Genomic DNA, 72,089 nt, shown 5'->3' with positions numbered 1-72,089 from the left:
CCTGCAATGGCTTTCATGCAGTCGTGGCATCTTGAACCTTTTTCCACTTCTTTGATTCACTGCAGGGACAGCACAATTTGTGTGTTGTTGCGTAAGATGTTAATTGGAGCCCAAAGGATCTTATCAGGGCGGCCAGCGGGCACATGTAGATATTAAAGAGGGTGGGAGTAAGGGACGACCCCTGAGCCACCCCGCAGGGGAGGACAAAAGGTTTAGACCTGTCCCTACCCAAATCCACCGTTTGAGATCTGTCTGCCAGGAAAGATTTCAGGAGATTCCAGGCTTTACCCTGAACCCCTGCAGTTGATAAACAGTCCATCAGAACTTCGTGATGGACCGTATCAAAGGCTTCTGACAGATTCAGCATAATCAGGATAGCAGCGCCTCCCTGGTCCATGGCCTCTCATACCTCCTCCGTGGCTTTAATCAGGGCTAGCTCCGTGCAGTGTTCAGCACGAAAGCCATATTGCGTGGGATCTAACACACTGTTCACCTGGAAGAAAGTACTGAGTTGCACATTCATAGCCCTCTCTATTATTTTTTCCGGCAAAGGGAGGCGCGAGATGGGTCTGTAGTTGTTAGGATCCCCGGGATCCAGGTTAGGCTTTTTTAACAGCGGGAGTATAGAGGCAGTTTTCCAGGTCTTAGGGAACTGGCCAGACGTGAAAATGATGTTGAGCAAAGAAGTAAGGGTAGGACCAATGACCTCAGGGATGCCTTTGAGCACCGACACTGGACAGTGGTCCAGGGGAGATCCGGATCGAGTCACCATCAGTGGGTTAACTACATCTTGGGTCTCGAGAGGTGTAAAACCCTCTAACAGAGGAGATGGTTTGTTGTAAAGAGGCATAGGCCTAACTGAGACCTCAGCCTCCTCTCTTTGCTGATGGCTAAATGAAAAGAATATAACTTCCACCTTTTGCCTGAAGAAGGAGGCTAATGATTCACAGAGTGCTGGGCTACTGCGTGAATTGGGTCTGGCAGGGTTTGTAAGTTTGGTTATGGTTTTAAAAAGTTCTTTTGAGGAGGATTTGGCCTCGCTGATCCGCTCCACAAAATACGCTTTTTTAGTCTCTAAGAGTAATTTTTTGTAATTGGAGAGACTTATTTTATAAGCCTCTTTATTGATGGTATTATACCCTTTTCTCCAGACCCGTTCCAGCCTCTTACACTCAGTTTTGTGCTTTTGTAAGTTTTCAGAATACCAGGGGGCTGACGGAAATGCTCGCTTGGGGGTATACAATTTAACCGGAGCCAATTTACTACAACCAGCCTCAATCCATCCCAAATACGCAGCCGTAGCCACCTCCACTTTATCTGAATGACTTGGGGCAGTTGCATTCAAAAGGTTCCCTAAGTCAAGGCTATTAACGTTTTTCCAGTCCTGTATTGCAATTTTCTCCTTGGGCTCTGGTTTGTGTTGGTGAGGTGGGGTCTGCGTTAGTTTAAAAATAATGGCGGCATAATCTGTCCAAGGGAGAGGCAGTACATTGGTGAGGGAAAGGCTGGAATTATTGGAAAAAATTCCATCTAAAGTGTGTCCTGCTACATGAGTAGGGCCTTCTACCCGCTGCTGGAGATCCCCTCCAATCATGATTTGCTTCAGCCTCATGTTATCAGGGTTGAGGGATTCTCCAGGTGAAAGTTAAAATCCCCCATTATTGTAAAATATTTGGCACACAACCCCTCCTCCAGGAGAGAACTGATGGAATCAAGGAATGCACCTCTAGGGCCCGGGGGGCGGTAGATGAGAATAGTTTTAATGTATCCTGAGGGGAAGTACGTACACTTAGTGATAGCGCTTCACAGGCTAAGTTGGAAGCTGTGGTGAAAGTGGTCTCTAGGCTATAACTGCCAGCCCTCCACCCCTCCTTTGTGGTCTATCAAGTGTGTGACAGAGGAAATCTGGGGGGGGTGCTTTGACAATATCAGGTCCTGGGGAGTTGTCAGTCCAGGACTTGGTTATAAATGCCATTTTGATGTTATGTTCCTCAATGAACAGTGCACATTCCATGCTGTGTTTTATCAACGACCTGGAGTTAAGGAGTAGGCATTTAATATGAGCTGGGCCTTTTTGCTTTGTTATATCTCCTGTGTGATTAAGCAAATAATTAGAGGGGAGGGCCACTATGTGGGGGAGGGGCCGAAGGCATTTTGTACATGAGAATGGCTGATCTTCCGGATTGATACTAGGCAAAAACTTTGGGCAGCCTGCCTTTCCTCCCTCCGGATCCAACATCATAAGGAAGTCCCTGGGGTACGACAGTAAGTCTGACCTGAAAGAGCCAGGGGGACTGGCCCTGAGCCCGTTCCTAGCGCAGACGGGCACAGATGGGCTTGCCGCTGGCGCTCCAGCGTTTTTATGTGAGGTGGCTAAAAAAAACTAGCCGGCTCACCTCAGCTAACTGCTACGCTCCCTGCCCCTGGTTCCTGTGATTGAAGCAGGTAGTGTCAGACGAGAAGCTACGGGGGATTAAAGTGCCTAGTGCAGTTAAAAACACCGGTAATAGCAGCAGTGATTGGCAGGTACAATCAGGTTAAAATCAGGTTTTTCGCGCACTAAATATTCAAAAGATGGTACAAATTATGCATGTCAAAGCAGCAAAATTATAACAGTACAACAAAGTATCCTGGCGGGCATTGAACATAGCCCTTGCAACCAGGAAGGCAACGCTGCGCGGTCGCGTCAGCGTGCGTTTTTATGTGAGGTGGCTAAAAATAACTAGCCCGCTCACCTCAGCTGAAGACCTTTGAGAAACCTATTTACATTAGGGGATTTGAAAAGGGATGGCTGATCTGGCCACCGCAAAAATGTCCATATGGCAGACAGATAACCTAAAGTGCCCAAAGCAGAACCCTGCTGGGCTAGGGTAAGAATAAACAAAGGAAATCAGGCGAGGGGTGATAATAAAGAGTCAGCTTGTTTATCTGTACATTATGCCACGGACTTGCTCCAATGGCAGATGTATACTGTTTAGTGGAGAGATGACAAGAAAACATTGCAGACTTTCCAGAAGGTTGAAAACTGTCAACTGTCGCTGCGCAATCTTCACGCATGGAGGTGAAGTGATTTCAGGTTCGGGTGCAGAACCATGCCCTGTTGCTGCGACAGAAGATCCTACTGAATAGTCAGCCTGATCGGAGGACCGATACTCATGCTCAACAGCTCGAAATACCAGACCCTTGGTGCCCAATTCTGAGCCACAAGAATGACTTGGGCCCGGTCATTCCTGATCTTCTTGAGAACTCTGGGAAGGAGTGGTATTGCCAGAAAGGTGTACAGGAGGCCTGAGCTCTACTTGAGATGAAAAGTATCTCTGAGCGAGAGCTACCTTGGAAACTCCAGCATGCAAAACTACTGACATTGCATGTTCTCAACGGAAGCAAACCGATCCAACCAAGGCTTTCCCCATTCTTGGAAGAGACCATTAGCCACCTCCAGATGGAGACACCATTTGTGTTCCGCTAGGCATCGAAGGCTGAATTTTCAGAGAGCTTGACACGTGTTTAACCACCAGGGATATGCCCAGATATTCCAATCATGTCCAGAGGTACAGCGGCTCTTGACAGAGGGTCCACGGCCCCACCCTATTGTCTGTGAACACCTATACTAGCGTTCCCTCAACTGTAGGCAGAAAGGCCATCAAGGAAAGCTGGATCGCTAGGACCCTCAACAGGTTGATGTGGAGTCTAGATTGTGCCGGAAACCTCTGATCTCCATCTCTGCCAGATGACCGTCACAGCTCAGACAGGGGCTGACGGCCTTTTAATCACATTCTTAGTTACCCTTCCCTATGGTAACATCTGTCCATCAAACCCTGCGCCGAACCCTAAGGGAACTTGGAATCGCATAACTGAGAAATGTTTCTCCAGTCATTTCGCTCTCCCTCAGAATAAGGTGGAGAAACCCTTTACTAAGCAAACAATCACTAAATAAGGCTATTCTGAACTCCCTTGAAAGTCAGTAAATCCTCTACAAGACGCCCTTCTGAGAAGTGGTATTCTGTGGAATTAAAAGTAACCAAAAGAAAATGTAAATGGAGGTTTCCAGGAGATGAGGCTGATCATGTAAAATATAAAGAATAACTAAATAATACCATTCTGAGGAAAGCCAAGAAGGATTAATTTATTAGATGAATAAAAAAAAATAGTAGTTCCTCAAAAGCATTATTTAAAATTGTTAATGAGCTTGCTTAGCCGAATTGTCTATCACTATCAATCCCCCCACCGTGACCGTTTGTGAGATACTTGTGGAACTATTTTACAGATAAAATTGGTAGAATATACTCTTTTTTTGAGGCCCAACAATCATTAGAAGATTCTCCCTGGTTCTCGATGGGCCCCACCCCAAGGCCATCACCCACTCGGGAGCCTTAGAACCGATTACAGAAGAGCAGGTCCTAAAGCTGATGACAGTGGTCAAGTCCGGATCCCCCTTAGATCCCTGCCCACATTTCATTTATTCTCGGTTAGCGCCTATTCTCTGTCCCTACTTCACACACATTTTTTGCCAATCTCTTGATGAGGAAACCTATCCAGAGTCCTGGAAGGAAGCAATACAGCTAATCTTTGGCCCAAAAATCTGGAATGGATGCTTCTGTCCTTTCCAACTATCGACCTATATCACTACTGCCATAAATGTCAAACATCTTGGAGAAATTAGTGAGTAGACAATTGTCAATTTTTTTTAGAAACCAACAATTTATTAGATCCCTTACATACTAGTTATCTTACTAATAACAGCAATAAGTCCAAAATTGTTAGCAGTTTTTGTTGACATTAGGCTATCAGTAGACAAGGGTAAGGCCGAGGCCCTGATCTTACTTGAACTTTCAGCGGCATTCGATATGGTCTCGCATAGTCGGTTGATTAACAAACTTTATGATATCTGCTTACATTCAATGGCTTTCCAATGGCTGAACTCCTTCTTAAAAGATAGATCGTACTCAGTAGGAGTTCCTCAAGTCTGATCTTAGAGCCCAACTCTTTTTAACATTTACATGGCTCCATTAGCAACAATCATAAGGAAATGAGGATTTGATGGGTGCTCTCATGACGACAATACCCAGTTGATTATTTCACGGGGTAAAAAACATGAGGAAACCAGCGGCAAGTTGCAGGAGTGCCTAACTGAAATAGCAGGTTGGATGACCAGTTACTGCTTAAAGTTAAACGTGGATAAGACTGAGATCCTGCTATTTGGTGGGGTCCTATCTATTTTGGGAAGCTTCTTGGTGGCCTGACTCTCTGGGGGAAAAGTCCACCACTAAGAAGTTCACTAAAAACCTTCGGATGATTGTGGACAACTCTCTCTCAATGCAAGAACACATCAAAACTACTTGCAGCAAATGCTCCAGCATTCTCAAATTATTGAGAAGGTTGTTTAACTGGATTCCGATTGCTTGGCAGAAAACCATAGTCCAGGCTTTAATTACTAGTCGATTGGGCTATGGTAGTTCCCTCTTTGTGGGCATGGCAGATTACTTCTTTACAAGATTTCAGGTAATTCAAAATGCCGTGGCCAAGTTAATTTGTAACATAGGCAGATTTGGCTCTGCATCAACTTGCCTGATAGCGCTATACTGGCTTCCAGTTTGGAAAAGAGCTAGTTTTAAACTCCTATGCCATGCTCACAAGGCCTTGAATAACACCAGACCAGAGATTCTTCAGTCCATAGTTGAATTTTACAGGCTGGGATAGAATTTGAGCTCCTGCAATTTGGCTCTAGGGAGGTCCACACAAACTCAGAAATCCAGAACAGGATGGGGCACATTTTTGTACCTGGTAGCAGTCCAGTGGAACTCCTGAACTCTGGAGCTCTGCCATACTGACAACCATCCACAATTCAGAAAGAAATGGAAAACTTGGCTGTTCTCAGGTTAGAGATTCTTCTGTATTTGAGAGGACCTGCTGTGATTTATTTTGTCTAATTGAAACAAAAGGGAGCTTTATATCGCTGTGATAACTCTCAGGGGATAAGTGATGCACTTAATTAAAAAAACTGAATAAATAAAGTGACGTATCTGTCACTACAGTCAGCTATGGTTAGGGAAGAGAGAGAGCTCTGCCACAGACCCTATCGCAGTTCGTTAGCCACCACTGCAGGTGTTTTGCAGTTCCATCCGAGATCTGGACCAAGTCTGAGAGATTCCCCTGATGCTGTGCCCACTGGAACTTCAGGTCCCACTGCAGAGCCTTCATTTGCCAATGGGTATGTGTCACAAGAAGGATGCAGGAGGCTATGAGGATCAACAGCCTCAGAGTCAGTCTCACTAAAATCCAGGATAGAGGCCAGAACATCGGCATCCTAGCCTGAATATCCTGACCTCTCCATGTTGGAGGATAGGTCCGAAACTGCACTGTGTCCAGAACAGTCTTCTCAGCCACGAAAGGCAAATTGGGAGTGATGAGGGGCCATGGAAAGGCCCAAGGACCTGGACGTAGCCCTACTGTCCTTGAACGGCTCCAGTGCTGAGTCTGCATTATCTCCGAAGAGACGAGTGCTATCGAAGGGCATGTCAATGAAAGAAGTCTGGGCATCCCCTTAAACGCCAGTGATTCTCAGCAGGCATAGAGTTTTAATGCCAGCAATGATAAAATTGCTCTACCCAGAAAGTTGGTCATGTCCAGTCCACATTAAATGGTAAACTTTGCTGCTTCGCTGCCATCTGCAATTGCCAGGGACAGTATGGCTCAGGCCTCCCCGAGACCATTGGCAGCACTTGTGCAGCTGAATCCCAGATCATTTTGTTGTATCAGCCCAACAGTCATGCGGTGTTCACCAACTGCAATGCTAGGCTAGCAGAAGACAAAACCCTCTTACCAAAGGTGTCCAGCCTCTTGGATTTCCTGTTCAGGGGAGTGGAAGGGTACGTGCTACGGTTAACTCGGGATGTGGAAGCCTGAACTACCAGGCTCTCTGAGGTGAGGTGCTAAATGAGGAAATTGGGATCTCCTGGAGCGGGGCAATGGAGGCGGGCAATTGTCCTATGCAAAGGAGCTCCTGTGCAGGGCTTGGACCACGACTCAAGATGGACATCGATAAGTGCTTCACTAAAAGGGAGAAAGGGTTCAGATGGGGGTAACTATTGGCTGAAGCACTTCCATCAAGACCTTTGTCTTGACTTCCACCGAGGGTAGCTGAAGGTCCTGGACCTTAGCCGCCCTCCTCACCACCATAACAAATGAGGTGCTCTCCTTGTAGCCACTGTAGGTGAAAAGACCAAGCCAGTGTCTGGGTACTGGAAACCAGAAGGGTCTTCAGACCTCTCCCATTTGCCCCCAAGTCCAGGCTAATCAGAAGAATAATGCACTGGCTCCGACCTGAGGGGTGTGCCCCCGTCAGTGCCAGACCTGGCGTCAGATGAGGCCCCTCCTGCTCCCTGTCGAAATCGTGAATGATGTCGGGGATGGCGCCGCCATAGGGCGTCGGCAGCACCGGGGACGTCGGCACTGGAGCAGGCGCCAGGGAAGGTCGAGGTGGCTCGACCGGCGCCACACCGGATCCATAAATGGATTCAAGGGGCCAGACAGGTGTGCAGGCTGAAGACCAGAAGGAGCCCTTCTGAGCCCGAAAGAGCTCCACCGGGTACGAATCGCCCAAATAAGAGATGCATGGCCTCCTAAAATGATCGTAATTGGCCTGGGGCTGCTTCAGCTTCCAAAAACTCTGGAAGGCACGAAGATGACCTGCCGCAGGCTCCACCCCACAGCTAGGACTCGAATACCGAAGATCTCTTTGATTTCTTGTGCCTATGGGTTACTCGATTTCCCTGATGACTGCGAAGATGAACGCTTTGAGTGGCTTCACGAACGATCTCAGGACCTTCCTCTCGACCCAGATCTTGAACGTCGTGTGGCAAGGAGATTAAGGAGATTCATGGTACACTCGCTCAAGGCATTGGGGTGCATGTCTCAGCAGTCGACACAGGTGTTAGCATCATGGTCATGCTCTAAGCACTAGAGGCACACCAAATGCGGGTCTGTCACCGACATCTGTAGATGACAGACACCTCATGGTTTGAAACCAGCTTTCCTAGTGGACATCCTGACGTACCAGGAGAAACGGTCTCGAAAAAGTCTTGAGAAAAAGTTGGAAAAGGGTCAGGGTGCTGAGGTGGCGCCTATATAAGCATCGCTCATGGGCCTTCCAGCCCAGACGTCATGGTCACGTGGAGCTGAACGGCACCACCTACTGGTGCACAAGGATACTGCTCCTGAAAAATGTTCAGATCTGGTCTAACGCCTAGGAATTATTCTAAGGTAAGGAATCCGTGGCTAGAAGCCTCTATCAGATACCACTGAACTCTACTCTTGAGTGGACTTTTAAAAACCTTTATCCCCTTAACGCTACAAATCTTTGAACCTTAAAACCGTTAACAAAACCCTTCATAGAACCTAAAAACTCCTTATTACCTGTTAACACTATCTAAAAAAAAATATTCCTTAATGCTACCCTTCCCTGAACCCTATAAACCCTTTAACTCTACCATCCCAGAACCCTACAAATCATTTACTATCCCTTATTGCTGCCCATCCCTTACCCCTGAAAATCCTCAATAACCCTTAATGCTACCCTTCCTTGAACCCTAAACACTCCTTACTACTCCTTAATGGTACCCTTCCCTGAACCCTAAAGCACAAGTTACTACTTGTGTAACGATATATCTGTAAGAGACATTCGTTAGTGATAGATTCCTTACCTTAGAATATCCCCAGGCGTCAGACTGGATCCGGAAAGTCCTTTCTTAGCAGTACCCCTGCGCATCAGTAGGTGGCGTCGTGCGGCTCTGTGTCCGTCACTGGCGTCATATGCGCCGAGATGACGTCACAGAGATTACTTACGCACTACCCATGCGCGCTGACGTCACTTCTGTACACGACATTCCGCGCCAGGAACGCAGAGCCATGCAAGAAACTGACCACTGGGGCCATGAAACTAGGGCCCTGAAGGGGAATGACCTTAACCCTAGAAATCAGTTCGCAGAACGGGGAGGATGGATGGGGCGGTAAGGAATCTATCACTAACTAATGTCTCCTACAGATATATCGTGAATGAGACACGTTAGTGATAGATTCCTTACCTTTGAATAGATACCCCAGCAATACCAACCCCGGTGGTGGGTCTGCGAATAGATTACACCAGAAAGTCACGGAGAATAGAATGGCCAAAGAAGCCGTCTCTCCGTACCTGACTGTCAAGGCAGTAATGCTTGATAAACGTGTGCAGCGAGGCCCACGTAGCTGCCTGACAAATGTCCTGCAAGGGGACGCTGCGTCCCAAGGCAGTAGTGACTGCCGTTGCCCTGGTAGAATGGGCACACAGCCCCACAGGAGGCTCATTTTTAGCCAATGAGTAACAGGCCTTGATACAGAGAACGACCCACCGAGAGATGGTCCGCTTATGCACAGCCCGAACTCTTTTAGCGCCCACGTAGCCAACAAAGAGCTGGTCATCCACCCGGAACTGTCGTATGTGCTGCAGGTAGAACAAGAGCACACGTTTTGGGTCCAGACGGTGAGCCTCTCTTCCTCTTTCGAAGGATGCGGAGGCGGAAATAAGGTGGGCAAAGTGATGGTCTACCCGATGTGGAAGGGCATGACAACCTTTGGCAAGAAAGAAGGACGGGTCCTTAAAACCACCTTGTCCGGATGAACAGAAAGGAAAGGAGGTTTGGAAGAAAGAGCCTGGAGCTCACTCACTCTTCTGGCAGAGGTGATAGCTACCAGGAAAGCCGTCTTGAGAGTGAGAAGACGCAAAGGACAGGTATGAAGGGGCTCGAGGGGAGCGCACATCAAATATGTCAAGACAAGGTTTAAGTCCCATTGAGGCATTATGGACGGCACAGGAGGAAACGTGTGCGTAATGCCTTTGAGGAAACGGTTAACAACCGGGGACTTAAAAAGAGAAGGGTGATCTGGAAGCCGTAAAAAGGCGGAGATGGCCGAAAGATAACCTTTGATAGTGCCCAGAGCAGAGCCCTGCTGGGCCAAAGAAAGAAGGAACAGAAGGACTTCAGAAAGGGGTTCCACAGCCTTAGCTAACTTGTTCCAACGGCAGGCGTATACCGTTTTAGTGGAGGGACGCCTGGCTGCCAGAATGACATCACAGACTTCGGGCGGAAGATCGAAAGCTGTCAACTGTTGCCGCTCAATCTCCACGCATGGAGGGGGAGGCTGGACAGGTTCGGGTGGAAAACTGTCCCCTGCTGCTGCGACAGAAGATCCTCCCAAAGAGGGGGATCGATCGCCATGCTGAGTAGCTCGGGATACCAATATCTTCGTGCCCAATCCGGAGCCACAAGGATGACTTGGGCCTGGTCGCGCCGAATCGTCTTCAGCACTCTGGGCAAAAGTGGTATAGGCGGTAAGGCGTACAATAGACCACAACTCCACTCGCGACAAAAAGCGTTGCGAGCGAGTGCCGCTTTGGAAATTCCAACGCGCAGAACTGATGACATTGCGCGTTCTCTTCGATGGCAAATAGATCTAACCAAGGCTCTCCCCACTGCTGAAAGAGACCTTGCACCACGTCCGAGTGCAGACGCCATTCGTGATCCATCAAGCACCGGCGGCTGAGGTAGTCCGCCCTGGCGTTCAGAGAACCTGCCAGGTGTTGAACCACCAAGGTAATGCCTTGATGGTCCAGCCATGTCCAGAGTCGCAGAGCCTCCTGACATAGGGTCCACGACCCCACCCCGCCCTGTTTGTTGCAATACCACATGGCAGTGGTGTTGTCCGTGAACACCTGCACCACACTTCCCCGGACAGAAGGAAGGAATGCCTTCAGTGCAAGCCGGATCGCCCGAAGCTCCAACAGATTGATATGGAGCCGGGACTCCGCCGAAGACCAGAGTCCTCTGATCTCCGCCTCTCCCAAGTGGCCTCCCCATCCCAGGAGGGACGCATCCGTCACCACTGTGTGCTCTGGTTGGGGAAGGGAGAGGGATCTGCCATTGACCCAATCGCGATTCATGAGCCACCACTGCAAATGTCGTGCAGAGCCCTCCGAGATCTGGACATGATCGGACAGGTTTCCCTGATGCTGCACCCACTGGAACTTCAGGTCCCACTGCAGAGCCCGCATATGCCATCTGGCATGTGGCACTAGCAGGATGCAGGAGGCCAACAGGCCCTGGAGCCGGAGGGTCATCCTGACTGAAACCCGGGATAGAGGCTGAAAGATCGGAATCAAAGCCTAAATATCCCGGATTCGCTGCTCGAGAGGATAAACCCGAAACAGCGTCGAATCCAGAACCGCTCCGATGAAGGGGAGCTACTGAGAGGGACTCAGGTGCGACTTTGGCACGTTGATGGAGAACCCCAGCAAATGCAGGAGGTCGGCCATAGTCTGAAGGTGGTTGACGACTGCCTGGGGCGAGCCCGCCTTCAGCAACCAATCGTCGAGGTAAGGGAAGACTGACACCCCTGACCTGCGCAGGTGAGCTGCGACCACCGCCATCACCTTCGTGAACACCCGAGGGGTGCTGGTAAAACCGAAGGGAAGCACGGCAAACTGAAAATGCTCCTGGCCTACCGTGAACCGCAGGTAACGCCGGTGGGCCGGCAGGACGGGGATGTGGAAATATGCGTCCTGCAAGTCCAACGCTACCATCCAGTCTCCAGGGTCGGGGGCAGACAAGACCTGAGCCAAAGTCAGCATTTTGAACTTCTCCTTCCGGAGGAAGCGGTTGACGTTCTGGAGGTCCAAGATGGGACGCAGACCCCCTTTGTCCTTCTTGGGGACCAGAAAGTAGTGGGAATAACAACCACTCCCTACTTCCGGCCCAGGAACGCACTCGATGGCCCCCTTGGCCAAGAGGGCCGTGACTTCCTGCTGGAGGAGTACCAAGTGATCCCCCGACATGCGGTGGCACCGAGGTGGCTTGGCTGGAGGGGAGGACTGAAAGGAAAGGGAGTAACCCCTGCGGATGATCTGCAGCACCCACTTGTCCGATGTGATATTGTGCCAGTGGGGGAGGTGGTGGCGGATGCTGCCACCCACCGGCGTGGGGTGCTCCACAAAGCTCAGATTAGGAAGGTTTTAGGTAGAAGCAGCGGGCGGAGGTGGACTGACCCCGACGCTGATTCCCAGACCCGCCCCTGCGGAAGCTGCGTCCACACTGAGGCTGGTTCTGCACAGGCTTGCTGAAGGAACGTGCCTGGGCGCCTCTGCCGTGGCCACGAAAGGAACGAAAACCAGGAGTGGCCGGGCTCTTAGCGGAAAGACCCAAGGACTTGGCCGTGGCCCGCGAGTCCTTAAAACGCTCCAGTGCACTGTCGGTCTTATCGCCAAACAGACGAGTGCCATCAAAGGGCATGTCCATGAGGGTGCCCTGGACATCAGGCGAGAACCCGGTGGACTCAACCAGGCGTGGCGACGAAGCACCACAGTCGTAGAAATCGCCCTGCCCAGTGAGTCAGCGGTGTCCAAACCACACCGAATGGCAAACTTAGCCGCATCCTTACCCTCAGCAACCGCTTGGGACAGCACAGCGTGGACCACCTCAGGACACTGAGGCAACACCTGTGCAACCGTATCCCACACCGCGTGAGAAAAGCAGCCCAATAAGCAGGCGGTGTTCACCGACTGCAGCCCCAAGCTGGCCGTAGAGAACAACCGCTTACCGAACTGTTCCAAGAATCCTTATCCAGCGGAGCCGTGGGAAAGGCACTCTGCGATGCAGAGGCTTGGATAACCAGGCTCTCAGGCGTAGGATGAGCGGTCAGAAAAGCGGGGTCACCAGGCGCTGGGTGGTGACGCCTGGCAACATTTTTGTCCACAGGGGCCCCTGTGGCTGGCAGCGACCAAGTGCCCAACAAGACGTCAGTGAGGGCGTCGTTAAATGGAAGCATGGGCTCCGACAAAGTGGACGCCGTCTGAAGCACCTCAGTGAGGAGATTAGTTTTAAGGGCCACCGTAGAGAGATCAAGGTTTAGAATCTCAGCTGCCCGACGGAGCACCATCGTGTAGGAGGCGCCCTCCTCCATGGTAGGCGGGGAGAGCCCAACCCCGGGTCAGAGGAGACGTCGAGGTCGCCAGCGTCCTCCAAGTCGTGCACCCAGTCCTGCTTGGAGTCACACTGACGGGCAAGAGGGTCCTCGGACCCCTTCCAGTCATCCTCCACCTCTGCCACATGGGGAACAAACCACGGCAGCAGAGCCGGGGCCAGAGAAGGAGCAAACAGCGTCAGAAACTGTGCCGGGAATGGCGCCGGCCGGGGCCGAGCCGGCGCCGCATCCCAGTCCGGAACAAAATGGTCCTGTAACCTGGGCAAGGGTGAAACGAAGGGCACCCACTGCGGCGCCAGGGGCGGAGTGGAGGGTGGCGCTGGGGCCGGAGCCGGCAGCGCTGGACCTAGTGGCGCCGGAGCCAACAGCGCAGGATCCTGCGGCGCTGAAGCTGGATCCACCAGCGCCGCCAACGGACCAAAAGGGTCCGGACACAGGACCGAGGTGCCCGATGGCGCGCCGGCTGAAGCCCGAGGCCCAAAAAGGCGGTCCATGGTAGCAAGAAATTCTTGCACCTGTTCGGGAGTCACCGACGGACCCGGGTAAGGCAGGTAGGCCGCAGGACTCCCAGGCTCCAAAGGAGCCGCAGGGGCAGAACCCCCTTGTCCGCATCCGAGGACCGACGGGGGGACATCAGAGAGCGAACTCGCTTCTTCGACTTCTTTTTGTGTCATCTCTTACCCAAATCGGAGGGCGAAGACTTGGAGCCAGGAGCGACGACTGCGGCCCCGCGAGCATTCCTGGGAACGTTCCCTAGACCTGGAACGGCGCTGGGACGAGTGCCGGACCTCCAGCAGCTTCTGGCGCTGCTCCCTCAAGGCCTTCGGGGCCATGGCCCGACAGGACCGGGAATCGTGGTCGGTCTCCAGGCAGTAGAGGCAAACATCATGGGGGTCCGCCACCGACATATTGCGACGGCAAGCCCCACAAGACTTAAATCCAGGCATCCCTACGTGCACCAAGGAGAAAAGAAGACAAAAAGTCTCAAAAAGAGTAGTCAAAAAGTGACTAAGGTACGTGCTCTAACCAGATCTGCGCTTGCTGGCGCGGAAAAAGAAAGAACTGACGTCAGCGCCCTTGGGTGGCGCCTAAGTAGTCTCTGTGACGTCATCTCGGCGCATACAACGCCAGTGACAGACGCGGAGCCACACGACACCACCCACTGAGGCGCAGGGGTACTGCTACGAAAAGACTTTCTGGATCCAGTCTGACGCCTGGGGATATGCTAAGGTAAGGAATCTATCACTAACGTGTCTCTTTCAGATAATGCCGTACTAGTCCATAAAGGTATCCTTCCTTGAACCCTTAAAACCTTTTACTACTCCTTAATGGTCTCCTTCCTTGAACTCTAACAATTCTTAGTATCCCTTAACAGTACCCACCACTGGACACTAAAAGCAATTACAGTACCTACCTCTACCCTTCTCTGAACCTCACAGCCCCCTTTAAAACACTTAATACTACCCTTCTATGAACCCTAAAAACCCTTACTACCCCGTAATGCTACCTATCCCTATAACTCTAACTTACCATCCCATACAGCTACCGTCCCTAAACCCTAAAACACCTTTACTATCCATTACCACTTCCCTATCCAGAACCCCTTGCTAAACCTTAACACTGTGCTTCCTTGCAGCCTAAGAATCCCTTACTAGCCCTAACGCTGCTTTCCCTGAACCTTAAACATTTCTTACTACAATGTTTTGCTACCTTTCCCTGAATTCTAAAAACCTCTTACTACCCCTTAATGCTACCCTTTCCTACAAACCCCTCAAAAATACCCTTCACTGAATCCTACAAACCTTTGACTACACCTTAGTGCTACCCATCCCTGAACCCTAAAACCCCTTAACCATCTCTTAATGAAACCCTTCCTTGAACCCTAAAAAACACGTATTACCTCTTAACTGCTTCCATGCTTATGACGAGCCCAGCTCGTCATGAGGCACAGTGGAGCTGTGCTCATGTTGAGCTGGGCTCGTCATAACGGTCGCGGCACTCCCATGCGCAATTGATTCCCCGCCTGTGCGGGAGAATCAATAAGTGGGCGGATTCGTGACGAGCCCAGCTCGTCATGAGCACAGCTCCACTGTGCCTCATGACGAGCTTGGCTCGTCACGAGCACCGCAGCGCCGCGCCCCTCCCTACCCCCTGCGCCGTGGGGGAATTACCCCCGCGGCGAAGGGGTTAACATTACCCAACCATGAACCATAAAAACCCTTACAACTCCCTTAACGCTACCCTGCCTAAAATCCCTTACTACTTCTTAATGTTATCCTTTCCTGAATCCTACAAACTCCTTTCTACTCGTTAATGCTGCCCTTTCATAAACCCATACTATCCCTTATTGCTACCCTTACCTGAATCAGAAAAATGTACTGCCCCTTAACACTACATATTCCTGAACAGCATAAAACTTTTCCTACTCCATAACACAACCCATCCCTGAACCATAAAAACCCCTTACCATCTCTCAATACTACTCTTCTCTGAACCCTACAAACTCATTTCTACCCCTTGATGATACCCCTCTATGAACCATTTAGACTCCTACTACCCTTTAACAGTACCATCCCTGAGCCCTAAAAAACTCTTACTACCCCATAATGATGTCCTTCCCCGAACCCAAAAAAAGTATTAACCTTTAACCCTACGTTGCACTAAAACCTAAAAACATTTTACTACCCCTTAACGCTACCCTTTCCTGAACTCTAAAACCCCCTTGCTACCGCTTAGTGCTTCTTTTTCCTGAATCGTAAATGTCCCTTACTGCCCCTTGACAATCCCTTATCTGAACATTACAAACCCCTTCACTCTACTCTTCCCTGAACAAGGCAAACTTTTTACTATCTCTGAATGCTACCCTTCCCTGAACCATAAAAAAGCCCTTAATACCCTTTAATACTACCCTTCCCTGAACCCTACAAAATCTTAACTGCTCCTTAACGCTCACTCTGGAACTAAGGTCGAAATACTGTGAAGAACTGAAAAACAAATTACTATTTTTTTCTGTCACTCCTCACTTCCAAGGTGACCCTCAGGGTCTCATTTGTGGTCCTTGTTATTTCTAACGCCACCTTCCTTCTCGCAGATATCAATGCCCTTGGTATCCAGAACTCTGTGGAGGTGCTACTTGGTGATACCAGGAAAGTCATTATAAGGCCTTTACAGGTGTCAAGCAACACAGAAAAGCTTACTTCTTTTAAGAGTTAGAAGGATGTTTTTAGGGCATTAGTGGAAGCACTTTCCGGACTCTGATGGAATACATTCTGCTGTTCACGTACAGTGGAGATGAGCTGCTTTGCCATTTGGGAGAAATGAGCACTGCCCCACTAATAGAATAATTTACAGAATGTTGGATGTTTTGCTGTTATACCACAATTCCGTAATATGGTTCCCACAACCAATTATCATGACATTACTGCAAATTTAGAGATAGTTATGCAAACGTGGTTTCCGTCTCTTTTTTGGCAAAATATTGGTGCAGCATTAGAACCAGCTTTTTGCTTGGGTTCTGGCACTTATAGGCAAGGAATACAGTACTTTTCTCGGAATTCAAAATTAGCATTAAATGCAGTGAAAAACAGTTTCCACACATGTAACCAGATTTTTAACAGCTTCCCACTTATTCTAAATGACCATAAAAGTAATATGTCAGTAAAGGACAAAATACACCAAATATTAGCGCATGATCATTCTAAAATGTTCATATTCATAGCTTATCTAGGTAAGGTAAACTTCCCTTCATAGGGCTGGCTTCACTGAGCAGCTGTCTGGATGACATTTTTACCAGTTCTTTAACATATGCTTAGAGTGTGCTTTAGAACAACCCAGAGGGATATTACTGTCTTGCCTCATGCTGTCAGCTGCCGATGTTATCATTCCGCCTTCTAGGAAGTGCTTTGATTAGAATGCATGAGGGACTGTTCTAAATCTGGAAAATAAACTCAACTACACTGTTTGCCATATTCAGCTTTCAATTCTTCCCATATGTATACTACACAGAAAGCAATATTTGTGTACTTTTTACCAGCATTGGCAAAACCAATAGGACAGGCTTTAATGTGCTAAACAAGATTTGTACGTACGATGCATGCAAACAGCATTTGTTAATGGCTTTATTTACATTTGTAATGTATTAAAGCCAAGCCTATCGGCTTTGTCCTTGCTTGTTTGTATTTTCAAGAGAGCCTTGCAGGCTGACTGCAGACACCTTCCTAGCATTTACCATGCCAGCTTGTCTGCCATTTTTTCGGGCTTAGATTGATGAATTACTCCTGTGGCAGCTAATAAAGAAAAAATCAAGAATTTCAGACAAACAGGAGATGAGTGTGGTATTGTAGGAGCAAACTTCTGTACACCCTGTGAAAGACAGAATTGTGTGATACGCTTCTTTGATTTTGATCATCCGAATCTACTTGTTATCCACCTGTTGTACGCCACAGATGAAGCTGGGACTAAATGTGTTACAAGTTGGGTGGTATTTCCCACATCTGTTATTTACCAGATGCATTAAACGACTCACCATTTGAGACCTTTCGACAGGTCAAACATTATGGTATTTTACTGGGGGAAAAGTGTACAATATTTCCGTACTATCCAGATTTTAGTGCCCTAAGCACCTACAATATGCATGTTATTCTCCAGAAGGTCATAATAGGTGCTATTTATCACACCTGATAAATAATGTACCCCGTGGTATCATTATTTATCTCGATTATCGGCACCTGTAATTCATCAAACTGAATCAGGGCCAATGCACTGAGGTCACAGTGAGTGCATCTCTGAATTAGTTGCATGGCTGTTTCTATGGCCGATGTAGGAGGCTGGCTTAGTATATGGTGCACGCTTACTTATGTGATGCACCTTGCACTAATCCAGGCAGCCCTTATGGTGATTTTAGTGGTCTTTGATAACCAGTGAAAGCTCTCAAAGAGGTAGCTGGGGAGAGCAGCCTTCATGCCTATCTTGACGGAGTGTTAAGCAGCTTGATTTACCAGTTTAATCTTATATTGTAAGTTAAATTAAAAAGAACCACACAGTGTTTATATAAAAATACTTATATTTATTACACAACACTCACTAACACATTGGTATATCTCCTATCCGGAGACACCGCAATACACAAGAGTACTTAAAATGTGACACAAAATACAGTGGTCTCCCGGGGGAGACCAAACCATATACTAAGAAAGTGAAATGCAAACTGCAAAGGAGAGCAGGACTTGGACCAGAAGACCCAGACGGGCTGGGACACAAGGAACCACACAAGGTAAGAACCCAGGGCCCCCAGGGAAGTCGTAGTTGCAGTTATGCAGGGTAAGGACCCTTCCCAGAGGACCCTGAAGAATTCCCTTGGCGAATGGAAGATTGGAAAGCAACCACACCCGTGGATGCCCAAGGGACCAGGTTACCTACGCCAGAAAAGCCAGGTGCATAGGGGTGAAGAGATCTCGGAAACCTCTGTATAAGAGAAGGCTTGCAAGAAAATGGTTCTGGAGAAGATGATGAAGAAGTCCGGTGGAATACAAGGGTGGATTCTGGAAGGGAAGAACCTGCAAGCTGAGGGGACAGAGTCTATGCCACTCTGGAGTGACTGGGAGGCATGAAGACACAATGCCCACTGATGTCAATAGGTTCAGAAGCGTCAACGGGGACCTAGTCACTGCAGCTGTGAGGATCAGGCGACGCTGAGGAAGACCAGGAGTCGTGCACGAGCTGATCTATGTCAGATGTCGGTGACTAGGTGGTTGGTGTCTGGCAGGAGCACCAATAAGCCTTGTTAGCCGCAACTGGCATAGAGAACAAAGAAGGAGCCGCTCTGGGACCAGCAAAGTCCAAGGGACTCACCAACAACAGGAGACTCAGAGCAGGCCCCAAGCAAACAGGGAAGCCCACTGAAGTCATAGAAGACCCTCAGGAGGACCCACAGGCGAAGACACAGGAGTCGCAGGAGCACCTCGAGCAGCTCACCAAGAACGAAGGCCCACGTCGCAGAAGATGCAGTGAGGACGCTGAGCTTGAAGGGGAGAGATGCTGGAGGCTGATGCTTCTTGTAGCCCAAAGATCTCTGGTGTGCAGAGCCAAAAATCATTGGAAACAGCAGTTCAACGCAGTGCACAGAGGTTCAGTCCCAGCGTTTCCGACGAGGGGTATTGTCCTCAAAATTGCTGACAGGACAGGCCAGAGTTGCAGAACCACCACCTGTGTTTCTGAGCCTTGGGAAGTCCGTAGAACGACAGGAGCAGCAGACTAGTCAGCTTTGTTGCGGTGCCTGCAGATGCAGGGGAGTGACTCCTTCACTCCAAGGGAGATTTCTTCAGGTGTCGTTGATACACACAGGTCTATTGAAGAACCTGGATGAAGCACTGGATGAAGCACAGACACAGACGGCGAAGATGACTTAAAGAACAGCAAGACCAGGAGTAGCAGGAGTCTTCTTTGGTGCAGGCTCGGTTCCAGTCAAAGTCCAACAAAGTCCAAGTGTCCAGACAATTGAAGAGCGATGTAGTTTCAGGGTTGAGTTTCATTTTCGGGGTGTGAGATGGACTAAGCCATGCCCTATTTACAACACTAAGTTAGCATAACCGAGATCATAGTTAACAAGCAAGCTTGTCGTTTCTGCTACGCTGCACACGACACTGTTGTTATGTGTTATTCATTTTGTAAAATGCTGACTCGACTTTGCCTTACAGTTTAACAAATTGTTGCACATTCTTAACCGTGAAATGTGCCCTTGGTCTGTACATCATGCAAAGAACGCGTCTGGGTCACTTGAAGGTACAGAGTGTTGTGTTTAGATTGATCGTAGACACTTGTTAGACATATCATGCATACAGCTGCCAATATTTGAAGGACAAGCGTCTTTAATATTGCAGAACAGTTTGGTGTGATATTCATTCGAACAAGAAGAGCTGATGCATGCTGTGAGAGCTGATCCTTTGATGTGATTCTACTAAGCTGATCTATACGGTATGGGGTCCCCCCTGTTAGCCTAAGAGACCTTCTAATAGTCTAACAATAATAATAATGTATTAGATTATAGTGAAAGGAGTGTGGCCGTATACCACTGTCATTAATAGTATGATTGCTCCTTTCATTCTATATGGTATTGTAATTATGCTAATGATTCTGATCTGTACTGTTAGTCTGCTAGTGTTAGCCAAAGTACTGCATCTTAGGACGCGAGGTTTATAAAATAAACTCTTTAAACTTTACCGTGTCTGTATTATTATGTTGTGGACTAACAAATAAGTACGAACAGGTATTTCGGATTCCCACCACTCCTGAGAAATATCTAAGTCACTTGTTCTGGTTTGTCTATACATTGGGACCACCTAGCTAGATCTAGGTTAACAAATGAGATACTAAGCTAGTCGGATAAGGGGTTCTGGGTTCTGAGGGGAGTTTTCTGGTACACCACAATTCTCTGAGGTCCTGGTCTCCTGCGCATAGTTCTGTGCAAAAGCAGAATCCCTGCAACATGGCGCACCTAACGTTTGGTCTTAACGTCTGAGACGCTTTAGTGGTGCTAGTTTTAGTCCACAACAACCCTCACTCTCGTTTCCGGAAAACTTGAGTGACAGTTTAACCTACCTAGGTTTAGACTAAAGGTTCTATCAAGCTTGAAAATTAAAAAGGTTATAATTTTTTAGCCCAAGTGCTACTGTGAATATCGTTGTTACTCTTTAAGGAGTCCTTATGGCGGTTAATATTCCTGCTCATAGTAGGGTTCCTCTGCGCGCTCATTTGAGGGCGTATGGGGTACCTGATGACGGGATGTCCGTAGTCTTTGTGGTCAGTGCTGATACCACCTACCCGTATGAGTTGTTTTACTCATGGGTGACCTTTGCGGAGGTGGATACGGACGATAATTTGTTCCACGAATATACAGCCTCGGCTGTTCCTGCGGCTTATGCCCAGTATAGGACTCTGGAAATTCCTATTTCTGCCTGGCAGCATACAATTTGGTTTAATGGCGCCCTCCCCCATGAGGTCGTATCGGCGAAAATGGGCCCGTTGTCAATTGCAGGGGCTACATGGCCGGTACTGGCCGGATATACTCCATACCCACGCTACATGACGATAGGCGTGGGTGATTTACGAACACTACACACAGCCCTGATTACGGTCCATAGGGCTTTAGTGCAGTATGTGTCACGCACAGTTCAGGTGGGAGCACCTGCGGTTGCTGGACACGGGGCGGATCACCATCACGCGGTGGTGATTAGCCCTGTTATGGTTAACGCGGTTGTCGGCAAGCGCCCCCTCAGTAAGGATGAATTTCCTTACTGGCTTGCGGAAAAATTTGATCAATTAGAAGCTGTGTTTCCAAACACTACACCTGTGGATAAACACAGGATACTCACCATTACTTTGCCGAAAGACCTAGTCCCTGAACTTGTTGATTGTGACAATTGGGGCAAGGTCTTTGCTGCGACATATTCGAAGTGCTACGGCACTCCGTCTATGGCTGTACTACCCTCCGTCATCAAGAAAGTTCAAGAAAGTCATGGTGCGGAGGCAGCTATTTAGTTGGGAATGAGGCTTGTCGACAGTTTCGATGTGGTTTGTTCCATGGTAATGGGCAACCTCAAAGGAGATGCCATGCAGTTCCAAGTCGGTAATATGCTGGAGCTTTTGGCTGATGCCGACAAGCCTCGGCAGTTCTCAAAAATTATTGCGAAAGCCTATAGGATGGTTGGACGTAGTGCCTTAGGTGTAAAACCCACCATCAAAATTCCTGATGTAGTGCAACAAACTAAGGTGAGTTCGTCTACAAAGGACGAAAAGCCCAACTTCCCTAAACAAAGTTGGCGAGCCAAAAAACAAGAGAAGCAGCAACAGAAACAGGTTTCTCGTCTTGCCTCACCAGTTCAGTCGTATAGTGAACGCACTTATGATTTGCGCGATCGTACTCGTATTAAGTCACCTGATAGGTTTCAGGTTTCTGAACAACGCTCTCGTTCTTCACAGGAAACATCGACTTCACACTCTGCTGATGGAGAACGTGGAAGAGGACGGGGCACTCAAGGGCGAGACCAGCCTCGCCAGACTGACGGTAAAGGCAAGCAGGAAGACGCAGCCAGACCACGTCCACCGTTTCAGAAAAAGAAAGTTGCTGCTATCTCAGCGAGATATGCCTCAGATGGTCAGGACACAGCTTCGGAACCTGACATGGGCACTAACGCTGCTAGACAGCGCGGCGGAAGTTACAGTAGTGCGGGAAGCATTGCGTCCATTTCTGGAGGCGACAGCAACTGACATATATGTGACAGTTGAAACTGCTGATACTCGCGTAGCCCCCCCAGAAAGATTATTTGAAATAGTCCTTAATATTGAGGGTGACATACAACGCAAAATTAAAGTGTTTTTTTGGGATAATCTTACCACCACATATGATATTCTTTTGGCGGAGAAAGATGGGCCTCTGGCTTTCATTTTGGACGCCCCTAGGGGCGAGGAAGTTATACTTCCTTCCTTTGGGCACGCAGTGCCCACGGAGGAGTCTACTAGGTTGGCCGGGGAGTGGGCGCAGGTGCTTGCGCCTGCGTTATATCGTAATCAGGTTGGCTGGGATAAATGTTCTCCCAATCACGAGATTCCATTGCGATCCGATCCCCAGCCTCAACCCCAATATCCCATGCGTCGCGAGGCTAGACCTCACGTCGCGTCCATCCTTGAACAATTGGAATATCAAGGAGTGATTGAGACATGTGTGTCACCCATGAATAATCCTTTATTCACTGTAACGAAGCCTGACGGATCGTACCGCCTAGTTTTGGATTACCGGCATTTAAACTCACATTGCCGGACGTGTGCGGTACAAAATACTCATAGTTCGGCTCTCGTAGATAGTCTTGTGAGAAAACGTTTCAAAACTACGCTCGACTTATCCAATGGCTTTTATTGCCATAATCTGGCCCCTCTTAGTTATGAGTGGACAGCATTCACCTCGGGTGGCAAACAAAAATTGTTCAAGAGGCTCCCGATGGGCTATAAAAACAGCCCTGGAGTTTTTGCCGCTCGCGTGGTCTCTCTCTTGGAGATGGTAGACCCAGAAGCATACTCGTATGTCGACGACATCTATCTGACAGACGACGAGTTGCTTCCACACCTTGCTCGTGTGGATAACATAGTGACTATGTTTGCAGACTTCGGTTACAAGTTTAACTTTAAGAAGTCGCACATTGCTGAATTTACAGTGTTGTTCTTGGGGTACGAACTCAATAATGAAGGTCGAGGCTTGGCACCGCAGTTCCTTGAGAAATGCGCAAACCTTCGTATCCCTACGACACTGAAAAAACTACAATCCTTGCTGGGTTTTCTGAATTTCGGTCGATCCTACATTCCTGATTATGCCCAGCGTATCAAGACACTTTATGCCTTGATACAACCAACTTATACCAGATCTTGCTGGCTGCCAGAGCACTCGTTGGCATTATATACTTTGCAAACTGATCTTCTTACAGCTAAATATCTAAAAACTCGTGACAACCACACCAACCTGGTCATTAGAATTGTTCCAGGCGCAGAAGGTTTCACGTACTTAACGTTCAATGAGGGTGACACAGTCCCCATTGCTTACAAATCTCATCTGTACACTTCGGCTGAGCTGCGATTTTCCACTGTTGAAAAAGTATTGACGGCGGTTCAGATGGCGATCCTGAAAGAACGAGCGCTATCACAAGGAAAACGCATGCTGGTGGTAACACCGTTTCCTGCTCTTGAAGCAGTCACTAAAGCTAGTGTACCAAATTCTAAGGCTTTGCATCCAAGGTGGATACAATGGGCGACCTCCTTTGCTTCGCCTGACGTCGAATACATCTTTGACGCGGCGTTGCAGACTCAGGAGAGTTTGGAATATGAATTCGTTCATCCTGCTCCGCAGTCATTGCACCCCATCGAGGAATACCATTGTGTCATATACACTGACGGGTCGGCGCAACCCGCAACTGGATCGAGGCACGCTTATTCAGCGGCTTGCGCAATTGTAGTCGGTACTTTCGTGAATGGAGAGTTCAAATCTGATGCAGTGCATACACAGTCATTGGGTGATTGTACTGCGCAACTGGCGGAGCTTCGTGCTCTGGTGCTTGCACTTGAGTTTGCTGATCACAGAGTCACTACTCTTATAGTGAGTGACTCTTACTATTGTGTTCAATCTTACAACGACAATATACTTTTTTGGATTATGAATGGTTTTCGTGATTCCAAAGGTTGCTCAGTAAAGCATAAAACGATTTGGACTCGAGTGTCGGAACTCAAAGGGAGTCTGCCACTTGTGGATGTAATTCACACTCTTGGTCACCAACGAGTTGGTGTCCATGCTGTCGGTAACAATTTGGCTGACGAGGCAGCTAAAACAGCAGTGGCGACATATTTAGTAGTAGCAGTTACAAGATCAAAATCTAAGATAGATGCTGACATTTTAGCAGCTATTGCGGCATCAGAGACAGGGACAAACTTCCCTAGAGGTTTCCCTTCTCGATACCATTATCACTTAAGTCCTGATAACGTCCCATTAGTGAGGATTAACGACGTTGGTGATAGATTGATTCCCAACGCGGACTGCAGACCAAATTTGATAACAGCTGCCCACGAAGGAGTTGCGTCTGCGCATGCTGGAGTGTCAGCAACTGTCTCTCTTTTGCAGCAACGTTACTGGTGGTACGGTTTGTATAAACAAGCGCGGGCTTATGTACTTAATTGTGACATTTGCCAGCAGATCAAACCTTCTTCTGTCGCGCGTCCACCTCCAACGCAGCTGCATATATCTAATCAACCACTAGCGTATGTTTATTTAGATCACTGCGGTCCTTTTACCTCTGATACTGCGTACAAGTACATCTTGGTTGCAGTGGATTCGTGCACACGTTTTCTGTGGGTGTGGCCACAAAGGAGTGCTGATGCCAGGACTGTCATCAAAGCATTGCGTGTCTTTATACGGAGTTTTGCGTGTGGTACCCTTCACTCTGATCAGGGCCCGGCGTTCGCCTCTAAGGCTTACAAAGAGGCTATGAGAAGTTTCGGGGTCCAAGTCAAATTTTCGTCTCCATACCGGCCTGAGGGCAATAGTGTAGTGGAGCGGATGAACCGTGACCTAAAGCAATCATTGACAGCCAAGGTGTTAGGTACAGGCCGGAACTGGCTTGCCCACTTGTATGACGTCCAACGTGCACTTAATAATCTCCCTAGAAGGTCTCTGGGTGGGCGGACCCCGTACATGATGCTCTTTGGAGTGAGAATGTTTGTTCCAGACCTTGATGGTCTAGACATGGCGGCAGCTGCCGCGCCTTTTGACCTCGGTGACCACTGTGCTGTATTACAGAATCTACAAGAAGCAAGAGACACTCTAGCTAAGGAACACGTGCCCTCTACATCTGAAGAAGCGCTCCTGATTCCGGTGGTCGGCTGGCTGCCTCGAGTTGGTGATCTGGTCCGTGAGAAGGTGGAGAACAAGAAGGAGTTTGGCCCCTCTTATCGTGCACCAGTCCCGGTGCTTGGAGTATTGGGTACACGTACAGTTGTTTTACCACCACTTCCTGGTCGCAAGGAAAAAAGGTACATTTCAATTGAAAATGTCAAGCTACACAGGGTGGCCGATTCTCCATAGAATGACACCTTCGGTTTCCTGCCCTTCAATGCTGAGAAACTCTGTTGTGTTGCCACCCTCTATCATCGTGCCTGAAGTTTCCATTGAAATGATTACAGTTAATGATCCGCCACCTACTGCTGGTGGTTTGCCCGCTGATCCGGAGTATGCTTATCCTACAGAAGTCGTTTTGCCCCTTTTAAATACAACAACACTTACCCAGTCACATTCTTCCTTTGAAACTGAATCATTGACTTCCACTGTCCCTTCCAAAATCTCTATATTTTTTGCCTGGTTCAAGAGACATTTTTTGGTTGCACCTTGGACTTACATCTGGTTGGTGCTGATTTGTATTTTTTTATTCATGACAATTGGCTTTGTGGTAGTGTTTTTTAGACTTATCAATGGACACTACCTGAGTGAGCGTTCTACAATTCAATTAATTGATGGAACTTTGGCCCCCCATTCCTCATCACACATCATGAAAAGAGACCAGACGTTTGTGAACATCACCGCCTGGCCTGTACGTGATGGGATTGCTTGGGATGCGGTGAACTTTCAAATTCATGGTCCCACCGAAGTTATTAATGTGCCTACTGTTTTTCGTGTTTCTATGGGTGATGTAGTTAAACAAAACATCCGCTCAGATGATTGGGATGTACAAGCAATAGAAGCACTGTTTTCTGATTTAAAATATTATGCTGCATTTGATGCTGAAGATCTGTATTTAAATACTGCAAACTATGATGAGCAGTTTTGTTTTCAACATTATGGCACACATTTCCTACACAGAGCAAATACTTTTAGAAATTTTGTTAATTTCACCCAATGGGAACATTGTCCTGTCCCTATGCCTGGCAGCTCTGCCACTTTATTGAAAAAATTCACATACTTTTCGGATTTTAGTGTGTCAACCCCTGAGTCTTTTTATTTTAAGTTAGCGGTAGAACCCACTTCTAAGGTCAGACTGACACACACAAAATTGTTATATTCCAAATCCTTTATGGAGGAATTGGCTATTGGAGGTTATGACGTATGGAAAGCTACTATCGATCTTAAATCGGTTTGGGGAACTAAACCGTGGCAGGTACAAGGAACAGAAGCTTTGCATCGTGCCTGTCTTATCCCTAACCATATTTTATTTTTGAATTCATCTATTTTTCAGACCACCTGTTTTGGATTGGCTATATCTAAAAAATTCATTTCCCCCTCGATCCCTGATCTAGGTGCTTATCCAGGTTGGGAAAATAACTCAGATCTGTCCCTTACTATGTTGCAGTCGCTTGTTTCCAATGGCACCTTCAATATTTCAACATTGAATCCTGAGGGTTGGTTGGTATGGCAAACAAGCTCAGATGCCTGTCAACGTCGATTTCTGGATTTGGCTCCGGGGTATACACAACTTAGGGTTGACCCTCGTTTCACATCTTCACACACGGTGACTACCTACTCTGTAGGTAAATTATGTCAGTCATGGCTGCAACATTCCACGTTAATTTCAGTTAAGCTTCATTTGTCACGTTTAAATGAAAAAATAGATTTGAATGATTTCATTAAGGGTCCTGTAAATGGTAGATCTAAACGATGGGCTTATGCTATTTACAATGAAATTTGGAAGTTGTCGCAAATTGAAGCTGCTTCTAGACTACGTGCTATTGACCAGGCCAATATGGAAAAAGTATTGGCTGTGATAGATAATAGTATTAATACGTTGTCTTCTAGAATTTATACATTAGATAATATTGTTTCTTCTGTCGTAGACATTGTGCAAGATGATGTATCTGTGTTGTATCATGGTCAAAATCAGTTGCGTTCAATTATGCAGTTTGCATGGACATTGCAAACGTTAAAGGCAGGGAAAGTCCCTTGGGATTACATGAATATTACATCATTGTTCCTTCCGTTTAATTTGACTGAAAAACAGCAGTTCATGTCCATGAAAGATGCAACTTATGCATTACTGCACATTGAAAAATTAGAACCTTTACCTTTTTCTGTAGCTGAGTTAAATTCAGCTGTGTGGTTAATTCACGGATTAGTAACTTTACCGTTCAGTTTGTTCAAGTTTAGTTCGTGCATGAAACACTATGCTATCGGCAGATATGAACAACTTGGTGATGCGTTTCTGCATGAAGTTTGGTCACTTCCGTTCACTTACAGATGCGTAAGGGATGGCAAGGAAGTTTACTTAAAAGGTGAAGAATGCAATTCCGCTCCTGATCACTCTGTTGTTTGCAGACATATACAATTACATGGCGCTTGCAATATACACGCTCCTAATTTAGCCTGTGTCCTAAAGGGGATTCCAATGCCAGTTATAACGTCTTCTTTTAAGCTGCTTGCCAACGGTAGTTATTTGTTTTTAAATAGTGAAGCTTGCTGTGGGATGCTAGTGGGTATTCCTTACATTGTGACTGTTTCACAAAATTAGTTTGCTGTAATAACGTCCTTTTCCCGCCCCCGCAAGGCCGACTCGACATATCCATCTGGCCAGCGATTCCAACCTTGAACGCAGAGTTCAATGGGATGAGCAGAATAAGGGCTCTTTTGTCTAAAAAAGAGGTTGCGTTGACTTCATCCCGTGAAACATTTCTTCTTAATGTTGCGAACACACGCACTGAGGTACAAGCTCTTTTAAATACCGACCTCCCCCTCCATTTTGGAACCTTGATTCAAACTATCTTTAATGCTTCGTCTACGACTGGCCTTGTTCATTTTTTTGAAATTGTGGGCTCCGGCCTCGTGACATCTTTCCAGACTGTTTTTGGTGTGATCCCCGCATTTTTGCATTCTATTTTTTCGAGTGTCTTCGGAGGGTTCCCCTTGCTCCTCGCTTTGATGGCTGGGATCCTCGTGTTGATTTGCGCACTTCGATATGGCTGCACACTGGGAGTTGCAAGACAGAATGCTGCGCTTGCTCCATCTTCGTAGCCGGATGCTTGATTTCTACGGCACCTTACCACTGGCGGTATTAAGCGTCAAGTATGGATTGTCTTTCCGGTTTCCCTTTTTTACGTGTGTGCAACTTGTCTTTCATTGCCTAGATTGTCCCTTCCAATGGGCTCTGGACTTGTGCCTGTCAAACTTGGCGTCACCTGACCCGAATTTTGATGAACTAATGTGTCCTTTAGTGGCTCATGAATTCGACTGTTCTGGTGTCGGGTTTATGGCTTTGGGTGCTGCACACGGAGTCCTTGGAAACTGGGATATCGGAGAGGCAGCTATTGATTTCCTTGAAAGGAGTTATATTGAGGAGACTGACAGTTGTCCTATCATGGTGCTGGATGCTCCGTTAATTGATGAACATGTGTGTTCCTTTCCCTTACTCAACTGGATGGCAGATACTTTTGCGGAACGCCCCAATGATTTCCTCTTGGAAGCAGTCGCAACTTACGGTGCATATACCTTCATGGATTGACTAATTGACATTGTCAATGCGGCTTGCATCCAGATTTGTTAATTTTCTACGAAAGTTTTGCTTATTTTTTACCACATCATTTTTCATTTTCTAAACGAACATTTTTTTTAATTCTCGGACTTTACACTTACCTTATATGCCCTTGGTTCCGTTCTACATCACTTGAACTCTGCGTTCTTGCTAAGTGTATCCCTATTGGTTAGTGCTCCGATCATGGGGGGGTGTGAGATGGACTAAGCCACGCCCTATTTACAACACTAAGTTAGCATAACCGAGATCATAGTTAACAAGCAAGCTTGTCGTTTCTGCTACGCTGCACACGACACTGTTGTTATGTGTTATTCATTTTGTAAAATGCTGACTCGACTTTGCCTTACAGGATAACAAATTGTTGTTGCACATTCTTAACCGTGAAATGTGCCCTTGGTCTGTACATCATGCAAAGAACGCGTCTGGGTCACTAGAAGGTACAGAGTGTTGTGTTTAGATTGATCGTAGACACTTGTTAGACATATCATGCATACAGCTGCCAATATTTGAAGGACAAGCGTCTTTAATATTGCAGAACAGTTTGGTGTGATAATCATTCGAACAAGAAGAGCTGATGCATGCTGTGAGAGCTGATCCTTTGATGTGATTCTACTAAGCTGATCTATACGGTATGGGGTCCCCCCTGTTAGCCTAAGAGACCTTCTAATAGTCTAATAATAAAAATAATGTATTAGATTATAGTGAAAGGAGTGTGGCCGTATACCACTGTCATTAAAAGTATGATTGCTCCTTTCATTCTATATGGTATTGTAATTATGCTAATGATTCTGATCTGTACTGTTATTCTGCTAGTGTTAGCCAAAGTACTGCATCTTAGGACGCGAGGTTTATAAAATAAACTCTTTAAACTTTACCTTGTCTGTATTATTATGTTGTGGACTAACAAATAAGTACGAACAGGTATTTCGGATTCCCACCACTCCTGAGAAATATCTAACTCGCTTGTTCTGGTTTGTCTATACATTGGGACCACCTAGCTAGATCTAGGTTAACGAATGAGATACTAAGCTAGTCGGATAAGGGGTTCTGGGTTCTGAGGGGAGTTTTCTGGTACACCACAATTCTCTGAGGTCCTGGTCTCCTGCGCATAGTTCTGTGCAAAAGCAGAATCCCTGCAACAATTTCATTAATCTTTATTTCGACTTCATAAGTCATAAAAGATGAACAATACAGATAAGACAAAAAAAAACTGCACAATGAAATACATCATTAAGAGAAAGATAAGGTGGAATTACAGTGTGTGCAAAATATTGACCAGGAATCAGAACATCAATTAGTGCAAAAGAATTCATGTTATCAAAAAAGTTCTTCTGATATTCCATACAGCAGCTAAGTACTTGCTGACAGCAAATACAGGTAAAGGGGATAAGTCCGATTTCAACAATCGGAAGGCCTCCAGATGATGCCTGAAGCCCCAGTTTCTGCAGATGGGAATAATCCACTTTTTCCTGGATTTCGTATAAGAAGGACAAAAAAACAACATATGAGTTTCAGTCTCCACCACATCATTGCAAGCAGGACAATTTTTAGGAGATGAAGGGTGCCATCTGCTAGTAAGAGCTCTTATTGGCAAAGCATTGTGTCTCCATTGAAGGAATAGTTTCCTAAGACCAATAGGGTTAATATCGTCCAGGACTATCTCCAACTTGTAGTAGTCCTTCATAGTTAAAAAAGTAGTAGACATCAACCCAAGTGTATCATTAGTTATAGAAGCATTCAGATTGTGTTCATAATATCTTGTAACCAGAGCTTTACGGGATATCCTACTACAAGCTTCTTGGGGGTTTATCCACAGGGCCGATAGACCCAGGCGAGATAATTCATTCTTTATATACACTAGCCATGCAATTTGTCGGACAGCTGGATGTTGATAAAGATCCATAAATTCAGCCCGGTAGCATGTAAGTTCGGGGGTTACCCAAAGTCGCCTCCAGAAAGTCAGAGGCTTCAGACCTGATTCCTCCTTTAGTGATCTTAGTCCCATATCAAGCCTAAGGGGGAGAAGTGGTGAGCTCAGTGGTAATGCGGCTAGGTTCCGGAGGAACTTGTTTTCCGTAATAGTAATTTCAGGGGCACAATTATTGCCCCATAATTCTGCACCATACATTACTGCACCACGGGCCTGAGTTTTGTAGATTTCAAGTGGGGCGCCAATAGGGTGTATCATGGATTTATTCCACAGGTTTACTAAGCCCCCAACTTTTTGAGTTAATTTTAGATTAGATTTTATCTGGTGGTGAGACCATGTCAAGTTTTCATTCAGAGTCAGTCCCAAATATTCAAAGGTGTGTACTCTCTCCAGACTAATACCATGGATAACTGGATTGGGGCGAGTTAACCGAGGGGGGTTAAAGATCATAAATTTTGTTTTAGCTGTGTTGATCTCCAGCCCCCGATCGGCACAAAAAGAAACAAAGCCATCCAGGACTCGTTGGATACCCATGGGAGTCTTGGAGAGTAGCAGGGTATCATCTGCAAACATAATTGCTGAGATTCCTATACCTGCAAGTTTGGGAGCGTCTCTGTTAGAGACATGGTTCAGGTGTGAAATTAGTCCATTTACATAGAGGCAAAACAGGGTCGGTGCCAAAACGCACCCCTGCCTTACCCCCCTTCCAACGGAAAAGCTAGATGATAAACCACCATCACTCCCACATCTAACCTTAGCAAAGTTGTTGGTATGAAGGCGCACTATAATCTGCAAGAGGGGTTCTGGGATACCTAATTCTCGCAAGACATACCACAGTTTGGTGCGGGGGACTAAATCGAATGCCGCACGCAGGTCAACAAAGACTGTGTAAAGAGAACCACCCTCGAGCTTGGCTATCTTCCAGAAGAGCATACTCAATCTAAAAATCTGGTCAATTGTTGAGACGCCCTTTCTAAAGCCCGCCTGATAGTGACTCAGAATCTCAGACTCCATCATCCAGTCCAGGAGACGGTCAAGTATTAACCTAGAGAAGAGTTTCTGAGCAACATCTATCAGACTAATGGGCCTGTAATTTGCGGGGAGCAAAGGCGACCCCTTCTTGAAAATAGGGACAACTTCCGCGCCCAGCCATGAGTCAGGCACAGGCATGCCCCCGACAATTGCATTGAATATCATTGTGAGATAGGGTGCCCAGACTCCGGATTCATGTTTGTACAAGTCGCCGGGAACCCCATTTAACCCGGGTGCTTTGCCTGCGGGGAGGGCAGATATAGCGCGATGAACCTCGCTTAAGGCAAAATGGATCTGCTCAAAACCTGTGGAAATACCCAACACTGGGTTAAGCGTGGGAGGGTCAGAGCAAAGATATTCCTCTCGATAGAGAGTACTAAAGTGTTCTTCCCAAATTTCGGGGGCAATATTTGGTTTTACTGCTGCTTCAGGTTCAACTCCTCCAGTAGACACAATTAGCCAAAATCTACGAGAGTCTCTAACCTGGAGGGCAGATGTTAACCTGACCCAGTTTTCAGTAGCCCACTCAAGCTTTGCATGATGTATTACGTTGCGATAGGTTCGTCTCTTGTGTTGAATGTCATCCCTGCTAGCTTTCTTTTTTAGTGCGTTCAACAAATCACGCTTAGCCAGAATGCATGCTCTATTATACCATTGATGGCGTCTGGTAATCCTATTCCTACAGGAGACGTTAGGGTTAAATATGTCGGCTAGGCTGGTAAATAATTCTTTGTTAACTACAGCCAATTTTACATGGCAATCAGGGGAGGGATACTTGTCCATAAAAGTATGGACATCTTCCAATGCTGTGCCTACCCTAGCGTAAACTCGGGATAACTCCCCTTGGTTAGCGGCCATTTTAGCCCATTTAACCCTGCGTTTATTGTTGGCCAAGAAAGCCCTGTTTGGTACCACAGTTTTAGGTGATGATAAAGAGTCACCCGGACATAGGCCTAATAAAGAAACGTCCAATATCAAGGGATTGTGATCACTTTCCCCCCTTGGTAGCACCACAAAATCACATACTCTATTCCACTCCTTGCACTGAACAAAAATATAATCAAGTCTAGCCTCTCTGCCAGGCTTATTGTACGTAGGCCTTGAGGGGATGTCGGAGATTGTTCGGCCATTGCAGGCCCTGATCGAATGGGCCAGCGTTAATGAGGTAATTTGGACTGCCAAAGGAGACCAGGACTTGACCGTTGGACCAACTACCTGAGGAATATGCCATATTTCATCCTCGTCCTGATTTACTTGGTCGAACAATCCATTGAGGGGTTCAAAGTGAGAGTTGAAATCACCAGCTATGACAAACATTGAGCCCTCAGGAATCTTAGTTAAAACATTTGATAAAACATCAACAACCCCGGATTCCATACATGGATTCACCGGTCTAGAGTACACATTGATTACCGCGAGCTTTGTACCTGTCCGCAAATCCAATAGCAAACAGAGAACATCCTCGGACCCAGTTTCTAAAACCGTGGGGATGCAACCCAGATGGGTAGCTAGCCAGATGGTTAGACCTCCCGAAGGACGGCCTCTGCCTCCCCACGTGGCCGGAATAGAGAAAGAAGCAAACCCCATACGGTGAAATTCTTGCCTTGCCCAAGTTTCTTGAAAACAGCATATGTGATGGAGATCTATAAAAGATCCCCCAATAGGGCAAGTAAGCTTATTGGCAAGTCCTGCAATATTCCACGAGAGAATTTTTCGAAGGAATGCAGGGTCGGCCGTAGGATCAGATTTTTTGTGCGTAAGGGGTTCTGTTGGATTCATCAGTTCAGTTGGAAATATGTCAGGTAGGGGTAGACAGGGAAACTGGTCCTTGGGAAAATGATCAGCCTCAGTGACTGTAAATGCGGAATCTGGCAAGGGATCAGAGTTTATGTGCATGAGAGATTCGCTTGGGATCATCGAATCGGTTGGAAATAAATCGAATGGAGCTAGACACGGAAACTGATCTTTGGGCAAGTGGTTAGCCTCAGTATGTGGATTAGAAATACCGTCCTCTTGTCTCAGTCAATCGACCTCATCGAGACAGGCATACCTATTATTACAGAAATGGTCACCTCTAGGTGGCACATCAGAACGGGTGTGCCAGTGCCTTCCTCTAGATGAACTAGTTCCAACCCTGATCCAGTTTTCAGCGTTCTCGGGTTGGGTAAAATTATTTGTTGGAGGATAGAAGAAGGACAGGGGTAAGGGTTTAATAGAGGTGGCTCAGTTATCACCTAGCCAGTTGCAAATATATGATGCAGTCTGAGGGTTGTTAAAGTTGACCAAAATACAATCACCCCTTATTTCCTTAATGGTATTTCCTACCCACGGAACCCTCCTAACCATTATGACCTCAGAGCTAATGTTTGGGGGAAGGGGCCTGTGTGTGTTTAACCAACTAGCCACTTTGTTCTTGAGAGAAGCATAACTTTCTGAGACCGGATTAGCAAGCTCAGGAACACCAGTTAAGATTGTTAGATAGGGCGATGCTTCAGGGGGAAGGTTTATTACATCTTTCCGTTTAGTACTAACCATTTCCCTAGATATGCAATCACCTGAGTCCCTAAGAGATCCCCTGACTTCTTTATGGGTTGATTTGGGTATTCGAATGGGACAGTTTGATGAAGTGGCTGGTTGGGTAGGCAAGAGGGTAGGAATAGTAGAAGGCGAAGAGTTATGTAAAGTTGGTAGTGCTCTAGATGGAATAGATTCTGTTCTAACAGAAAGGTTAGACATGGCTATAGGTTTAGAAGAAGGGGGGAGCATTGATTTTATAAATTGACCACTACTCCCCGAAGAATTAGCTATTGTAAGTATAGACCTTTCTATTTCTTTTAGCCTTGCATCAATAGTGTCAAGCCTATCCAATAAAGGAGTGAGAAACTCCTTAAAAGCATTATTTAAAGTACTTATGTACTGGACATTCCCCCCTTCAAACCCGTCTCCCAGATTTGGCACGGGCAGCAAGGACGGAGTTTGTGGGGAATTTATCAATGGGGGTGTATTTGGAATCACCCTAGTAACTGAAGCAGGACTACTAGCCATTGTGGTTAGGGTGTTTAGAGCATTAGTATGGGAATTATCCAATATTGCTTTCTTCCCACATTTAGAGTTCCCCTCTCGTTTCCTTTTAGGAAATGCACCCTGAAGGATCAGTTGGTCGCGGGTCGACTCAGCCTTACTCTTAATCTTTGGGATAGGTAGTGTCTGGTGCGTAGTAGGGGGTAAACACTCCGGAATGGGTTGGAGGGTATCACTGCGTAAGATAGAACTAGACCTAAGGTCTAGAAGGACCGTATCAATCGTTTGGTCAATGCTCTCCAAGAGGGCTGTATGAGAGTCATCCAAATTTGAGAGAGACCTAACAGATGCCAGCAATCCCAATGAAGACCTTCTAGTGCTCGTTATGCCATCAGACAAACGCCTTTCTAGCATATTCAATTCATTTTCAACAACAGAATTTGCCCTAATGATATAACTGTCCAAAGTACCAGCTACCATAGGATTGGATCTTGTGGATTTACCTCGGGTGTCCATGTTAAGGATCGACTGTCGTCAGGTCGAAAAGGAAATAGGAGGACCAAGAAAAGGGGCCCGGTCCGGTCTTGACCGTGCTTGAAAGGGGTTAAACGGGCCCGCCCTTTGCCCGGGCTTCGCCCCGGACTCCGCCCCGCACGCGTCCCGCTGACGCGAGAATGAGTATGACTTAAAATAGGGAGGAGGAGGAGTCGGGAAGAGGAACCAGGTGCGGCAGCTAAACTGTTCGCAAGGCGCCCTGGTCCTCGCAGTCCCGGGAGTTAAAAGCAAAGTCTAAAAGTCAGCGTTGTCCTCCTGTAGCGTGGTTCGTTTCCTCCGTTGCAGCCCAGATGGATTTTGCACAACCTCGAAGCCTACGAGCGGCTCCCGCGAAGCGGGGGCCGCGAGGCTCTAAATGCTTGGTGGAGGAGGAGTCGGGAAGAGGAACCAGGTGCGGCAGCTAAACTGTTCGCAAGGCGCCCTGGTCCTCGCAGTCCCGGGAGTTAAAAGCAGTCTAAAAGTCAGCGTTGTCCTCCTGTAGCGTGGTTCGTTTTCCTCCGTTGCAGCCCAATGGATTTTGCACATATTTACGAGACTTCCACGAAGGAGTTTGCAGAGTGTTTCTATTTTCTCAAGGTCTGCCAAGAGTAGTCTTAATACATCAAAAGAAATTCCCCAGGACGTCGGAGTACTGAGTTCTCAAAGGGAAGGTAGAAGTCCAATATATAAAAAAAAAAAAATATCCAAGTTGTACTCACACATCAAAGTTTGACATTGACAGAAAGTTGATAACACTTACAGTCTCTGAATGCGAAGCTTGTTGTGGCAATGAGACGAATACCTGGAGCGGGAGCTCTCCACTTTCATTTAAATTGATGGCTGCATCAGGAAGACTACATCCATCTCTGTAAGTCCTCACGGCGAATGCTAGGAGCAGGAGCTGCCGATTTAGCAATGACACGAATTCTTGACCTCTTTCAGAAGTGTCAATAAAGTTAAAAAAAAAATGTATCCTGTTGAGTTTCACTTTTCAATGCCCCCTACTGCCAGGTGTTTCTTGGCAGTTACGGGCTTCGAAACATGGCTACATGTCTGCCCAAATAAATTAGGCAGCCGGACATATAGCCAAACTCCACCAGACGTTACTATGTCACACCGTTGGAGTAGTTGGTCACGGCGGAGATCGAGTAGTCTCTGCATCGTCAAACTATGGTTCACCTGCATTTGAATGGGGATGCCGAACCATAGCCTTGGTGGGGAGGAAATTCCATTGCCATTACGACGGAGATCCCTCTTCGCCAAGATATAAATCTGGCCCTAAGTACACTATAGTAGGATACAGATCTTTACATAGAACATTTTCATACATAACTATTATTTATCAGAATTGTTTGCCATTTAAGACCCTCAGAAGAATAAAAGTCTGAGTAAAATCACTCACGGATAGTTGTCAACTCGCTAAGCTGTAACAATGTATGTGCATATTACGTACTTCTGTACTCAGGCATCAGGTTGGAGTTGTACCCTGTGAGCAGCATACTAAGGCGCGCCATGCCGCATTATCAAACACTGTGCAAAATCGCTGCTTCTGCGGTTTAGACAGCAAAATATGTGCAGTTTCTGCCGTTGTGAAAATGTGCCCCTTAAACCACTCACCTGTTTCTGTTGTGAAACATATGTCTTCCGTGGGCAATGGGTGTTAGGATAAATGCGATCTAGTCAAAATTGCCATCTGCTAATCAATGCCAAATAATCCCTATTCCTTAATCTGTGTACACTGCATCTAAAGTCCATGGATGACTTCGTTTTTTTCTGAATTGAACCACTCTGGGAGAACCGCTGTTTTTATCTTGAAATGTGATATATTTTTTTTGTATTGGTATTGCCTTGTACTTTCGTTTAAATTGTTTTTTAAAAATCAGGAATGAAGTGGATTCTGATTATAATTTGTCCAGATACCAGTCTGTGGAAGGCTGCTCATCCTCTGGGTGCAGGAGCCACCCACCCGTACACTAGGACTAGGAGGCGACATGCTTGGGTTATCTTTGAGTCAGGAGCCACCGACCACAGCGGCGTACCGTCGGGTATTCCAGCCTGCATAGCACCGCTCAATGACGCTATCATTCATTTCTGATGCTTCCTTAGTAACAGCGCCTCGGTGTAGTGCTACCTTCACACCGCCTCTGCGACACCCTCGTCAACGCTCCCAGCTGCCATCCCTGACGGCCGTGTGAACTGCAGAGAGAGAACACCCTCTGACGCTGCCGTAGCAACAGCACATCCTAAAATGGAGTCTGCGGGCAGCATCAGCCGCGCGCAGATTACGCGAGCAGCCCGTGCGAGAGCTGTCGCAGTCCAACTCTCGCGATAGCAGGGAGGGCGTGCATGGTGATAACATTGTGCTCTTGGCTTGAGGACATATGCCCATTTCTTCTCGGATTTAACACGACAGACAAGGTGACATTATATCTTATTCCAATACCTCCCGGTCCAGAGAAGGGTCAGTCTGTGAAAGGGTTCTGGGGACCTACAGTCTGTTTATGGAAGCCTGGAAAATCGGTAGGGTCTTGCAGTCAACCAAGAGGATCTGGGCTAATGCTAGCACTGCGGACTCTGGAACTGGGGAACCAGAGAATCAGGTTCGAGTTTCTGCGTGGGCTCAACATCTTCTGCTTCAGAGCAAATCACGTAATCTCCCCATGCCCAAAAAATTAGTATGGCCTTGTATAAAGTAACTGGTGTTTATGTAAAACACTCCATTGGGCAAGAGGGCACAGCACAGACGAATGCCCAGTTGTAGTATGGAAAAGGATGCTTTATTGAAGCAGGTGCACATAACAAACATTTTATAACCTTAGGCAAATCGCCTTATAAAATTATTGATCTCACTATAAATATATCTTCACCTAGTGCTTGGCCTACCCCCTTCCCTAATTATCCTGCCCACAATTTCCCCACCCTGACTAGCTGTCACTGAACCTATACTCTATATTCTGAACTAACTTAACTTTCTAAACTGTAAACCTTTAACATGCTGACTTCTACATGTGTCAGCTTCTCCCACCCTCCCCTTCAAACTGCTTCACCCACAACAACAATTAAACAGATTCAAACCATGAAAATATCTCGCACACTGCCACTCAGAAAAAACTACTCTCAGGTTTTTCTGCCCGCCCCTTTACTCCTCGTTCCCTAACCTGGGCTCCATAATCAAACCCCAAACGCCTCTGCCAATTCATCAGAGGCTGCACCAAATACAAATCGACATCAATCACATACAAGTGAACACCGTCTCCATGAAAAAAAACCTGTGCATCATACCTAATTTCTGGGTGCACTCTTCTAGTTACCCCGTCCTCTGCAAAAGTTTTGCAACTCCCTATTGGCCTTCCTCCTGGTTTTATCTTTAATTGCAGGTCTCTATGCCCCTGCCATTCTCTCCTAGGAATCAACCCGTCCACAAAAGAAAAGTTTACTGACCATTTACTTTTAATCTACTTCATGTCTGCTTTTATGGCCATTATAGGTGGCAAGCTATTCTCTTTTACTAAGACACTCTCCCCCAAAATGATTTGCTAATACAGCCAGACATCACTGACTGTCTAACAGCTTACTCATCAATGGTAACAGTTCCCGCCACATGTCCCCTTTTCCATGTCACTTCACCCAGAAAGTACGCACATCAAAACCCAAATGTGCCCCGTGCAGTCTACAGCTTGCCTTCTTCGCTGGGCCACTTCACGAAAGAATGCCCCACTATCCATATGGCATATCCTCTCGCTTGGATCCCAGAACAGAACCTTAAACAAAACAGCAAGAAAATAATGAAATCACCTCCCCTAATTTTCCTCCTCCTGACATATCTCCTGTAGCACCCCAATGACCACCTGCTCGGCCGCATAATGCTATTCCTGGATCAACCACTTATTATTAGCTCCTCTTGCCGCACCTATTTTAAAGAAATGTGTCTCATAATCAGCTACAGGTAGCCACAGGTGTGTTAATGCCACAGGCAACACCGACAACAATTGAAAAGCCGTCACCGTTGACAGATCCTTATGTTGAAACGCCTTTCCACACCCTTTCCACTGAAACCTATAGCAGCAGTACACTGGTCAAAAACAGCACACTGGATAGGCAAACAATTGCACTCTCTGCCCCGTAGCCCTTTGATCGGTTTTGACTTTGAGGCGAACCCCAATTGTCCCAACTGAACATACCCCCACTCTAGACTCCAGCACTACTGTACCTCAACAACTCAGATACCTAGAACACTCCAAAGAACACCCAGCTCATCAACACAGAGAACAAAGCGCCTCACTTTCACAGTGGCAAACAGTAGGTAAAGCACAGCACTGACCAAAGCTGCAGCATCCTTCTCCTTCACCCATTACCTGTCTCTCTCTCTCAGCCACACCTCCAGCAATCGTTTGCCTAGCTCACTGTTTGTTGAGGTATATTCCCAAAACAACTTACCAACAAAGGCAGTGACTGGCAACTTACCTGCTATCGTAACTCTATTATATCCATCATAAACTGTATCATGTCTTCTGTTCTCCACCATGCCTCCTCCTTCCTGTCTCTTCATTTTGCCCCTCAATCCATAAATTCTGTACATGTTATGTTATGTTATGTTATGTTATTAAATCATTTATTGAGCGCACTAACACTGATTAGTTTCTTGGCGCTAAAATTGACAGTAACACAATCGAAGGTAGAAAAGATGGATTAAAAAGCTTGTCTAAAAAGCCAGGTCTTCAGTGCTTTCCGGAAAGGTAAGAGATCTTGGCAGGACCGGATTTCCAGGGGAAAGGTGTTCCATAGGCAGGGGGCCAATATGGCAAATCTACGTCCACCAGAACGTTTAAGTTTAAATGGAGGGGTCTGGAGAAGGCCTAGGTGGAGTGAACGAAGGTTACGGGAGGGAACGTATCTGGTGATTAATTGATTAATGAATTTAGGGCTTTTGCCGTGTAGTGACTTAAAGATCATACAACCTGCTTTGAAGGAACAACGTTGTATGACCGGAAGCCAATGCAGCTTGATGAGAAGAGGAGTCGCCGCCTGCCACCTTGGTTGCTTCAGGATCAACCTAGCAGCATAGTTCTGCACCATCTGGAGACGCTTGAGTAAATAGTTTGGGAGACCCAGGTAGATGGCATTCGCGTAATCCAGATGGGACAGAACAGTGGCGATCACAACCTGGGTAATAGCTTCTGGCGTTAATAGTCGCCTGAACTTCCTGATTTTTTTTAGCTGGTAAAAGCATTTGGAGACCACTTGTCCCACTTGTGCTTTTAGTGAAAGGTCACTGTCCACAATGACTCCAAGCGTTTTAGCCGATGTTGATGGTTGCGGAGCTTGACCCAGATCTGAAGGCCAATAGTGGGGACCCCAGTACTTAGCACTGTCCCCAGTCAGTACCAGTTCGGTTTTACCTGGATTTAGTTTCAGCTGATTTTGATCCATCCAGGATTTAATAAACCTCATGGTTGACTGGAAATGACTCATAGATTTTTCAGAATTATCAATGGTGAAGAGTAGCTGCAGGTCATCTGCATAATTAAAAACTCTCACCTGTTTGTCCCTCAAGGTTTGTATAAGGGGGAGTATGTATATGTTAAAAAAATGGGGTGACAGGGAGGAACCCTGTGGCACTCCACATGGGATGGACTGTTTAACACCGATCAAGTCCCCCAGACGCACCGCTTGGGAGCGATCCTCCAAGAAGGACCTCAACCAGCAGGCCGCCACGCCCTGTATGCCGGCCTGTCCGACACGGTCTACCAGGATGTTGTAGTCGACCGTGTCGAACGCGGCCGGCAGTTCCAAAAGCACCAGGGCCTGGGGAGAATGTCTATCTGCGCAGTCTCGAAGTGTGTCCAAAACTGCAGTGACCACTGCCTCCGTAGAGTGTGCAGGCCGGAATCCAGCCTGATGAGGGTCAAAGCAGGAGGACTCCTCCAAAAAATTAGAGAGAGTTATCGCCACGTGTGCCTCTAGAATTTTTGCCAAGTAAGGCAATAAGGAGATGGGCCTGTAGTTTGCCTTACATACAGGATCCGCCCCGGTTTTTTTTAATAGAGGTATGACCGTGGCTTCTTTGAAAGCGGACGGGACTATGCCCGACAAGAGGGAGTCATTTAGAAGGGCAAGAACAGGGGTTGGATAGGTGGAAAAGCATTCTTTCAAGATACGAGGGGGACAGATATCCAGTGGGGAGCCAGATTTGACTCTCATCATTAATTCCAAGAGCTGGCCATGAGTTATGGGTTGAAAATTGGTAAGGGTGGCAGAGCCAGTCTTTATTGCCATGCCGGTCGTGATTGGGGTCTTTGATTGGGGAATGCTAGTTTTTATGTCTGTGATTTTGTCACTAAAGTAAGAATTCAGTGAGTCACACAGACACTGAGTGGGGATTACTTTAGGACGGACATTCTCCAAGTTGGTCAGTTCATTAAAGACAGAGAAGATATCTTTAGATTTGTTTGATGAGTCTAGAATACGAGAAGAGAAATACTCCACCTTTGCTGCAGAGATGGCATTCATATATTCCTTCCTCGCCCTAGTATATTTAATTTTTCCCTCAATGTCATAATCACGGCGCCACAAGCGCTCAAGATGACGGAGAGTCAGTTTCCTGCTTTTCAAGTCAGCGGAAAACCATCTATTGGCATCCGTGCGCCGTGCAAGTTTAATTCTTTTGTACGGGGCATGGAGATTGCTGGCCGCTTGTAGCCAGTCGGTTAGAGAAGAAACTGACAGATTTATGTCATTGTCCAAGGAGGGGACATCATTAGCTAATGACTGTAAAAAAGCAGTCTTATCCATAGCGTTCCAATTCCTGGCTAATCTGCCGGCAATTGGCACAGTGGTTCTGATGTGAGTAACACAAATCTTAAATTTAAGGATAAGATGGTCTGACCATAGACAAGGCAAGGTTAGCGGGGAGGTCACGCAAGTGGTATTAGACCACACCTGATCCAATATGTGTCCTTTATCGTGAGTGGGGGAGAGCACCAGTTGCTTGAAGTTGAGGTTAGACAGAAGGTCAGTCAGTTCCGCCGATTGAGAGCCCTCTGATGGGTCTTTGTACCAGTAATTGAAATCACCTACTAACATAACCCTGGCGTGATCCAAAGCTAGGTTAGCAACTTGCTCACTAAAGGCCATGGGAAACAATGGCATTGAGGTGGGCGGTCTATACAAGAGGACACATGCTTTAGTCATGTGAGGAGTGGCAATTTTTAGTACAAGATTATCTGTGTTGGCTAGTGTCAGACAGGTAAGAGTAGTGACATCCAGGCTAGAGTGGATAATCGCCGCAACTCCACCTCTTCCTTTCACGCTGGCGCGGTCTGCCTGGATAATATAGTAGTCAGGTGGTAGAGCTGCTATGATATCGGGTGCTGAGGTAGGAGATAGCCACGTTTCTGCCAGCAGAAGGATGTCAGGTTTCTCCGTGTCGAGTAACAGGAAGATGTCCATCTGATGCTTGACAAGGGAACGGGTGTTGAGGTAAAGGATAGCGAGCGAATTGGGGGGTGGATTGGTTGGAGCCAAACATGCTGCACGAGTGGAAAGGTGACAGCCTTGGCTCAGGATACCATGCTTACAGAGCTGGTGGAGTGTATCCTTTGATAGAAGTAAATGATCATTGTTCTTATTGCACTCCAAAAGGTCGGCCCTGGAGTAATGGAAAGTTTGGGCTTATGAGGTGCCCCTAGTCCCGGTCGGTCGCGGACGGGCGCAGACGGGCTTTCCTTTGGCGCGCCTTCGGCGCGCAATCGTGGCGCCCGCTGCGTTCGTCCGCTGCGCTTCCGAGGAAAGCACATGATTTATAGAAGAATGGACTGACGGTCGGTGGGCGTGGCCTCTGAAGGGGGCGTGGCCTGCGGGCTGAGCGAGGCGCTGGAAAGCGTTCCACGCCTAGTTACAGGACAGCGCTGAGTCCGCTTTACAAGCGTGAGAAGTGAGGGTAGGCGAGTTTTAAAACAGCAAAAATAATAGCAACAACAATTTTTAAAATAAGCTGCCTCCCGGCTTTCTGCCTCAGGAGTGTGTCACGACAAAATCATGGCCCTGCATACACCCATCTTGTAGACTGCGCCAAGGAACCCACAACCAACTGCAAAATCCTCTTGTACCTATCCATCATAGCTCTTCTGGAATTAGCATTTTTTCCATGTCTGCTCCCTAAGCAAGTCTACAAAATCTCTTCCACTGTGAATGAGACAAAGTGTCTTTATATATGTCTTTATTAATTCCTAGGACATGATGTGATCCGAACAGTATGTTGCGATGCAAAGAGCTCAACACAAAAGCCCTCATCTTCAGTACTTGTGTGTCCTTCGCAGACTGCCTATTCACTATCTGCACCACTGCCATGTTGTCTACGATAAAAATCACTTTTTTGTTGGCTAATCTGTCGCACCACAAAGTCAGTGCCACTATTATGGGGAAAAAACTCCAGGAAAGCTATGCTTCTCCAGCTGTTCTTCCACTGCTACGGCCATTGTTCCACACTCCAGTGCCCCAGCCAATTTAAACTAAAACCTGCTCCACCAGCTGCATCAGAAGAAATTTGCATTCCACTCCTCCCCAAGACTCCGAATTGATATGCCATTCAAATACCAAGAATGAGCACCAAATCCTCAAGTCCACTTTCACTCCCACTGCCAACCTCAACCTACAAGTTGGACAAAGCCAACCCCTATCTCCTACAAAATGCCCTACCTGCCCTGACCACTCTGCATGCAAAATTCAAATGGCCCAAAAGCACTTGAATTTTATGAACTCTCCCATACTCCTAAGCCAACATGGTGTCTTTCAACTCTATAATTGCCAGTTTTTTGTCCTCCAACAAACTTGCCTCCATTTTGTCCAAATCAAATTCAGTTCTCAGAAATGTCAATACCATGTGTGGTCCCACTATCTTTTTTTGCTGCCAAAATAGCATGCCTATTTCTTGAGATCATGAAAATCAGCCAGCATCCACTGGCAGTCCATGGAGCTGGGAGAACCGTCAAAAAATAAGTTTTCTAGGTAATGTGTCACTGTCGCACAACCTGTCACAAATATGAACAGCTACTGAAGAAATGAGTTGAACCTCTCAAACAGAGAGCAGGATATAGAGCAATCCATGGGTAAAGCTTTATACACATACCATTGTCCAAACTAAATTCTTAATAGCGCAAATGCTTCAGGGTGGACCGGTAATAGCAAAAGCAGACTTAATGTCAATGTTCGCCATGTGTGCTCCTTCGTACACCTTATTTACCAGTTCAATAGCCACATCTACAGATAAATAGGTTACAGTTGACAGTTTTTCTGAACTGTTATCATTCACAGATTGTCTTTTTGGCCCTGACAAGTGCTAAACCAACCTGAATTGACACTTTTTAGACTGTGTCATTGGAACCAAGTTATATTCGCTGGTGAGTCCATAACAAGGGCAAAACTAGTCCTGGGATGTTTGTGTTCCGGCTCAGGGGCGATCTGGCTTTGGAGTTCAGGCTGGACAGTTCCCATTGGAGCAGGTTTAAGGCTGATTTGCATATATCTGAGTCCAAACTGAAGTGGCATAGTGTGCAAAATAACAATGAAATGGGATGCCGATATATGGGATTCCATATATCACTTTTTGTATATTTTAGTACCTCTCAAATAGGGAGCAGGATATAGAGCAACCCAGGGGTAAAGCTTTATCCACATACCCTTGTCCACCAAACTGAATTCTTAATAGCTCAAAGTCTGCAGGGAGGAACAGTACAAGCAAAAACACACCCTTAATGTCACAGTTTTTTTCTTCTAAACCTGTTTTTATTAAAGCTGCTTCCACTGCATCAGGGACAAAGCACATACATATACAGTTTAGGATCTTATAGGAAATATACAGTCAGTGATGTCAACATATCGTATCATGTCTACATACAATCTCACTCAATGTCACTGTGTGCCATGCATGCCCTTTCGCCCACCTTAGTTACCAGTTCCATAGCCTCATCTACAGATGGGTAGGTTTCAAATGTCAGTTGTGAAATGTAATCATTCACAACACAGGTGCTAAATCAACCTGAATTGACCTTTTTGTTGGTCACCACCCCGATAGGTGACACAATTAAACACTCCAATGGCCATTTGTCGAATGGGCATAGCATTCTGCCTTCCCAAACCTCCTTGTCCAATTTTTCCTTCACCACTGTAGGGTGTTATCTTACTGATTGTAAGCTTTATGCCCTTCTCCTTCCCCGCTGTAACCCATACTGCAAAGGGCTGGTTACCTCTGTTCTACTATATCATTGCAACCAGCATGCAATTAAACCGGCCTATGCCATTTTTCCCCTGGAGTGCCCCTACCTCCCCTGGAAGCGGGCTACTGTTGCCACACTCCCCCATGACCTTGAGTTTCACTGTCATTTTCCCTGCAATGTATGATCAAGTGCCTGCCCCCACACCTGGAACACTCATGTCAAAACCTGCAGCACTCCCTATTACAATAACCTATGTTGAAGGCCCAACATGCCCCCGTCTGTCCGTCCTGTTGTCTGCCCATGGCTCCCTACCCACCTTGGGTGGGACATCCTTGCAAGGGCTGCTAAACCAATGGAATCTCACTGGCTGTAAAAACTGTGGGGGCTGGTCTGGTTGGTCCCATTGTGTGCAGCCACAGGTCACTATCAAGCTCCCTCCACTTTCCTACTGCATCTGCTGCCAATTTGGCCCTCAACCCTGCATGGTATCTAACCCAGTGTGAGAAGTTGGCCTGATGTATGATGTCACTAGTTCTAGTGTACACCTTATATCAGTCCAAATACCCTTATGGTGATTGGTTGTAAAGTCAACCTTATAGACCAGCTATCCTAGTGGTAGCATGGACAAGAGCAGTCTTAGGCTAAACTCTGAATGGCATGTGAAGCCAGCTGTGATACCATATATAATCCCTTGAATACCAAATGAAAGGACACCACAACAGATATATATATAAAATAAAGTGTATTTATTCTAAGCAAACCCTCAGCACTCTTTATGAGATTAGAGGTAAGTACAACACAGTCTTATTTATGCATACATTAAGTCACACAGGTAAGTAATACAGTTAGGCCCTAGGGGCCACGCAAACCATATACTAAGTAAGTGGTATAAGAACCACTGTCACGGAAATAGAATAGGCCTAGGCCTAGGGAATCGCTGGGGCTACACTACACTAGCGTTAGTTAGGAAGTGGGAGGCCCACGGGATTCGTGTGCAGAGTGGAAACACGCGTAATGCGTAAAAGTCAATAGCAATAGTACAGTTTAGAAAACGGTAGATTTAGGACACTTCCGGAGTAGCTAGGAAGTTGAGACTTGAAAACTAGACACTAGGATAGTCACTATCCTGATGAGCACCGGAGTACCCAAGTTACCTAGCCCACAGGCTGCGGGTGCATAGGGGTGAAGATGCGTCGTTTTCGTCGTCGACTCCTATGGATGCCTGAAGAAAGATGCTGACAGGCAGTCAGTGAAGAGTGTCCGGTGGATCCCAAGGCTGGGATCAAGAAGAAAGGAAACCTGCAAGCAGAAGGGACAGAGTCAAGGTCACTAGCCAGTGACCACGTGGAACCAGGAAGGAACCAGGCGATGTCGTGAAGATTTGCAGGTGAAGGTGAAGCTTGTCGCTGCAGCCAGGAGGACCAGGAAGCGTCGAGGACGACCAGGACCAGGAGGCGAGCTGTCCCACGAAGGCTCTTGCTGTCGGCGGCGTCGAAGTTGGACTAGGACTCACCAAGCCTTGGCAAGCGGAACCCACGAAGAACGAAGGACTTGCTTCTGGTGCAGACCAGGAAGGTCTGGGGTGCTTCTTCTTTGCAGAGAAGCGGGAGCCAGTCTGGAGGAGCCAAACCAGCGCAGAAGATTTCAGGGTGCGTCGTCACAGAGGCCACTAGCCAGCGGGCAAGCAACCGGACAGACGCGGCAAGCAGGAAAATGCTGAAGGGCCCCACGCAGGACTCGTGGAGTGTGGGGGGCTGATCTTCGGTGCAGATGGTGCTTGGGGTTGGGGCTTCTCAATCCCCGGTGCACAACTTCGAGGGTACCTCAGAAGCTGCGCTGTAAGTTACTAGCCACTTTTTCCAGGTAGCCGGTCCCACGTCGCTCGTCGCCTCCACGGATCTCAGCTCTGCTGCAGATGTGGATGAGGGTCGGAGAAGTCTGGAAGTCAAGGCTCTGGTCGGGCTCTGCAGTCGGTTCCTCGTAGAACGGTCGCAAAGCAAAGGGTAGTCTCTTGATGGTGCCTGTTTGCACAGGGTAGCCACTCCTTGGCTACAAGGGAGATTCTTCAGTCTTCTTCTTTCGTCGAATGTCGAAGGTCCAGAGTTTCTGTTCAGTTTTGCAGGTTCAGGATAATTTAAAGTCTGGAGGCCCAACTCCCACTCTTATACTAATCTGGGGGGCTGGGATACCTGCTAGGTCACGCCTTATGGGTGGGACCTGGGAGGGGGTGGTTACACCCACTTCCCTTTGTCCAGTTTCGCGCCAGAGCTGGGGCTGGAGTGCCCCAGCGCCGGTTTGAACTGGACTATGCAAGGAACACCTTGTGTGCCCCAGGCATGTCTCATTCCTTTCAGCCCACCCTGCCCCAATACACTAAAGGCTGTCTGGGGAGGTGCTAGCACCTCCCCAAGCAGGAAACCTATTGTCCAGGCCTCCCTGGCTGGGATCACTCCCAGCAGCAGGAGGTCAGACTTGTGTCTGTGGCAGCAGCATCCATTTTGTGATGCTGAGGCTTTGGTTAGAGTTAAACAGCAAAGTAGGATTTTAACATGTCTCTCCCTCTAGAAGGGAGGAATAATATCCTCATCACCAGAAATGGTATGGGGGTATTATTCCAAAGTGTTAGACACCTTACACGACATGTTTTGATAAAGCCAAACCATAGTTACCATAACCGTTTAAGATTATAAGGCACTTTAAGAGTATATGGTAGGCTATATCATAGAACAGCTATAAGGACATGGTTCCGAAAGCTGCAGACAGGCTCAGCTCATGCTAGAGCACCATCTCACATGTTACCAAGCACTCTGCCTCCAGGATTGTTAAGGCCTGCCATAGGAGTGACTGATAGGTACACATGTGTCTATATATAAGGGTAGATATAGGCATACTATATCTAAGCAAGGGGTGATTACACGACCTTGCCCCAGCTGAGTGATCAGCCAGTTGTGTCTGATTGGAAGGCCAGACCAGGGGTGGCATAATACATGCTGCAGCCCCTGGGAGGCCTAGGGTACACCTATGCCCTGGGTACCTAGGGTACACTGTACAGGGTCCAATAAGGTGATCCTTACCAATTGGGAATGTACCTAGGGTACATGGAGTCCATTTTAAAGAGAGAGCAGACAGCCTGAGACCCTGAATGGCAGGATCTCAGGCCAACTAAGTCGAAAAACCAGCTAGACACTAGGCAAAAAGTTGGGGGTAACCATAGTCAGATATCCACCTTCCTACACAACCCCCCCCCCAAACGAAAGGAGATAAGGCTGGCCTTGACAAGGTAAGCCTCTATTGCCTAAGTGGCCATATAAGGAAGAACCAGCACTGGCATGGTTACCCCCTGTCTCATGGTCCACTAAGCAATCCCTCATCCTAAAGGTATCATAGGGTCTCCACCATAGGGAATCTCTACCTTGGGTGTGTCTTGGCAAAGTAAAAGGCTGGTGTTGAGATGGAGTACTGAAGTGAGTGTCCTCAAAGTGAGGCCTCAGCTTCCTCCAATCATCCTCCACCATGGATGCCTTTCTTTCTTTAACTGAGTTGCACTGTGCTCTCAGGGTCAGCCTCTGGCTACCTAAAGCTGGAGGCTGGGTCCCTTTGGTGGGCTTACTGGAGGGACAGGTCAGGTTTGGGGCCCTAAGGTCCCATGTTTGCCTGTGCCCAACAGAATCCCTCTGGGGGAGGTCCCTAACTACCTGTAAAGGGGATCCCTCAGGAATGTTTTTACCCATCACCTGGCTAGGGCTACTAGCCAGGCAATCCTCATTCTTTTGATGGGGGGGTTCTTGTGGACAGGGGCCCTCTTGGGGTCCACTGGCCTCCCTGACCTCTGCAGCCCTGGGCTGACTGAGGCAGGGTAGAGAGAGGCAGGCTACCTGCACCAGACTGGGTCCCACCTTGGAAGGGGCCACTGACATCAGAGGCTCTGCCAGGCCAGGCCTGGCTACCTCTGGGGCAGTTCCTTCACAAGGGGTGAGGTCAGATCCCTGAGGAGGCTGACCTTTTCCTAATGTCTGGGGAGAGGGAGACTTTTCTTCCTCCCCACTACTCTCTGTTTGTGTGGAGTGATCCATAGTTTCAGGCTTCACTACACCTATGTCAGTCTGAGTATAGGCTGAGACCATTACAGCCTTGCCAACCTTTTCAGGAAGGCACTCAGTTTGTGTTTGAGCTGTGACTGTCACAGCTCTGCCAATCTCTACAGGGAAGTCTGTCTGTGCCTGGGCTGTGGCTACCACTGCCCTTCCAACCTTTTCAGGGAGGAAATCTACTTGGACAGGGGTTGTGACTGGCACAACCCCACTACCCTTTTTGGAAAGGCCTACCATTCTGGAATGGGTGTCTTGTTCAACTTCAGCCCAAGCTGAGAGTTCTAAGTCATTCCCCAGCAAGCAGTCCACAGGCAAGGTTGGAGACACTGCCACCCTTTTAGGGCCAGTGACCCCTCCCCAGCTGAGACATACTTCTGCCATGGGATGACTGTTTTGTTTGCCATCAATGTTAGTGACCTGGTATGAGAAACCAGGCAAAAGCTGCTCAGAGGGAACTAGCCTATGGGCCACCATAGTGATGCTAGCTCCAGTGTCTCTGTAGGCCTCAGCTTTTCTACCATTGATGTAGGGCTCCTGTCTGTACCTACCCAGAGTGTTGGGACAGGCAGTGAAGTTGGCAAACCCCATGCCACCATCACAGACAAGAGTAGCTGCTGTAGGGGAATTGGCTAAGCCAGGATCCCCCTGTGTTCCCCAAGAAAACCCAACCAAATTTTTGGGGGCACTCCCACCACCTGGGGGATTACTGCTGACAGTAATAGGTGGTGTGACAGGAGTAGTTGGAGGAACAGTTTTGGTTTTAGCCTGTGGACAACTGCTGTCAGTTTTCCAATGCCCAGGAGTTTTACACACATGGCAGTAAGGCTTTTTAACTGTGGTAGAGGAGGGAGCTTGGGACCCACCACCCTGTGTGGAGTTTTGGGGCCCTGAGGAAGACTTCTCTTTTGCTTTATCCCCACCCTTCTCTTGAGGCTTGGTGGTATCTTTCTTTTGGTCACCACCCTGATTTTTAGGCCTAATCCTGGTCCTGACCCATTTATCTGCCCTCTTTCCCAATTCTTGGGGAGAGGTCAAATCTGAGTCTACCAGGTGTTGATGGAGAAGCTGGTTCTGACAATTACTAAGGATCTGCTCCCTCATAATCAAGTTGTACAATCCTGTATAGTCCTGCACCTTGCTGCCATTTAACCAACCTTCCAAAGCCTTAGTGGCACAATCCACAAAATCAGACCAGTCCTGTGTCTGTGTCTTCTGGGTGTCTCTGAACAACAACCTATATTGCTCAGTGGTTAAGCCAAACCCATCTATCAGAGCACTCTTCAGGACTTTGTAATTGTTTGCATCCTCATCACTGACTGTGAGGAGCTTGTCTCTACCTTTGTCAGAAAAGGAGAGCCACAAGATAGCTGCCCACTGACTCTGGGGAACCTGCTGTACTTTGCAGGCCCTCTCCAAAGCAGTCATCCACTTGTGGATGTCATCCCCATTCTGATATGGGGGGACTATCTTGCTTAGGTTTCTATGGTCATAAGACCTATCCCTATCTCTAGGAATGTTGCTGCCACCAGTGGGTTCTAACCCACTTAACTTTTGTTCTCTAGCCAGAGCAAGCTTCTCTTTGGCAAGGGCAAGTTCTTCCCTCTGAATCCTCAGATTAGCTTCCCTCATTCTGGCTTCATGCTCCTTTCTCTCATGGGAAGTCATTCCCCTGTGAGAGGAAGCATTAGAGATGTTAGAGACATGGGAGTGGATGGATTCCCTTGAAGGGGATCTGTCCATCCTGCTTCTCTGTGTAAGCCTACTTGGGGGTCTGTAAGGGGGGACCCCATGCAAACTCCCATGTAAGCTTAGGTTAGCCTGGCTAAGTCTTCCTACTTGGCCCTGGCTGTCTACCTCTTCATCTGAAGTCTCCTCTGACTCCTCTGTGGTGGGTAGACCCTCCTCTGTACCTAGGGTACCTGCCTGAGATGCCCTAATAATGTCATACTCCTCTAGGAGTTGTATTAACTGAAGGAGGGTAGGGTTTGCACCCTGTTTTATTCCTCTGGAGGTACACAAGTGTCTCATCTCCTGGAATGTTAAGGTATCATATCTAGAGGGGGTCTTTTGCAGACCTGATCTTCCTGAGGGAGCATCTACTTGATCTCCTCTCAGAGACACGATCTAGTGAGGGTGTGGTGTGTGCACCTACCTACACTAGTTGTATCTACTAAACCTCTCTAGTAGTTGTAGTCAGGGTGTGTTACTCCCTTCAACCTACAACCACTAAGTCCAGTAGGACTTAAGTATTATAATCTATGTTATATGTACCTAAACAATATCTGTGTGATCTTTCAATTTAGTATCTCAAGATTACAATGGTATTACAACAGCAAGCTCAGATCCCAACCGCTGCTCACCAATGTGAGAAGTTGGCCTGATGTATGATGTCACTAGTTCTAGTGTACACCTTATATCAGTCCAAATACCCTTATGGTGATTGGTTGTAAAGTCAACCTTATAGACCAGCTATCCTAGTGGTAGCATGGACAAGAGCAGTCTTAGGCTAAACTCTGAATGGCATGTGAAGCCAGCTGTGATACCATATATAATCCCTTGAATACCAAATGAAAGGACACCACAACAGATATATATATAAAATAAAGTGTATTTATTCTAAGCAAACCCTCAGCACTCTTTATGAGATTAGAGGTAAGTACAACACAGTCTTATTTATGCATACATTAAGTCACACAGGTAAGTAATACAGTTAGGCCCTAGGGGCCACGCAAACCATATACTAAGTAAGTGGTATAAGAACCACTGTCACGGAAATAGAATAGGCCTAGGCCTAGGGAATCGCTGGGGATACACTACACTAGCGTTAGTTAGGAAGTGGGAGGCCCACGGGATTCGTGTGCAGAGTGGAAACACTCACGCGTAATGCGTAAAAGTCAATAGCAATAGTACAGTTTAGAAAACGGTAGATTTAGGACACTTCCGGAGTAGCTAGGAAGTTGAGACTTGAAAACTAGACACTAGGATAGTCACTATCCTGATGAGCACCGGAGTACCCAAGTTACCTAGCCCACAGGCTGCGGGTGCATAGTGCGTCGTTTTCGTCGTCGACTCCTATTGATGCCTGAAGAAAGATGCTGACAGGCAGTCAGTGAAGAGTGTCCGGTGGATCCCAAGGCTGGGATCAAGAAGAAAGGAAACCTGCAAGCAGAAGGGACAGAGTCAAGGTCACTAGCCAGTGACCACGTGGAACCAGGAAGGAACCAGGCGATGTCGTGAAGATTTGCAGGTGAAGGTGAAGCTTGTCGCTGCAGCCAGGAGGACCAGGAAGCGTCGAGGACGACCAGGACCAGGAGGCGAGCTGTCCCACGAAGGCTCTTGCTGTTGGCGGCGTCGAAGTTGGACTAGGACTCACCAAGCCTTGGCAAGCGGAACCCACGAAGAACGAAGGACTTGCTTCTGGTGCAGACCAGGAAGGTCTGGGGTGCTTCTTCTTTGCAGAGAAGCGGGAGCCAGTCTGGAGGAGCCAAACCAGCGCAGAAGATTTCAGGGTGCGTCGTCACAGAGGCCACTAGCCAGCGGGCAAGCAACCGGACAGACGCGGCAAGCAGGAAAATGCTGAAGGGCCCCACGCAGGACTCGTGGAGTGTGGGGGGCTGATCTTCGGTGCAGATGGTGCTTGGGGTTGGGGCTTCTCAATCCCCGGTGCACAACTTCGAGGGTACCTCAGAAGCTGCGCTGTAAGTTACTAGCCACTTTTTCCAGGTAGCCGGTCCCACGTCGCTCGTCGCCTCCACGGATCTCAGCTCTGCTGCAGATGTGGATGAGGGTCGGAGAAGTCTGGAAGTCAAGGCTCTGGTCGGGCTCTGCAGTCGGTTCCTCGTAGAACGGTCGCAAAGCAAAGGGTAGTCTCTTGATGGTGCCTGTTTGCACAGGGTAGCCACTCCTTGGCTACAAGGGAGATTCTTCAGTCTTCTTCTTTCGTCGAATGTCGAAGGTCCAGAGTTTCTGTTCAGTTTTGCAGGTTCAGGATAATCTAAAGTCTTGAGGCCCAACTCCCACTCTTATACTAATCTGGGGGGCTGGGATACCTGCTAGGTCACGCCTTATGGGTGGGACCTGGGAGGGGGTGGTTACACCCACTTCCCTTTGTCCAGTTTCGCGCAAGAGCTGGGGCTGGAGTGCCCCAGCGCCGGTTTGAACTGGACTATGCAAGGAACACCTTGTGTGCCCCAGGCATGTCTCATTCCTTTCAGCCCACCCTGCCCCAATACACTAAAGGCTGTCTGGGGAGGTGCTAGCACCTCCCCAAGCAGGAAACCTATTGTCCAGGCCTCCCTGGCTGGGATCACTCCCAGCAGCAGGAGGTCAGACTTGTGTCTGTGGCAGCAGCATCCATTTTGTGATGCTGAGGCTTTGGTTAGAGTTAAACAGCAAAGTAGGATTTTAACATGTCTCTCCCTCTAGAAGGGAGGAATAATATCCTCATCACCAGAAATGGTATGGGGGTATTATTCCAAAGTGTTAGACACCTTACACGACATGTTTTGATAAAGCCAAACCATAGTTACCATAACCGTTTAAGATTATAAGGCACTTTAAGAGTATATGGTAGGCTATATCATAGAACAGCTATAAGGACATGGTTCCGAAAGCTGCAGACAGGCTCAGCTCATGCTAGAGCACCATCTCACATGTTACCAAGCACTCTGCCTCCAGGATTGTTAAGGCCTGCCATAGGAGTGACTGATAGGTACACATGTGTCTATATATAAGGGTAGATATAGGCATACTATATCTAAGCAAGGGGTGATTACACGACCTTGCCCCAGCTGAGTGATCAGCCAGTTGTGTCTGATTGGAAGGCCAGACCAGGGGTGGCATAATACATGCTGCAGCCCCTGGGAGGCCTAGGGTACACCTATGCCCTGGGTACCTAGGGTACACTGTACAGGGTCCAATAAGGTGATCCTTACCAATTGGGAATGTACCTAGGGTACATGGAGTCCATTTTAAAGAGAGAGCAGACAGCCTGAGACCCTGAATGGCAGGATCTCAGGCCAACTAAGTCGAAAAACCAGCTAGACACTAGGCAAAAAGTTGGGGGTAACCATAGTCAGATATCCACCTTCCTACACCCAGCTATAGCTTCAAAAGTGATATGGGCCTTTCGTATCACATCCATCCATTTGAAGATGGTGACACAGTGCTCTGGCAACTTCTCACAGAAGACGCAGGCATATATAAGAAATGGCACCGTCCAATTCTGTATCGTGAACAGGACTCTGGGCCTTTTAAGTAACTCCTCCTCTTCCTCCTTTGACCCTTCTTTTGCCCACACTTCCCTATGCAGTAGCTTAAACTTCCATATATTCCCTATTCCATAATTTCTTAATTATGGACACCATCAGGTGTTCCCCTAAGATCTTGGAAACTTCTCATATGGTCTCTTTTTAATCTTTAACTCCTTGCTTTCCTTCTCATCCATCTACTCACTCTTTGCACCACCCTCCTCTTTTTCCGTCAAAGTCCTTGTCCCTTTATTCATCGACCTCTCGCCATCCACAGCCTTCCCTTTCTCTCCCATACCTTTGGCCACTTTCCCAGCGTCACTTGCTCCCTCTTCTGCTGCTAACTCCTCTGTTCCCACCCCTCTCTCTGCCACATTTGTCCCCTTAATCAATCTTATATCTGACCCCAAATCCGTTGCCTCACTCACCGCTCCCACCCCTATAGAAACCATTATAGGTTTACTACCATCTTTAGCTTGTTTACCCAGCCTCAAGCTCGGCACCCGCTCCAAAACTTGCTGCCCAGCCAGCCTTCGCTACTTCACCATCTCCATGTGTCTTCTCATTCACCATCCCTTGTGCTCACTACTGAAAAACACTAAATGCAGTCTGCTTATTTTGTCCCCCCTCATAGCTCCCATACTGTGACCACCATTGTCGCTCTGCCCCCGCTCTGTCTCTGTCATCTTCCACCAACTCTCCCTCCTCAAGACCCTCCTTATCGTTGTTGAGCTCCAGACCCTTACCACCAACAACCAGAACTTCCAGTGTTCTGCTTAGACCAGGTTCTTCATGCAGTCAATTGTAATCCCACAAGGTTCCTGTGGCTGCCGCACCTGTCTTCTAGAGGAGGCCACACCAGACCTTCTCCTTACCACTGCTGAGGAGTCCTCACAAGACATTCTCCAGCCTGTCGCGCCCTCTTCCACCACGCCGCTGGGCCGGCCACTCGGGATAACGTTGTCTCTTCCCCTCTGGGTTCAGAAGCCACACAAGACTCTCCTGAATCCAGTTCGATGTCTTGCCCTTGAACCCAATCACACACAATAAGGGCTTGTATGCTGAGACTCACCCAAACTAGGCCTTTCTTTGTCCTGTTTTGGCACTTATACCCACCTTCTAGGACCACTACCTGTTCCCAACTGTCACAGAAGACCCCTACTTCAAACCACATCTCTCTCCTATAAACCCCAAACCCCACCCCCTCCTCACCCAGTGCCCACCCCACCAGATCTCCAAACTCCCCACTGCTTTCCCATTTGCGCCCCCCTCACTACATGGTTGGTGCCTCTCCCCCTTCTTCCTAGTATACACTTTAACCTACTTCCCTGCCACCCGAGTTGGAAAGTATCCCACACTTGCTCCTTCCTTTATAGCTTCATCGCTTCAATTCAGCATAGCTTGCACTATAGTTGATGCTCTGCTGTTCCCAGATCCCACTGACAAGCTTACCCATTCCCTTAATCCTCCCTTTTGAGGGGAACAAACTATCATGCGTCTACATATGCCAACTGCAAAGATGAGGGCATATTGCGTTGCCCTGCCCCCTCCTGATAGCAGTGTGATGGCCTGTATGTCATTCCCCCACACTGCAACCGCATCTCCACATTGTCCCACTTCCTTACCATGCGCTCCAGCTGCGGGCCGTGACAGCCTCCTCTCTTGATGTCCCATGCACTGGAATAAACTGCCGCTGTGGGTGTAAAGCCGTGATGCAGCAGACTAACTGACCTACTATGCCCCCTCTCGCTGTCGCACTCACTCACGGGCACCCGCTGCACTTGCAGTCATCCCCACAACATGCTCAATGAAGCCATGCCACTCGCCACACTCAACTGGCTTACCTTTCAATTGTTTGCAGGGTGGCATTGAGCATACCAAACCAGCCGCCGCCACGCGTTCCGATGCTCTCCACACTGGAAGGCCCCACCTCTCCTTAAGACTTCCATTGTGCTTGACACAAAGAGGTCCTCGTGCTCCCCTCATGCAGCAGGTGGAGTGAAGCCGCCTCCTTCCCCTCCTGCATGCTTCTGAACCTAAGTCCACCAAATAACCTTTCTCTGACAAAGAGGTTTCTGCCTTGCCTAGCTGCTACCAGTCACTGTGTCACCTTATCCTAAAATGGTGGCTGGTAGCCTTGTAATATAACCCTTGCTCTTCCCAGCCTACCGAGAAGTCCATCCAAACTTACCAACAGTCCTCTGGATTGTTCCACCTGTCCAAAATGCATGGGGGCATGCCGCTCCCTAGTTGGCTGCCCTTCAAGCCCCTACTGTCTTCGGGTTGAGTTTGTGCTATATAAAACTGCAACAAAAAAACCCCCTAACCCCGCATACTCACCCACTGGGGTGGCATCAGTTGGTCAAGCCTTCATCGCTTGTCTAATTCTTGCACTGCTGAGAGCTGTGCACAACTGGCTCTTACACAGCTCCCCGAAACCGATCTTGCACGCTAAAGCACATCTTGTCCTTCACTAAAGAAAGCTGGATATGAATGGAACAAACAGCCTTCTTGGAAACCTTGCATGTCCGGTACTGAAGAGGTAGGGTATGGAAAGTAGAGTGAACTGAGGGGTTAGAGTCCCTCAACCCTCCTGGTTTCCTGTTGCCAGGGCTTTAATTACGACAGAGTCCTGCCAGTGCCCAGTGTACATACAGATCAAAAACTGGTATTTTATTTCAAGGAAAAGGCACGTAAAACTGAGAGTAACACTGGTGGGTCATTGAGGGCAGGGTGAAGAGGGGCTAAGTATCCCAGCTCCATCACATAAAAGCAAAACAGGGGGTTAAGGCTGATAAATCTAATTGAGAAAAAACAGGAATGGTTACAAATAGGTTTTAATCTGATAGAGACTTCTAGTCGCAGCTTCCTTACCTTAGAATATTCCTCTGGCATCAGACTGGATCTGCAAAAAGGTTTCGAGCCGTACCCCTGCGTCCTGGTAGGTGGCATTGTTCGGCTCCTTATCAGTGTCCACATGAACACTGCCTACATAGGCACACCCTAGTGCACTGACGTCAGTTCTTTCCTTTCCGTGCCAGTCAGCGCAGATCCGGAGAGAGCTACCACCAGTAATTTTTTGACTGACTTTTTCTTTGGCTTTTTGTCAAAGCTTTTTTGAGATTTTAATCTCCTGGTGTGTCACGGATGCCCTCTAAGAAGCCAACAAGCTTTAAACCGTGTGGTGCCTGTCACAGGCAGATGTCTGTGACAGACCCTCAATTTGGTTTGCCAATGGTGCTTGGAACAGGACCATGGCTCCAAGACCTGTAAGGTCTGCTGTGCCATGAATCCGAAGGTACTGAGGGAACGGTCTTCTCTGGGGATGTCCAAACTTTGCTCATGGACATGTCCTTTGGTGGCTCTTGCCTCTTTGGGGTGAAGGCGGACTTAGCTCGGGGATGCTTTAAGGATAGAAGGATAGCAGGTCTACGACCAGGTCCTTGGGACTATTCATGACCCCATGTCAATCCCAGTCTGTCTTTCACCTCTACTGTGGCGACGGTATGGGCTACCAACTGTGTCCTTTTCCACCCAGCCACCAAGGCCATCAGGCTTCCCAGCTTTTTTGTGGCCTTGAACACAGTTCCCACAGATCACGTGGGACCACCAGCCACAGGTTGGGTCAGTCCACCACCCTCCCGACTGCGAGAGGAGATCTGCCCTCAGAGGGAGACGGAGCGGAGGGCACGAGGAGAGGTGGAGAAGATCTGTGTACCACACCCTTCTTGGCCAATCCGGGGCGACCAATATGACTTGGGCCCGGTCTTGGCGAATCTTCCTCAGAACCCGAGGAATCAAGGGTATGGGAGGAAACGCGTAAAGGAGCTGCGAGCCCCAACTCAACTGAAACGCGTCCCCCAACGCCCCCTGCAACGGATACTGGAGACTGCAGAATGACGGGCAGTGCGCGTTCTCGAAAGTGGCAAACAGGTCCACCCGAGGAGTCCCCCACGTCCGAAAGACGTGACGAACCACCTCCGGATGGAGCCTCCACTCGTGGTCGGCGGAGAACCGCCGACTGAGACTGTCCGCACGCACGTTCAGCACCCCGGCCAGATGATTCACCATCAGACAAATCTGATGGTCCTGAACCCAGGACCATAGACGTAAGGCCTCTCTGCATAGACCAAGAGACCCCACTCCTCCCTGCTTGTTGACATACCACATCGCGGTAGTGTTGTCCGTCAGGACTTGAACAGACCGACCGCGAAGGGAAGGGAGGAAGGCCTTGAGTGCCAAACGAATCGCCCGCAATTCCAGAAGGTTGATGTGAAGCAACCTTTCCTCTGGAGACCACAGACCCTTGATCTCCAGGTCCCCCAGATGCGCACCCCACCCTAAGGTGGATGCATCCGTTATCACTGTGGCCACCGATGGAGATAGATGGAAGGGCTTTCCCTGCGACAGTTTGCCCTCTACACTCCACCAAGACAGATCCGCTGCAGCTTCTCTGGAGATCTTGACTCACTCCCTGAGATCCCCGTTGTGCTGATACCACTGCTTGCGGAGGCACCACTGGAGCGCCCTCATGTGCCAGCGTGCATGGTTGACCAACAGAATGCAGGAAGCGAACAGACCGAGCAGACGAAGGACCTTCAGAACTGGAACAACCGCTCCACTGTGGAATAAAGGGACCATCTCCTGAATGTCGAGAATCCTTTGAGGAGGAGGGAATGCTCGACACACAGTAGTGTCCAGTACTGCCCCTATAAACAGGTTGCGTTGAGAGGGCACCAGGTGAGATTTGGGCACATTGATTGAAAAACCCAAGTCGAACAACAGCTGAGTTGTCACCTGCAGATGACGCTGCACCATCTCTGGGGACTCTGCCTTCAGAAGCCAGTCGTCCAGGTAGGGAAAAACCGGAATCCCCGATCTCCTGAGATGAGTAGCCACCACTGCCATCACCTTCGTGAAGACTCGAGGTGCGGTAGTAAGACCAAACGGGAGGACCGCAAACTGGTAGTGTTGCGACCCAACCGTAAAACGGAGATACTTCCTGTGCGACTTCAGGATTGGGACATGGAAGTACGCGTCCTGCAAGTCGAGCGACACCATCCAGTCTCCTTGCTGCAACGCTTGAAGAACCTGCGCAAGGGTCAGCATCTTGAATTTCTCCTGCTTCAGGTAAAAATTCAAGATTCTGAGGTCCAGGATTGGACGCAATCTGCCGTCCTTTTTGGGAATCAGGAAATAACGGGAGTAGCATCCCTGACCCCTTTCCTGCTCTGGAACCACCTCTATTGCACCCTTTTGAAGCAAGGCTAGAACTTCTTTCTGCAAGAGAAGCAGATGGTCTTCCGAGCAGTAACCTTGGCAAGGAGGGTAAGGGGGAGGAAACTCCCGAAAGGGAAGGGCGTACCCAGTCTCCACGAGGTTCAAAACCCAAAGGTCTGTTGTAACCGATTTCCAACCCCGTAGAAAGTAGGACACCCGACCCCCCACAGGCCTTACATGATCCAGGATGGGGGATCTAGGGCTGCTTCCCTGAGACCTCATTGGGAGCAGAGGAGGAGGAAGAAGAGGGGTTGCGTCCAGAACCTCTCCGACCCCTTTGCCTCCCTCTATAGGACTTATAGAGGGGATTCTGCTGCTGCTGCTGCTGCTGGGGCTGCCGGTAAGAGCGAAAAGACGATCGCCCAAAACCCCTAAATTTTCGAAAGGTCGAACCCTTTGCCGGTACTTGCAGGCCCAAAGATTTTGCAGTCAATCGGCTGTCCTTAAAACGCTGAAGGGCAGAGTCCGCTTTCTCCCCAAACAGCTTCTGACCATCAAATGGAAGATCGACCAGCGTAGCTTGAACATCCGCTGAGAAACCAGAGTTACGGAGCCAAGCCTGCCTTCTCACAGCAACAGGAGACCCCATGATCCTTGCCACGGAGTCCGCAGTATCCAACCCTGACTGGATAACTTGCCTGGCAGCCGCCTGAGTGTCCGCTACAACCTCCATGAAGGATGACTTATCCCCTTCAGGCAACTTAGGAGCCAAGGACTTAATGGAATCCATTAGAGCGTGCACGTAACGCCCCAGCAGGCACGTAGCATTAGTCGATTTTAACGCCATGCTTCCTGTCGAAAAGGTCTTTTTGGCAGCCTGATCAGCCTTTTTAGACTCCCTGTCAGCTGGAGACTGAGGAAAGGCACCGGAAGCATGCTTGGAGCATGAAGCCTGCACAACCAAACTGTCAGGGGACGGATGAGTGGATAAAAAGTCAGGATCCCCTGGTGCAACCTTGTACCTTCTTGCCACCTGCCTACACACTGCAGGAGAAGAAAGGGGCTTCTTCCATACCTCTAATACCGGCTCCAATATGGCCTCATTGAAAGGCAACAAGGGCTCCGATGTCGAAGTCGGAGAATGTAACACTTCTGTGAGCAGGTTGGATTTGTACTCTACAGAAGGCAGCTGTAAATCCAGAAGCTCCCCTGCTTTCTTTATCACTACGTGATAGGGAGCCAACTCATGAGGTGGAGAAGACCTGGCAGATGTATGTTACCACTGGCTTCCTCAATGCCCTCGAATTCGTCCGAAGAAGAATCAACCTCACCTTCTTCCACCTCTCGATATCTTCTTTCCTCCAACACCCTCTGGGCTTCCCTCCTCGACCGGATTCGGGGAACCGACGTCGGCGTCGTCGTACGCGGCGTCGGAGGAACCAGAGGAACCGGCGTCGACGGCGCCAGACACGGCGCAGATGGAGTCAGCCTCGACGTCGATGGAGTCGGCTTCGGCGTCGATGGAGAAGGCTTCGACGTCGATGGAGCCAGTCTCGGCGTCGAAGGAGGCTCCGAAGCCTGTCGAACCTTCCGAGGTCGAATCGGATCCCCAGACGGCGCCGGAAACTGCCAAGAAGGCGCCATCGGCATAAAGGGCATAAAGGGGGCCTGAGCATACTGCTGTGGCACCCCCATTGTAAAGGCCATCGGACCCACGGGACCAGCTGGTGCCCCGGATGGGTAGGCCGCCCTATTAAAAATGCCATACATAGCATTCAAGAAATTAGCCGAATCCGTACCTGGGGCCGGGAACTGAGGCAAAGGAACCTCTTGTGGGGCCTCCGGCACCGGCTTCGCAATATCCTCCACTGGAGCCTCCGAATCTTCAGGTACCGGAACCGACTCTTCCTGCTCCTCATGCATAGAAGCATCCGACTCCACACGAACCGGAGTTGACGTCTTAGACGGAGCCGAAGACCTCGTCGGAGACTGATTCGGAGTCTGCTTCCTCGAAGGAGAACCTTCCGGAGACCTTGAAGGTGAAGGAGAAGGAGACCAACCTTTGCTCCGACGTCGATGAGACGAAGCCGACCTCGACTTCGATTTCTTGGACTTCGAGGATCGACGTCTAGAATGTTTACTTTTTTTATGGTGTTTCTTCGACCTCGACGACCTCGAAGTCGATGACTCCCTCTTCGATCTCTCCTTCTTCCTCCCTCTTTTTTCCTCACCAATCTTCTTCATGAAGAGCTTGGTCTTCCTCTCCTTGAGTGCCTTCGGGTTCATGCTTTTACAGCATCCGCACTCCTCCATATCATGTTCCGAGGAGAGGCACCATAAACAATTCTGGTGAGGATCCGTAATCGACATCAGGCCTCCACACTCCCTACAGGGCTTAAAGCCCGACTTCCTAGTCGAAGACATAGTCGAATAAACAGAGATGCACGACCAAACTACAAAGTAGCACTGGAGAAAAACCGTTGCGCGTCGAAGGCGCGGAAAAAAAGGGCACTGACGTCATCACGCCGACGTGGGCTTCTTATGGCTCCGGTGACGTCAATCGGAGTCGCGAGCGGAGCCGATGTATTATGACGTCGCCCACGTCGACGTGGAATGCTGGGGAAGAAAAGTTCATTGGAATGCTGGCGCAGGGGATATTCACAAGGTGAGGAATCCACTGGCAGATGTATCCATCAGAATGGGCTTTCTTGACAAGTTGAAAATCAAACTTATAAGCATAGAAACAATCACACCCTGAATGGGTTACAGCTGCCCTCTATGTTTAGTGTTGCATATATATCAAAAAACAGATTCATTCTTGCAGTGCCTACAGATGAACGGCCATTTCCTCCCCGCTATTTAAACCAAAAGGCATCCTGGTCTGATTGTCAATAATATGTCTTGATTCAAGTCTCAATTGAAGCTGTCTATCACCCCCTCTGACACTTAATGGTACATGATCCATGCAGAAAAAACTTAACAGATCCCTGTTACTCTGATGAAATTTTTCGAAGTGTCTTGCCACCGGGTAATTTACATCCTTATTGTTGATGGCTCTCAAATGTTCTAGGATGCGTACTTTTGTGGGGTGTATAGTACTCCCTATGTAGCGCAAGCCACACGGGCAGACCAGACAGTACACAGTGAAGCAGGTATTGCAGTTCAATAACTTATTGATTTTTCGAGGGTGGTCTAAACCAGATACACTATAATTAGTAACCTTTCTGCTATTCTTACATGCTCTGCATTTCGTACAAGGAAAAAAGCCTGTAATTTTCCCAAAAGGTAATGTTCTACTTTCCTTACTGCAGTGACTCTGGACTAAATCGTCCCGCAGTGTCCTCGCTCTTCTAAATGTAAAGAGTGGAGCTTTGGATATATCTTTACCAATTATGGGATCTGCTTTCAAAATATGCCAGTTCTTTCTGAAAATTTCTCTAATGGCTTGGGCATCATCCGAAAATTCAGTAATCATTCTGAAGTTGTTGTTATTGCCCTTCTTACTTCTCTTTTCCCTGTTACTGCCCTCTTCCTCAGTGATCAAATCAAGTCTAGGTTTAACATCTGCCTTTCTATTGGCTTCTTCCGGAATTTCCTGATGGTACCCCCTAAGCCTGAATCTAGTCATGCTCGCTTGCGCTGCAATTCCTCTTGATCCGAAGAAGTTCGCCATATGTAATACTGGTTTTTGTATTTTCCGAATGGCAACTTCGAGCATGCAACACGGAGTTACCCGTGATGGGTTTCCTGTGCAAGCGAGTGCACAGTCTGCCCCCCGCGGAAAACACCGTGAGGTCCAGGTAGTTCACAGATTCCTTACTTATTTCCCCTGTGAACTTGAGGTTAAGTTCATTGTTGTTTAACACTTTCACATATTCATATGCTTGTTCTTCTGTACCTTTAAACACAATGAACAAATCGTCTATGTATCTGGTCCAACTTATGACCATTTGTGTCCAGTTTTTATTGGACTCCGCCCAGGCCACCTGCTCCTCCCACCAGCCCACGAAGAGATTTGCGTAACTGGGGGCGAAGCAGGTCCCCATCGCGGTACCTCGTATCTGTCTGAATAGGAAATCCTGAAACAGAAAGATATTATTACTCAGGCAAAATGTTATAAACTCAATTAGCATATTGTTATGCTCTGCCAGATTCCTGGGACGATTGTCCAGAAAGTACTTGATTGCCTCCAGTCCTTGCAAATGATTGATACTGGTGTATAGGCTTGATATGTCAAGGGTCATCATTACATAGTTGTCTTCCCAGGGCATGTTTTCCACTCGGATCAGAAAGTCCTTAGTGTCCTTAATGTAGGAAGATAAGTTCATCACGAATTCTGACAGGAAGAAATCCACAAATCTAGACATATGTTCAGTCAAACTCCCTAAAGATGAAACTATAGGACGACCAGGTGGATTAATGGCGTCCTTATGTAGTTTAGGGAGATGGTAGAATGTTGGTAATCTTGGATGTTTGCATTCCAAGAAGCCGTACTCCTCTTTGGACAGCATACCTTTGTGATACCACTTATTGAGGAGTGTTCGGTAAGATGCAATGCTGTTCTCGAACTCCTTACGTGTTACCCTTGTATAACTCAATTCAGCATTAAGTTGTTCGAAGGCTTCATTCTGATAGTATTCCAATGTCATCAACACAACATTACCACCCTTGTCTGATGGTTTGCAGACAATCGTCTTAACTTCCTGCAGGTTTTTAATCGCCTTCCTTTGGTTTTCAGTGATATTCCCACTTTTCTTCCTTGAGTTATTTCTACCTCGCAGTTTGACCAGTTCCTTAGTGACTATCTCCGAGAAAACATGGATTGAATCTGACGGCATCATAGGGACGAACCTGGATACAGGCTTGAAGGGGCTACCCGGGTTCACTTGAATTATGCCTGATTGTTCCATAATTCCTGCAATCCTGGGAATTAATTCCCTCGGGTCACCTTCTTTTTGAAGATCTTCCAACACAGCCAGTGTTTCCAAGTCACCAGCTACAAGATTATCCATATCAGTGTGGGTGACCCTTCCTCTGCCCTGGGTCAGTCCCTTTCCTTTAAAATACTTGGTCAATTTCAGTTTCCTCGAAAATTTTAATAAATCGATCCTAGTCTGTGTATATTCTGATTTCTTTGAGGGGCAAAAGCCCAATCCAAGTTGGAGCACTTTCAATTCTGCGTCGTTCAATCGTCTTGGTGTCAAATTCACAACAGTGATCGTTTGCGATTCTACCGTCTCGCCCCCCGTTTGCTCCGAGTTATCCGAGGCGATGCGGCACTGTTGCTTGTGCCAGCCGCCTCTCCTCGTCCGGCGTTTGCTCTTCTCCTTTGTTGTGATGGTTTTCCTCTCCCACCTCTGCCCCAAGTCTCTCTTATAATCCGAAACTCCTCGTGAAAAGGGGTAATCACCTCGCTGCCTGTGTAGTGCTGGTATTTTGTTATGGTACCACGAGCTTGATATATATATATATATATATATATATATATATATATGTATATACACACACACACACATATATATATATTCACTGAAAAAACCATAGGTTTTACAGACGTTATAGTTAGGAATTAGCATTTAAAAAACCTTAGAAATTCACTAAAAAACCATAGGTTTCAGGGACAATTCAATAATTATTCACACCCCTACGCTGGCCTGGCGTACGCAAGCCCAGCCCACTTTGAGTACGTATAAATAGGATAACGACGATGCCACATGTCCCAGTTCTTCCACACTGCCTCGGGTGATATGGCCGCATCCACCTCGCATATCACAATGCGCAATAAAAAAAAGGGATCCATCAGGTGTACACCATCCTGGCAATCAAAACTACATCTGAATTGTGAACCCTGCTGGTCGTCGTGTTTGGACACACACCAATGACAGCAGGTGAGCAGTGGGGCCTGGGTACAGAGGGGCTGCAATTGAGCGCGTTGCGGCGGGGGGATGGGGTGCATCAGACTGGGTGCGCAGGTGCAAACAAGCGATGTTGCAGTGCGTAATGATGTGATCTCTGACCTCATTCGGTCACATCTCTGTCTCATTTTAAGGACCTGCTGGACCGTACTGTAGGCCTGAGCCAGCGGGCAGCGCTGCCCTACAGATACGTGGCGTTGGCTTTTGGGGCACTGTAGTGAGCTGACTACTAAGTGTACATGCACACAGGCTTGCACCACTGCATTGCACGCGCACATTATGCTTCTAGCATGCGCTCTGTTCCTTTGTATGTGAACGTTGGCATAACATATTATTTAACCTTGTGTATTCTCGTGCACTCCAACTCCTCTTTGAACCACGATTACCACTAACAGTTGGTAGATCGTACTTCAAGAAGGAAGGATGCACTCAACTGGTGTTCTCTATTAAGCTTGAAATAAACCTTCATTTACCTCAAGACGTTTCCACCATTATATTATTTCTCCCTTTTCAGACACTGAGTTAGTGGCACTGTTAGACCTGCCAGCCCTTGGCTGTCCCCTCCTCATTTTTTTTCTTCCTTTTCACCCTTTTGCCTTCTAATTTTTCTGTCCACTAGTTTTTTTTTGGATGTTGACGTAGAGGCTTTGGGTGCCCCATTTTCACTAACTGGGGGTGAGGTGCAAGGTGCTTCACTAAAATGAAGGGAGGGAGAGAGTTTCTTCACAAAATGGTGGACTAAACTGTCACCTCAGAACCTGGGCCATAGACTGTCATGAGAGGTTCCAGAACCTTCTGGACCACTCTGGCCAGTCAGGGCCCAGGTTATAAATAGAGGTGAGGTGCGTCGGCCATTTTAGAAGAAGGTGTGCTGTGAGGTAGTCAAGGACCTGAGTGGGGAGGTGGCTGCGCTAGAGAGGGAAATTGACAGTTCTTAGGGTCTGCGTTACTTACCTCCTCAGCTGATACCACCCTCGACCTCTTGACCTGTCCCTGTCCACGAGCACTGACTCTGGGGTCACATTTACCTTAGGCGCTCCTGTTTAGTCAGGACCTCTGAAGGAAGACAAGGTAAAGAGTCACCGTCCTTGGCTACATCTCCCACACCCCTGCTGTTGCCTGGAATTCTGGATTAATCCGGACCTATTGACTGTCCACTATTCCTGACTGAAGGGAAGGTGACCTTGTCGTAGACCCAGGAAATTGGTTGACTCATTCAACTGCCCCGGTGTGCAGATCGCCTCCTTAATTTCAGCCACCCCTGTCGTGAGTCCCTATCTGGAAACACTCACCGCCGCAGCCCAGGGGTCAGAAGGTTGTCTGATGTCACCTGGGGGACTGTGGGGAGATCCGGGGCTCCATTGTGCTTGCGTGCGAACAGGCGGCGCGGCCAGAGGTGTGAGGAGGCTGCACCCGGGAAGAGAGGGCCGTGTCAGGCCTTGAAGCGGCCATCCTTGTGTCATGTGACGGGGGCGGACTTTGAAGCGCCGCCCCCGCTGTTGCCTGTAGAGTGAGGAGGCCGCGCCCCCGCAAGCCGAGCTGCTCCTGGCGGCTGCGGGCACGCCTCCCAGCAGTCGCGGAGATTGAAGGTGACAGCGCCTGGCCTGAGGGGTCAATGTGGAGACCGAGGACGACTCTGCACCAGCGCTGCAACTCCCCAAGAGTCCGCCAGAGAGTGGGGCCCGTCGGACTCTGGAGCTCGGAGGAGCGAGACTTCAGTCAGCTGGGAAGTCCCGCAAGTAGGGAAACCCTTGGGGAGGTGGGCGGAGGGTGTGGTGCCCTGATTTCGCCCCCCTCCTGAAGAGATCTCCCCTTGAGCACGGTGAGCCCCCGTCCCGTAGGGAGAAGAAATTCAGCTCCAGACTCCTCTGAACTCCCCGTGTGGAAGACGCAGTTCTCAAATAGTAAGCTGGGCATTGTGGGAGGGGGTACAGGAATCTGCAAAATAAATGCCAGTTGATGTCCATACGGACCAGATTGCCGGATTTATGGGAAAGCCAGATTATATGTTGTAAAGACCAGCCCGGTGTTGTAAGCATACATGAGACTATATTCTATGCATTGTAAGATCCAAGTATAGCGCTTAATGTAACAAATTGAATGCAAGCATATTGTAAGTTCTAAAGGTATAGCGCTTAGTGTAACCGCCTGATCTCAAACACATTGTAAAATCCGAGTATAGCGCTTAATGTAATCACCTGATTTAAAGAGAATCGTGTAGACTAGATGACCACCTGATTTCCAGTGCCATGTAAATGTTATGCGGAGCGCTACATTTGGTGACTTAATTCGGGACGCTCTAGAGTCAAGGTGCTGGATTGAATCATCCAGTGGTGTTTAGTTATCTGCCGGACTGAAGTAAAAATTGTACTGCTAATTTGGACACAATGAAATGTTTTGAACCTGAAATGCAATGGATAAAACTTGATTGACTTCGCTTGATAAGGGAAGATAATTTTTTTTTACCTTTTCTAATTAATCGGTGTAGCGTCATTTTTAAGTGGTGAAGCGCTGGAGTGTGAATTGAGTGTGATGCAAGCACGACATGCGATTCTGGAGTAAAAGCCTTTCTACCTGAGCCAAGCTACCCAAGGACTTTAGGTCCAACAGGCACCATAATCGGCGAAGCGGATGCTCAGCCCGTGATGAGGCCATGGACATTCTGACGCCTTCCATTGTGGTATCAAGACACCGTCCCCGACAGGAGACCTGCTGTGCCACCCTAAGAGCGGCACCCCGGAGTTGGAGCTCGCACCGGCACGTCGTTGACACACCGGTTGTGGCAGGTGAGCAGTGAAGCCTCGGTGCGCCGGAGCTGCAATTGAGCACAGTGTGGGGGAAGGGGCTGGGGTGCAGCAGCCCAGGTGCAGTCAAGCGATGTTGTCATAGTTAATAATGTAATCTCTGGCCTCATTCATATCTCTTGTTTCATTTTAAAGACTTGCTGGGCCGCACTCTTTCTCGCGGACCCCAGCATCCTAGACACACAGGTGACTGGAGGTGAACAGTGAGCGCTGGGTGCACTAGGCCGACGCTCTGTCTCCTCCTCCCTCTGTTCTTTTGATTCTTCTTCCCCTTCTCCCTTACACCCACTCGCTCTCTGTCCCATTCTCACTTTCTTCCTTTCATTCTGACTACCTTTCTTTTTCTCTTGGACATGGCACACATACTTATGTTTCTTTTTCCTCTTGCAGGTTTTGTACGCTGCTTCCGGATGAGTCCCACCCACTTATTTAATGTTTTACTGTTGTTTGTTCGAATAAAGTTACATTTCCATTTATTTGTGTTGTTTTAATAAAAGTAATTTTTTTTACCAATGAATAAGTGAGTGTATGGGTCTTCTTTTTCTGACAACATTTGTCTGTAGTTTATCGTGAAAATCAGCGGTTAATAGGAGGTTATGAGGGAAAACATTTGTAATTTTGCGGTGCATCTACCAAATAGACTATTACATAAATGAAGCCTGGTTAATTCTACAACTGCAAGGGTTCTATGAGTGTATCACTTTATAACACCATGAGTATTGCCCTTGTGATTACAGAACCAATAAGGCACTGCCTAGGGCCACCGAGTCTTCAGGGACTGGCGAGGCCCACCCTGCATATTTAAGTAAAGCCCCGTAGGTTGCCGATCCCCGGACTTGAGTTGGCCTCGAAGCCTCCAAACAATTAGTAAACCATACCGGTGGAGGTAGCGATCCCCTAAGCTGCGAAACGTCTCTGTGCCCTCCCGCGCCTAATTTACATGTGGGATTAAGGTCCCCAGTGCTGCAGAGACCCCGTAATATAACAGTAGGATTGGCCCCGGAACATTACCCACCAGGGGGCTCATTTAAATGAACGGGTGAGACCCAGCTTCATTTTTTTTCTCTCCATTTTTACCATCCGGATCCGCTTTATTGAAGCGATACCAGGTTTTCCTCCTCTCACTTCAACGAGGCAAACAAGGATTTGCTATCACAGGGTGGGAGCCATGCTCCCGCCCTGTAATAACAAACAAAATGTCCCGCGGATGCACACCCCGGGACATTGTATGAGCTGCGCCTGGAAGGTGGCGCTCCATAAGGCCATGATGCATTGGTTACTGCATAACTCCAGAATTAGTATAAACGCATACTAACACTACTTGCACACGTGTAGTACAGCGACCAGAGTGTAGTAAAGAGGCAGAGGAAGCCCAAAATCAAAAAATATAAATCCTACCAGAGGTAGGATCACTTAGTTTGCACAATCCGTTGCAGAAGAACAGCAACCCGATTACAAAGTCACTTTCTGGAAAAGAACCATCCTCCAGAGAGTCTACAATGGACTGTTGTACAGCAGAATCCGCTCTGGACATCGTCAGCTCTGTTCAGAATAGAACAACGTTGGGTATACAGACTCAAGAGTAATGTGAGCCGTCTCAATGATGAGATACCCTGGAGTGACCTGTCATCATGAACACCATGTGTAATCACCCCCTCAGAATGTGTACATATCTGTAAACTACATCCACATCCAGAGTCTAACATGGTCCGTGAACATTCCTCACAGGACTTCCCTATCGTAAAACTACATCCATGTCTCCCACGACCGTTTGCATACAGTAGAGCGAGACACGGGTCTCTATTTGTAGTCACTTTTGCATCCTTTCTGCGAACCATGCATTGTGAAAGTACATAGCGCACTCAACTGAGATACCGCCCAGGCATCCGCACATGAGGTGTATGCAACATTACTATACTTGGTCCCCGTACGAGGTAAATATACACTCACATTCTAGACTTTTTTGGATGGTCTGTAATGTCTTACCTCACTGCATTATGACTAAATGCCATTATTACGTTACGTGATGTTTCTATTTCCAGCGGCCTGTTGAACACCTTTACAGATGGCCGCGACTACTGTTCCCCACGAAGTGCATTTCACTGTGTTGTCATAGAAACCGACTTCACATGAGGCAACAACTCCTACACTTCACCCAGTCCCCGTGAGAGGGCTTACACATTATAACATTTGAGGTTTTTGCACCATCTGCATGTACACCACGACCGAGTGTATCTAATTCCAATGCTTTACTCTGGCACTGTTCATAGTAATGAACACTTCCCAATATGGCCGCCGCTTTCAAAGGCACTAGCAATACCATCTACCACTGCTCCCGCCCCCTAACGTCCACCTCATCGCGTCACCCAGCAACAATGAGACATGATATATCTTGCAGTCCTTCCCCCGTGATTTACCGGCGGCCCTGGAGGAGTACTAGGTTTCCAGGTTTCGGAAGAGGGGCAAGACGTAAGTTTATCCTCCCGCTGCTGCCAACTTGCAAGAAACGAGGTAATACGCGACACGCGCTTCATTCCCCTGCCTGTACTAATTCTGGCACACTTCCTGTGTGTTTCTTTTCGTTATAATTTCAGTTTCCCCCTTCTCACCGGACGGCTCCCGCCAAAGCAGCCCTTCTCCATAATGGGGAGGGTATGACCAAGTGTTTATCATTCCTGATTCTCTTCAGGTTGTGTCGCCCTATGTCACTATCCTGCATCTTTTTTGGATATAGCCCCATACCACAACTAGCATGCGCGATATAAATACGAGCACTTCGCATGTTTAGTTTTGCCCTCTTTCACCTGCACGAGTACTCTCTTTCCTCTCCTCTCCCGTGAGCAAGAGCCACTATTGGACCTTGCTTTGACCGAGCGGTAATTTCACTGGCTCCTGCCAGTGCCACACACTCTTAGATACCATGCTGCCAAGCTACTCTAACGCATTGGGCTCATTCCTTACAGCTATCGACTTTTCAACTAGGTTGACCACCAGATGCCTGGATTTTCTACACCCAGTTTCAGAG

The sequence above is a fragment of the Triturus cristatus genome, chromosome 12, assembly GCF_964204655.1.
Source record: "Triturus cristatus chromosome 12, aTriCri1.1, whole genome shotgun sequence".
Lineage (NCBI taxonomy): Eukaryota > Metazoa > Chordata > Amphibia > Caudata > Salamandridae > Triturus > Triturus cristatus.
Note: the sequence above shows the minus strand (reverse complement) of the source record.